This window comes from Schistocerca piceifrons, chromosome 8 (genome assembly GCF_021461385.2).
Source record: "Schistocerca piceifrons isolate TAMUIC-IGC-003096 chromosome 8, iqSchPice1.1, whole genome shotgun sequence".
Lineage (NCBI taxonomy): Eukaryota > Metazoa > Arthropoda > Insecta > Orthoptera > Acrididae > Schistocerca > Schistocerca piceifrons.
Genome location: NC_060145.1, coordinates 89,023,539 through 89,095,627, shown reverse-complemented (window position 1 = coordinate 89,095,627; position 72,089 = coordinate 89,023,539).

Below are 72,089 nucleotides of genomic sequence, written 5' to 3'. Positions count from 1 at the left end.
CTCTGAATGTCTCGTCTGCAGAAAACAATGGCAGACAATGCTCCCACACTGGCAGCACCAGCAGTTTGATGGGTATATTCAAAAAGGGCCAATCAGAATGCTCCATTTCAATCACAAGATGTCCTTCGCCCTGGGGCATAGGAGTGGTTACGAACTGATTCCAACAAGATGGATGCTAGGTATCTATGGAAAGTTCTGAGAAAGCAAGTGTTCACAGACAAGTTGAAGCAGACCATCCATATCACATGCTGATACTGTCTCTCATCCTCCACTGTGGCATTAGGAAGTCACCAGACCAGTAGCTGTAGGATACCGAAAATTCCTGTAGGACTGTGCTTCGAAGTATGTATGCGTAATTGTTCAGATTTTCCACCGTCTTTGCTCAGTCAGTGCTCTCTTTCCAAACAACAAGAATGCTTCTGTGATTAACAGTGTTTACACGACCATGCAGTGACGTGGAGAAAGCTTTTAGCAGTGAGAACGTTTAACGTTTCTGAGATGTATGTTGACAGCAGGAGAAACATTTTGCTCAGTGCGTCACACACACTGGGCACGAGTGCATAGCTAGACACAGCTCAAATGGCCCGTTAATATCACTAGGGAGAAAGCATTCAATGTTATTCTGTGAAGCATTATAACAGATTTCTGTAGTGCGACCTGTGACGTCATTATCCACAGTTAGAGGGTTTCGCGCCAACGGCCCAGGGGGTGACATTGCGAACCTTTTGCTGTTATGCAAACATCTCTCTCAGCCCTGGACTCACATTGCAGCTATGCACCATCATGTCAGAAATGGTGCCTATGTGAACACCTATTTCGACAAGAATTTCTCAAGTGTTAAGTATGAAAGGGATTCCGCCACCTTATGCTTGCTGGACCCAAATGGGCACCTGTGTATGGGTCAGCAGCTGATGGCTGCATCGTCACTTCGTGGGTGCCGCCAGTGTACCTCGACTCCATCGTCGGCATTGGGCATCAGGTGGTGGAATGTGTTTTTTATAGTGATCTTTTGTTTACACTATATTCCATTGATTTCACCAACCAATAGGATGCCATGAATTAAAAAAACTACCCCATACATTTGAAGAAAACCGATTTAATAAATTTGCATAAATTTCTTATATCAGTGTGGTGTTAGCAGTGCAATAGTTAAGGGAAGGGTTTGTGTGAGTGGGTGATATGGAGCAGAAGAGCAGGTTAAGTGCAGAACACTATGTTAATTTGAATAATTTTTATGTAAAATGCAGTACAATAGTTTAAGGGGGTGGGTGACTGAGAAGACTGCCACAAAATTGGTGTTCAAAAGCATGTGAAATTCGAAAGGTATACCAGAAAATGGTGGGAGGACGTAACTAATTACTTAATTTGGTATAAAAGGCGGTACAACAGTTCAAGGAAATGGGGTTGACATAGAAAACCACTTAACAGAACAATAGGTTAAGTGCCAACAAAGGGCCAAACATTAGGTTAAGACACCCCGAGTACAGTACTGAACATTGGGTTATGCACCATATTTTCATTATTTACGAGTAGTTTGCAGATCTGTAGATTATTTACTGTGACCTGAAGCACAATAGGGTGAGTGTTTTGTATCAGTGTAATATGGTAAATATGCTATGTCAAATCCGTCCCTAAATAATTGTTCCGAAATAAATAAAGTACATTCCTTCCTCAGTCCAGCAGCCCAGAACAGGCTGAGTAATTTTCCCGTCATTTTTCCCCCTCCATACTGTCATCTTGGCTTATGTCACGGGAGGGACAACAGCACCTTCTGGTGGCAGTACTGTGTTGGACTCTGGACCTCTTGTGGACACACTGGATGGTGGTACTGCCTCAAATTGTTTAAATAAAGACTGTTTAAATAACAGGCTGAGTCTTTTGCTGCCAATTCCTAGGAAGAGGTGGTGGTCAGATGATTTAGGTTAGTGGGAGTAGCCCAAGTGCCCCTTTTTCCCGCCATTTCCTTAGGTTAGTAGAGAGAGCCGTGGTGTGTTGCATTGTTCTGATGTAATTTGAATTTCCCACCATTTTCTGGGGGAGGGGTGGGGAGGGGGTTATGAGAGGGAGAGAGGTTAATTAACTGATCAATTTTATTTAGTAGTCAATCAAACTGATAAGAGTGAGAGGGGCTATTCCAATAACTCAGACCTGAAAGTGTACCTGTAGCAATGAGGGGGAGTGTCGGGTTGAATGTTTCCTGAATGGGGACGGGAGTGGGAGGTAGTGGTGGGGGAGACAATAAGATAAGTGCTTGTGAACCAAAAGGAAGGATACTTTTGGCAGAACAATAGGTTAAGTACCTGTCAATCAAAGGGGAACAATAGGTCAACAGGTTTGCCCCTCACTGCATTCCTTCCCCTTGGTGTAGGCAACCCATACTAACAAAACGTGCTAAAACGAACTTTATTCCACCACTATAAATGTCCTTGAGACAGGAAAATTTCTGTCCACAAATCAGCACCCGTTTAGAAAGCACCACTCACATGAAACTCAGCTTGTGGTTTTGCCACATGAGTTCAAATGGTTCAAATGGCTCTGAGCACTATGGGACTCAACTTCTGAGGTCATCAGTCCCCTAGAACGTAGAACTACTTAAACCTAACTAACCTAAGGACATCACACACATCCATGCCCGAGGCAGGACTCGAACCTGCGTCTGTAGCGGTTTCACGGTTCCAAACTGCAGCGCCTAGACCGCACGGCCACTCCGGCCGGCCTGTCACATGAGTTCCTCCAAATTATGGCTGCAGGGCAACTCTTAGACTTCAACTTCCTGGATTTGCGCGAACATTTGACATGTGTCCCATTGCAATCTGTTAACAAATGTAGAAGCATATGTAATAGTTTTCCAGGTATGTGTGTAGTGCGAAGTATTCTTAAGTAACAGGATACGTTATGTTGTCCCCGATGGTGAGTGTTCATCAGGGACAAGGGTACTGTCAGGAGTGCCCATGGAAAGTGTGATAGGACAGTTCTTGTTCTCTACATAAATAAATGATTAGTCGAGCAGGGAGAACAGCAATGTATAGCTTTTGGTCAATGACGCTGTCGTGTATGAAAGTGACTATGACTCTAGCAGGAACAAAAAAATGAAAAATGCGGTTAATGGGGATGAGTAGGAGAAACAAACCTGTAATGTTCAAATGCAGCATTATTAATGTTCTGCTTGACACAGTACATCGATTAAATATAAGGCATAAACTAGGAGAGCTTTATGAAATGGATTGAGCATGTCAGGATGATACTTGGAAAGGCGAACGCTATTCTTCCTTCTTATGGGGAGAAATTTGGGGAAGCATAGCTCATCCATAAATAATACAACATGTAGAAAGCTAGTGCGTCCCATTCTTGAGAACTGCGCGAGTGTTTGGAATCCCCACCTGGTATTATTAACCGAAGACATCGAAGCACTTCAGAGGAGAGCAGCTAGATTTGTTACTGGTAGGTTTGATCAGCGTGCAAGTATCACGGAATTGGCTCAAATGGTTCAAATGGCTCTGAGCACTATGGGACTTAACTTCTAAGGTCATCAGTCCCCTAGAACTTAGAACTACTTAAACCTATCTAACCTAAGGACATCACATACATCCATGCCCGAGGCAGGATTCGAACCTGCGACCGTAGCAGTCGCGCGGTATTACGGAACTGCTTCGTGAACTCAAACTGGGATCCCTGGAGGGACGACGACGCTCTTTTCGGGAGGCACTATTGCGGAAATTTAGAGAACCAGAATGGTCAGTAGGGGCACGTGGTACCCTCGGCCATGCTCCATACGGGGGCTTGCGGAGGTGTATGTAGACACAGATACAGATATTTTTCACTAGCAGATCACAAGTACCCTATCCTCCTGTCACCAATCCATATCTGAGTAATAACTGCAGAAAATGGGAGCTTATGCACATGTGATTTGGCGTACTACCTTCCTTAACGTGTGGACGCCCCTCATCTGATACAGGCTAGATAGGAGGACGCATTGTCTGACATTCGAAACAGGTAATATATGAATAAACTGTACGATTCCGGTATGCTAAACAGAAACCGGTTATTTACACAGTAGTCGTGGTTCTCTTTCCGACCTAGAGCTGTTTAACTCTTGCAATGAGGATAATTCCTATATGCTGAGTGCCCTCGGACAATGGTACCCACGACACGAAATTCTTTGCCCCTTCTCCCCTCCTGACGCACCACGGAGAACCTAATTTTTCGCTTCCTAGTGTCAACAGATGGCGTCAGTTACCAGGGTATTGCTTATTCATATATATACTGAGATCCCCTAGGGTTCATCCTGCAGTGTGACCCAACCATCTACCAATCTGCTTTTCCTCTTACATCTGCCTTCGCATGCAATCAGTAGCAGTTCTTTGAGCTTCCCCGAAATTGAAACAACGACGTATTTCTTCCAAAATTCTCTGAACGTCTGTTGAGTATTTCCATCGTAACACAGCCAGCTTGTTAAAAGTCAAGGAGCCCTTGTGCATTCTTTCGACCTTGTTCTATAAATCAACCAAATGAGGTAAGTAGGGGTACAAGGGCGGCGTTGCATTGTTGCCAAATTTATTCAAGATGGCGGGTCCAATATGGAGACGATAGAAGTGGCACTGTCGCAATGACGTCATGATGGGAAGTTGAAATTTTGGCGGGAAAATAGGTCAATTGCACTACCTCCACAAACCTAACCCCAGCCCCCCCCTCCCTCATTCTCCCCCTCAATCATAGAATGGTGGGAAGTACAAATTTTGGCTGAAAAATGGTACCTTGGGCTACCTCCACTAACACAAGTCATCTGACCGCCACCTCTTCCTAGAAATTGGTGGGGAAAAGGACTCAACCAGTGCTGGGCTGCTGAACAGGATGGACGTAAGACTTTATTTTACAGGCAGTGTTTATTCAAACAATGTGAGGCAGTTGCTCGATCCAATGTGTTCACCATGAGGTCTGGAGTAGAACTGATCTGGTACACAGTACCGCCACCATAGGGCACTGTCGCCCCTTCTGTGACGTTGTCCAAGAAGGTAGCAGCGCGTGGGAAAAAAGGAGAGAAAAGGACTCATCCTGTTCTGGGCTGCTGGATAGGATGGAGTGTACTTTATTTATTTTGGAATAATTTATTTAGGGATGGATTTCACATAGTTTGTTTATTACACTGATACACAACACTTTCTCTGACGTGCTTGGGGTCACAATACACAGCCTACATACCTGCAAACTACTCCTAAGCTATCGAAATAATGCAGTACACTGATGTGCAGACATGAAAACAACTCGTAATTTGTCAGAATAATGCACGTAAAACGCTCTGCAGACATCCTCACTAACTCTAAACTGTCCAAATAATGAATAGCACAGCCTACGGACCTGTTCACAGAAGTTTGGAAGGTAGGAGACGAGGTACTGCAGAAGTGAAGCTGCGAGGACGGGCTGTGAGTCATGCTTGGGTAGCTCTGTTGATAGAGCAATTGCCCGCAAAAGACTAAGATCCTGATTTCGATTCTCGGTCCAGCACACAGTTTTAATATGTCAGGAAGTTTCATATGAGCACACACTCCGCTGCAGAGTCAAAATCTCATTCTGGAAACATCCCCAGGCAGTGGCTGAGCCATGTCTCCGCAATATCCTTTCTTTCAGGAATGCTAGTTCTGCAAGTCTCGCAGGAGAGCTTCTGTACAGTTGGGAAGGTAGGAGACGAGATACTGGCAGAAGTAAAGCTGTCAGGACAGGGCATGAGTCGTGCTTGGGTAGCTGAAACCTAACTAACCTTAGGACATCACACACATCCATGCCCGAGGCAGGATTCGAACCTGCGACCGTAGCAGTCGCGCGGTTCCGGACTGAAGCGCCTAGAACCGCTCGGCCACAGCGGCCGGCCGTAGCTGTTGGTAGAGCATCTGCCCGCGAAAGGCAAAGGTCTCGAGTTCGAGTCTCGGTCCGACACACAGTTTTAATCTGCCAGAAAGTTTCATATCATAGGCTCCAATGCATAGACATGCTGACACTGACGTGGGCCACTGCCGGACAGACGAATGCAGGGGCACAAGCTACTGCTCTCAGGCCACTATTGGCTTCAGCCAGCAGGGGAACATCGCATCTATTTTCAGGTACACAGTTTGAATTCTTCTAGCGTTATACTAACGTCACATGTCTATGTAAATAAGAGCCAAGTCACCCACTGGACGCGCACGAATCTACCGTTGCCTCTCTACCTGCAGTCTAGGGAAGACCTAATTTCCGAGCGACTCAAACTCGATGACGCAGCTAAAATGTACTCTATATTATACTGACGTCACACGTCGTGCTACAGAAATGCTTGCCAGAATAACACAGGGTGCATTTTTCTGAGCGATCCTAACGGGACATGTGAGCTGCATCTAGTCATGCGTGCATTTACCTGCCTAGCGCGGCTGAAACATCGCTGCTCCATCATGTGTTACCCTTACTGGAAGTCGTTAAGTCCTGCTTTCAGCAAACAGCTCCAAAACACAAACGTTCTCACTTCTATGTAGAGGATCCTATGTCATGGCACAAAGGATGTCTTCTGAATGAGTGGAGCATTATGACTGGATCTTGCTGAATTTACCCGTCAAATTACTGATGCTGCCGGTGTGGAAGCAGTGTCCGCCTTTTTCTTTCTGCAGACTGCACTTTGATTGGGAAAAAGTGTTTTGTACAAATCGCCATATTCCACTGACAGTTAAACCCTGCAAAAGCGGCCTACAGATCGTCAAATACGGAAAGAATCTTACTCAATTACTCTTCTCTGGCACTGAGGATGAAGATTTGAATATTAGATCGTGAAACTGATCTACAACCAGACAATATATCACTGCGAACCATGACGATGTAGTAAACATACAATTCGTATCCTGCGCCGTACAAAATCGCCTCTTTTGCAATATTCATACACCTATCGACTGCCAGAGACTTGTACATATACTGCAAAGACAGATAGCATAAGCACATTCACCGTATGTATACTCCTCGCAGCACTAGATATTTTCCCACAAACTCATCCACTGTAGCCGATGGTCACAAGTCATCCACACCCAACACATGACCAGAGGCCCTTAGCGGACCTAAGTCACTCACCAAACTGTTGTACAATGACAGGCTCTTTTCTCCTTGGCACAAAGGCGTTACTGTTTCTGGCTCCAATCTGCATGCTTTCTTGCTTGCTTTCTATACCCATCTCTAGACTCTGGGATTACAAGAAAATACGTAATATCACATGATTTGCCAAAATATCATAAAATTTACGCGATATTTCTCAATATCAAGCACACAAGAATATCGCTTGCATAGCAGTAGTATCACTCGCACTCTATATTTCCGAAGATGTTGACTGGAAATTGTTTCTCTAGAAACCCGAAACTTTAGCGAGGTGTAGCATGCTGCAAACCAGTGAGTAACTAGAAACTTATCCCGGCTGTGGAGACCACTACGTGAGAACTTGAAAAACAATAGAGGAATCTGATATTTCCACTCGCGAATACTGATGTCGGTGATGCAACAGCTTCCAAATCATTCTTATAATTTACAAAGTCAACTAAGGTGTTTCTTATGTCTAGAGAACCAGGAAATGTGTCTTCCACCCGTCTTTCACCTGTAGATGCACGCACCACAATCGATATCCCCTCAACTAAAGAAAGGCGCGAAATGTGTCGAAGCAGTGAACCACACAATTTACATGGGAGGGAATGATGATCCAGGATAGCCACCCATACATATTGAATCTTCTCAAATTTCCACATGACTGCGAAAGCTATCCAACACATACTAAGTATTAGTCCGCTATTCGGCCGTCTAGAGGACTTCATGGAACCAGCTACATTTCTGCATCCCAACAGGTCTCTCTATTCGGACAGCTCCTACCGTTAACTGTAAACGTGAATCATTCCCGACACAGACCACAGGCGTGGACAGAACATCCTAGAAACTGTAGAAACTGGCATCGTATATATTTTGTGAGTTCACTTACAATTAAATACTACGATCGCAGTCTCAATTGGATGAGATTCGACAATTAGCGAAGTATCGGAAATACACCCTGATGATGGTCGTGGCTCTGGAAATAGAAATATCTGTACCATTCTTATGACTTGACATACTTTCGGCCGGCTGGTGTGGCAGAGTGGTTTTAGGTGCAAGTTCGAATCCTTCCTCGGGCATGGATGTGTGTGTTGTCCTTAGGTTAGTTAGGTTTAAGTAATTCTAAGTTCGAGGTGCCTGATGACCTCACCTGTTAAGTCCCATAGTGCTCAGAACCATTTCAACCATGTGAAATACTTTCCCCTTTGCTATAATAGTAATCCGCATCAAATCCATACTTCCTTACGACTGGACATAGTCAGTCCCTTTGTACATGTTGGAACACGCACACACATACTATATAAGAGTGATGCTCAAGGTGAATATATCACGCATCTCCACTACTAAGTATAGTAATCTGTCAAGTACTAATTGCCGGTGATGCGAATTAGTACTGACCCAAAATCAGCGATGGGTGGACATGTCTCATAAGTTTTTATTGCGAGCGAAACAATACTGGGAGATAATCATCGATGGGTGGACATGTCTCATAAGTTTTTCCTGCGAATTCAACCACGACCATGGAAGTGTCACAAGCAGTCTTGGTCCTACAGATGCAGACAAGTATCCATGTTAAAAGCTACACTGGCTTTACAAATCGAAGTGTGGCATTCTCTCAGAATAAAGTGGTTTTTCCAGACTAATACCGCGACCCTGGATACTGTTGGTGATCGCTGGAGTCTCGTATTATCAGACCAACAGTACGGTCACACGTCACTGACGGTGCATCATTGTAATAAAATTACTGAATACAGAAAGTGATTCGGCTAAGGAAGGTAGTATGAACCCAGTACTTGCAACCCCCTCATGCTGACACTTTCTCCAGTATTTGTAATACATTCTGTCTCAATGCCATGCCAGAGGTACTGCGATATATCCACTGGGTTACAGGCATAGGTTAATTGAGAAGCATCACAAACAGTAGATGTTGTGCTGATTGAGGTTTTAAGAAATTAACACAGGCTTTTCAGATCTGTAGTGTTTAGCTATCCGGTAGAAATGCTGTCAGGGATTTGAAACCAAGTTTTTCCATTCAACCACATACCTGCATTGGATTCTATGGAGAAGGCTTTTAATGATTGCAGCACTAATAAATCGTATTCTTGTCACTCTCATATCTCGAAACGAGTCACGTTTCTCGAACCTCTCTGCTACAGTAAAATTCCAACGTGGTTTTAGGTGGTCCTTACGCATCTTGTAACTGCCCCTCAGACTCTGCACTACCATCCATGCAGCTTTGCGCATGTCATTGTTACAATTTAAGTCGGAAATGAGTAGAAGTCAGAGAAAGCAATATTTACCACCTTCTCCAACTCATGCAGAAACAGTGTAAAATGAGTTAGTTCGCCAGGATTGTGTTTTGACCATTCGTACATTTTGTGGTAGCTCCTCCAACTATGTACTATGTGTAAGGTCAGCGCCAAACGAAATTCGCTCCTGCAACAAGAGGCAGTATGAAACACAATATGGGAACTGGGAGAAGGACGAGAATTTTGCTATGTCATTGTGGTGCTTCTCTAAACTACATACAGATACTGCAATGTGAAGTAGGTTGCGTCCTTCCGGGCCCATTCACCTATATTACTGTAACATGCTATTATCGTTATTCTGTACCATCCAACAGAGAAAAATTACGAACTATGAAAGCTACACCAACTTCATCCAATAGAGAACTTGATAAGACTTTTACCGCATCTCTCTCCTCCCATATATCGAAAACAAATACTGCATGCATGGCACCACCAAGCACATGTGACGGTCCTGTTAAATATACAGGTATTGATCCACTGCACAGACCAGTTTAAAGTTTCATGACCTGTACTGCAGGAGGATGACTGTATCCCTTAGATTATACTGTAAGTCACAAGAGACGCTCCCTGTTACCCTGTGTTGTTGTTTGAAATATTGCTTTTCTTTTCTTCTGTAGCATGCTTTCTACACTGCCATATATTTTGTTTTATTGCCACTACTTTGAGGTGTGTGTCAGATTCTAAACTGACATTTACACATTCTGATCCATTGCCTCTCGCAGGAAACTAGACGTCGCATGGGTTAAATCATGTTGTTACTGGTGCTACCGTAACACACCACACACATTGGATGGTTTTAAATAAAAGACAGTTACTACATAATGAAACTGGAAGAGTTTGGCGGCGTTGTGCAGCGTTTCCAAATTTCAGTCCAAAGGTGATTAATGACATCTTCATTAAAAAATTTTTGGAAGTTTGTGGTAAGTACTGAGGTCATCAGCCCCTAGACTTACACACTAATTAATCTATCTTAACCTAACTTACGCTATGGATAACACACACACACACACGAATGAGGGAAGACTCGAACCTCTTAGGGGGCAATGTGACAAGACGCCTCAGACCACTTGGCTACCACGTGCAGCTCTACATTTTAACTCATCTGTCACTGTGATGAAATAGCTGATAGCTCTGTATTCCGTTTCGACTGATTCCTCATATTGCAGTCATGTATGCGATCACTGTTTTGGCGCTAGCCATCCCCAGAAGGTATTGATCCTCCACCAAAACTCTTTCTCCATTCCAAACAAACGATGACAGTCAATCATTATGTAGTGACCAACAGCATACCAGTAGCTGGATGGGATGGAAAAGAGACCGTCGATGTAATGTAATAATAAGCATCACACTTGATAGTGCGAATATTTTTAGCAGTTTTATAGTAATTTCGATACTGACAAATGATGCAGCAGCATGTTTCCCGATTTCAGTATCATCGCTAAACCGCACATTCTCTACTTTGCGAGTATCATTGCAAATGTAGACAGACGAGTTTGTAGTACGTCCATTCACTGTTAATTCATGAACATATATCATCAAAGTATACCAGACAACGCTTTAGCCACGCAGGATTAGCCGAGCGGTCTCAGGCACTGCAGTCATGGACTGTGCGGCTGGTCCTGGCAGAGGTTTGAGTCCTCCCTCGGGCATGGGTGTGTGTGTGTTTGTCCTTAGGATAATTTAGGTAAAGTAGTGTGTAAGCTTTGGGACTGATGACCTTAGCAGTTAAGTACTGTAAGATGAAAAAAAAAAGCAAAAAAAAAACTGCGTTCTACATGTTTCTAGCACCTTAGGCATAGTGCATGATAAACGATCTATCTCTATGCGGATGGGAGTCTTAGGACAAAATTAGAGACTGAGAGACTCGCTCGCACTGTCTTCGACCAACACACCCCGCAACACTGTTACCGATTTAATCCGCGAGCTGACCAGAAGCAGACCACTACATGCCACATCTTGTGAATGAATGGAGCTTGCCGAGTCTTCGCCAATCGAAGTGCACAAGATTTATCCAGATGCGCCCATGTGGAGGAGGTTAGCACCCCTCATCGGTTTATAGTAACAGACTTGTAATAGCAGACGATTAAGAAGAACAAGAACAGGTTATTTTTATGCATGATGGAGCTTGAGACAGGTGGAGTTCGAAGCATTATACGTAATTCAACTGCACTACCAATTTTAAAAGTATTGTTGTAATGTCTGGGTTCAGTAGCAGGAGAGAATATAAACGCACACACTCCTAAGGCTACACGGTTCTGCACTTCAGACAGGATATGAAGTTATAGAGCTTCAGTTTCCAACCAATCAGTCATGTGGAATGCAGTGTTGTTAATATCCCAATGTAAGAAATACATTTCCAGTGCATGACATCATCCTTCTTGCAGGTTTCTCTACGATAAACTATGGTAACAAATGTAAAATGAAAAAACTACTTCCTTAAAACAGCGGCTCTGTGTGATACATGCGCAATATAGCTTTCCATAGACGTATAGCGTACACTGCTCACATCCGATAACGTTCCAGAAATTATACTATGCCCGAATCAGTCCTATATAAAATGGTCGTTAGTAACGGAGAATACCTCCTACAAGGAAACAGATAAACGCATAGCAGCCGCTTCTGACATGTGAAATTACACGTCATGCTGCCACTAACCCCATAAACATCTGTCAAGCAGCTATATACATGTGGATTACAGTGTCTCACAATCACCTATTGCTAACTTAGAATCATCTTAGTTATGAAACTGAAGTCTCGATTTTATACCCAAGATTCGACAAGGGAATGGAGTACGTCGCATAATTTTTCGTTCATTTAGAGGAATGTGTCAAATCAGGAGGGACACGTTTCGTCACACATGAGATGGAAGTTCTCTGATGACCAAGAGATTTGCTGCTATCGATCGCAATTGGACAGTGCTCTAAGTCACATACAGGAAACATGGTTGTATACGAGTCGAACGCAGGCTATGTCACACGACATTTGCATCCTGACAGAACAGCGAAAAAATGGTCAAATGACCTGCAGCAACATCTCCCTCGCTAGAATGCATCGTCAGCCTGCCATTAAATCGCACCTCGTTACAGCCCCACTCTCTGTTATCCTATAATGCAGATGCATGTAAGTTTAAGGCAGATAGTTCTCTGTTTTCCTGAAATGCGTCAAATACAGTAGTCAACTTACGTGCATCACTGTTACCTCAATAGACACACAGTCGAATGCTGCCTCGACGGAAAAAAGTGACTGTTTCCCTGGTTCCCTTCGCTTCCATGTCGACGTTTTCCCCGATTCCTCTTGCAGTCGCATACTTGCTCCCATGTACAAGAATTGTTCTACGCCAACCAGAAGACACGCAAGTACTTCCTCAAATTCTCGCATTTCGGTGTATATTCCCTCAATTTATACAAATTTTCCGGCGTATCTCGCAATTCTATCAATTTTATGTCAGTTCCACCCAATCGATCATGACATCACCTCTCGTTCCATGTTCTAAAATTTCTTGTAAATGTAGCCCAGCTGCCAACACCTAGCACAAATGTTCTGTTTTTCTGATCGGGAGGCGTACTATGTCAGTGTTCTCGATTGCATTCAGTAGCCCCCACCAAATATTCTACATTTGAAGTGCATTTGCTCTGTTTTCTGTATGTCCGTGTGTGTGAATGTGTCGCGTTAAATTCGGAGTGATGTTGGGAAGCGGATCCATAATGTGCCATGTCCAGGATAGGGTTTGAAGGTGGATCCGCCACGCACAACGTACGGAGCATTTTTGGGATGCAAATCCACAATATACTATATCCCACTATATATCCAGACCGATGCTCACAGGCGGATCCACCACATATAACATCTGGGATAGGGCTCGCTGGTGGACCAACCACATGTTACGTCCAAAGATGTATTCTATGTTTGATGCTGGATTCACCAGTGAGAGGACTTGGTCCTGGGAGCCGGCCACGACACATGCACATACACAGACATACAGTGTGTTATGGTGACAGCAGTAACAGCATGATTTACACCTAGCGACGTCTAGTTTGCTGCAAGAGGCAATGGATCAGAACATGTTAATCGCAGTTTAGAATCTAACACACACCTCGAAGTTGTGGTATACCTTTTAAGATGGATACTTGTCTGCACCTGTAGAAACAAGACAGACTGTGACAGTACTTTGGTCGTTGCGATTGTGTATTTTAACATAAAGCGGTTTGTAAGACGATTACACCTGTACTTCTAAGACACAATGGGAGCACTTGCATGGAAAACGTATGAGACATGTCCACCCATCGCGGATTTTGGGTCAGTACTGTATCATATCACCGGCAATCAGTTATTGGCGGAGTATTATACTCAGTAGTAGGGGCTGCTTGATAGATTCGACTTGAGCATCACTCTTATAAAGTATCTGTGTGTGTGTTCCAGAATATGCAAAGGGAATGGCTATGTTCAGGCGCAAGGAAGTATGGATTTGATGCGGAGTACTGTAATAGCAAGGGAAAAGTATGTCAAGTCATAAGAATGGTACAGACATTTCTATTTCCAGAGCCACAGCCGTCAGCAGGGAGTATTTCCGATACTAAGCTCATTGTCGAATGTCATCCAATTGAGACAGCAATCGTAATATTCAGTTGTAAGTACAATGATGAAATGTAAGTTTGGCCGGTTTCCTAGAATGATTCTGTCTGCGCTGGTGGTCTGTGGCGGGAATAATTCACATTTCCAGCTAGCTGTCCGAATGGAGAGGCCTGTTGCGATGCAGTAATGTAGCTGACTTAACCATGCCCTCCTCTAGATAGCCGAATATCGAACTAATGCATAGTATGTGTAGGATAGCATTCGTGATCGCGTGGATATCTGAGAAGATTTGATATGGACGTGTGTTCACGCTGGACCATTATTCCCTCCTATGTAAATTGTCCGGTTGAGTGCTTCTACACATTTCGCGCCTTTCTTTAATTGATGGGACATCGATTGTGGTGTGTGCATCTAGCAGATGAAAGACAGGTGGAAGACATGTTTCCTGGTTCTGTAGATATGAGAAACATCATGGCTGACTTTGTATATTATAAGAATGATTTGGAATCTGTTACATCACTGACATCGGTATTCGCTAGTGGAAATATCAGATTTCACTATTTTTTTCTAGTTATCACGTAAAGGTCTTCGCAGATGGGATAAGTTTCTAGTTACTCAGTGATTTGCAGGATACTATACCTCGCTAAAGTTTCGGGTTTCTAGAGAAATAATTTCCAGTCTATATCTTCCGAACTATACCGTGCGAGTGATACTACTGCTATGCAAGCGATATTGCTGTGTGCTTGATATCGAAAAGTGTCGCGTAAATGGTATGATATTCTGAATGCGGGAAAATGTTTAGTGCTGTTAGGAGTATACCTATAGTGCACGTTCTTATGCTATCTGTCTCTGTGGTATATGTCCAAGTGTCTGGCTGTCGATAGCTGTATGAATGATGCAAAAGTAGTGATTTTGTATGCCACAGGATACGAACTGACATGGTCCACGGTGATATATTGTCTGGCTGGAGATCATTTTGACTCTCTAATGCTCAAGCTTTCGTCCTCAGTGGCCGAGCAGTGTAACTGAGTTAGAAACTTTACATATTTGATGATCTGTAGGCCGCTTTTGCAGGGTTTAACTGTCAGTGCAATATGGCGATCTGTACAAAATAGTTTTGCCACTGAAAGTCTCGCCTGCAGAAAGAAATAGCTGGACAGTGCTTCCACACCAGAAGCATCAGTAATTTGGCGGGTAAATTCAGTAAGAGCTGATCACAACGCTCAATTTATTCACAAGACATCCTTTGTGCTTGGACAAAGGAACATACTCATAGGGGTGAGAACATTTGCGTTTCGTAGATGTTTGTTGAAAGGCAGACTTAACGATTTCCAGAAAGGGTAACACGTGATGGACGGGGTGCCACGTTTGGACCATCAGGAGAAATGCATTCGACGTTATTCTGGTCCATTTTCGTAAACAGCTCCTGTTAGGACAAGTATTTCCAAGCAGATGAACTAAGACATGACGGAAGCTCCTAGCAAAGCGACCATTAAATATTTCTGCGACACTTTACAGTTTCCGATAGGTCGCTTTAACTGTGTCGCTACGTGAATATTTCGCGGTGATGCATCAGCCACGCTTGGCAAGTAAACAGTCGCATGGCTAGACGCAGCTCGCGTGCCGCATTAAGATTACTAGGAACAATTTGCCCAGCTCTATTCTGGGAAGCATTTTTAACATATTGCTATAGCGTGACCTGTGACATCAGTATAATATTGAGAATCTTTTAGCTGTGTCTGCGAGGTTGAGTCGCTTGGCAATTAGGTCTTCGCTGGACTGTAGGTAGAGAGACATCACGACAGCAATGGTAACACATGAGTAACCAGACGGTGACAGACGGTGACTTGGTCCTTATTTACATAGACACGTGACGTCAGTATAACATTCAAAGAATTCTGACTGTATACCTGAAAGTAGATGCGACTTTCACCTGCTGGCCATAGGTGACAGTGGCCTGAGAGCAATGGCTTACACACTGCATTCGTCTTTTCAGCGGTGGCTCGTGGCAGTGTTAGCGTGTGCCCGCGTTAGAGCCTCTAATACGTGGCGGTTGACGATATTTCGAATGCATTTTTCACGTGCAATGAGTGTTTGTGCACTAAATTATTTTCAGCTGTTGTGAGCATGTTGGCAGTGTGTTATATATGCATTATTTTGACAATTTAACACGTAGTGGATGTGTCTGTTGCATTATTTTGTGAACAGGTCTGTAGGCTGCGCTATGCATTATTTGGTCAGTTTAGAATTAGTGAGCATGTCTGCAGAGCATTTTACATGCACAAATTTGGCAATTTAAAAGTTGTTTTCATGTCTGCACATCAGCGTATTGCATTATTTCTGTGACTCACGAGCAGTCTGGCTGCGTATGGTGACCCCTAACATGTCAGAGCGAGTTTTTTTGAAGCAGTCTAATAAATAAAGTACGTGAAATCCATCCCTAAATAAATTATTCCAAAATAAATAAAGTACGTTCCATCCTATCCAGCAGCTGAGAACAGGACTGAGTCCTTTTCCCTCCATTTTACTTACAGACCACCATCTTGGACTACATCACGACATTGATGACAGTGCACTCTGCTGATGGTACTGCATACCAGGTCAGTTGGACTCTAAACCTCATGGTGGACACAGTGGATGGAGCTACTGCCTCGAATTGTTATATAAAGACTTACATCCATCCTATCCAGCAGCCCAGCAAAGGCTGAGTCCTTTTTCCACCAATTCCCAGGAAGAGGTGGCGGTCAGCTGACTTATGTTAGTGGAGGTAGCTGAAGTGACCATTTTTCCCACCGTTTACCTAGATTAGTCGAGGTAGCCCAGTGACCTTTGTTCTATGAAAATATGAACTTCCCGCCATTTTCTGGGGGAGGGAGGCTGAGGGGTGGTAGGATGGAGGGCGGTGATTAGGTTAGTGGATGTAGCCCAGTTGACCTATTTTCACGCCAAAATTTGAACTTCCCGCAATAACATCATTATGAGGTTGCCACTTCTATCACCGCCACCTTGGATCCACCAAATTGAATCAATTTGGTAACAATGCAACATCGTGTGGTGCCTCCCTTGTCCCGATACTGACGTCCTCCAATACTCAGCTGGTTTATTGGGCGAGTTCGTCAAATTCCTTTGTGTGCAATCTCGCATGCAGGTTAACTGGAATGTCGAATAGCTATCCATAAACTATATGTTTCTCTTAGTGAAGCCTAGTTTTTCATCTCTTTTCCATATCACATCCGTTCACACTGTTACGTTTTGCTATGTAAATGCTAAGCGATATGAATCTTCTAGCGTTAAAAGGTTTTGCTTTTCAAGTGGCTTCAAGTGGCTCTGAGCACTATGCGACTTAACTTCTGAGGTCATCAGTCGCCTAGAACTTAGAACTAATTAAACCTAACTAACCTAAGGACATCACACACATCCATGCCCGAGGCAGGATTCGAACCTGCGACCGTAGCGGTCGTTCGGCTCCAGACTGTAGCGCCCAGAACCGCACGGCCACTCCGGCCAGCTTTTGCTTTTCATATTTAAACAAATATAACATTGATGATGATAATTTATGGCAATGTTTGCCGACAAGATAAAGAATGCAACCTTTTACACTAGATTGCGTACTCACGGCAGTTCTCCTTGGCCGTTTTTTGGTACGACTTGGAAAGAGAGAAAAATTAATGAATGATCGCCGATGCGTCGGTTCTCGATTGTGTTCAGGAGACGTACAGACTGATTGCGCGTAAATAGTTTCTCAAATGACCGCTTAACCCGGATTCCTTTCACGCAATCAGCCTCTTCAATGAAATTGCCTAAGGGACCAATCTGAATAATAAAAAAATTGGAAATGAATGCAAAACAGTGAAATTTTGTAAAAAAAAGTTGTCTGATCGGAAATTGAACACATTAATGGTCTCCCAAATACAATCGAGACACCGCGATAAAGAGCGAACCTGTAACAAAGTACATTTAAACATAAACATTATTTGTGGTTAATTTAAAGAAAAGAATAAGCATAGATTTTCTGTACAGTGAAATATCAATATATTCTCAAAGAACAAAGGCGTTAAACTATAAACATTAACAAATTTACAATCAATACAAAACTTACATTTTTATGTTTTTCTCATACATGGAGTAGTCCAACAATCGCTGCTTTTGTATGTGTGATATTTTGTAAAAATTAAATGTCCTGGCGTGCGCGTAAGTATTTTTTATCGTCACAAGGTTTACAAAAGCGTTTTTTTTTCTTGGTGATAACGTGGATTTTCACACTAAATGAAATATAACTTGTAGCGGTGCTACACAACACGTCTTAACAAGTCGGCGAGCAAACATCAAAGGTAATGAAGTACATGTTAACACATCAGCAACCAGAAGTACAACTAACTATAAACACTCTAGAATTTTCCTAACAAATGATAAATTGTTCTTTCTTCTGTTTCGCAGCTTCTTGCTATCAAGCGCTGCGGCAATGATTTTAAATATCTGCGCCCAGCGAGTCATAGTGTTTAAAAGTACCTTTTAAACGCTGGCCGCGCGTCTTGGTATAGGCGCACGTTATAAACAGATTTCGTTTCTTTACTCTCGCGTTGTCATGCTTAGTATCACTACAAACTACAGCTTGATGGCTGTCCTTTTCTCATATGCAAAATGTCTGAAATCCAATAATATCGCAATCTGTACAGCAAGAGTTGTAGGATTTTTCATTCTACTCACACGCATTATCATACATTCATTCATTTTTAAGCAGCCTATCTCAACATAAAGAAGGAGTCACAGCTTGACCACAGCAAAAACATTGAAGCGAAGAAACTAAGCAAGTGCCTGGTACACCACAGAGTGCCTGGCCTCTGTGTGGAAGACAAAATGTATGTTGATTTACAATAAATTTGTTTATTACTGTCTATGATCACAGGCTGCAGATTTCGGTCAGCAGTGACTCTCTTCGGACTGTTTTAAAAACACCTCCTAATATAATGGAACCACAGTGGCAGTGCAACAAAATAAACACAAAATCAGTGCCGCATTGTTCCACATATGTAACATGTGGTATATACTAGAATCATCAGATCAATGTTGACCGAAAACGACAGTCTGAGGACCTAAAAAGTTTGTGATCATAGATGGTAATAAATAAATTTATTCTACACTTTGTGTATCATTAGTCGCGGCTTGTGGTATGTTAATTTTTTCTGATGGGCCTATGGTTATTTAATACGTATATTACACTTTACACCTGCTCACAGAGGTGCCAGATGAAGAGTTGTGTCGAATCCAGAATAAAGGGAGAGTCTCTTGTGAGCACAGATGTGCGGGGAGAGGCACTGGTGGTGGGGCAGTGTGGCAGGGCGTATTATTCACTGGAAGACCCTCACAGACCCGCTCAACATCTATAACACCCCCCTGCTTCCCGGGATTTGCGAAATTACAAGTTGACAATGACCGTGAATAATGAGTTTTGACCCGCGTCGGGATAAGGCATCCGAATCCGAAGTAAATATTATTCCGCGGGAAACAGGAGACGTTATAACTTGATCGTTATTGAATTAGTAATTTCATTCAATAACGATCGGTAAATGAAATAGTGGAAATAATTTGGAAATAAATTTTGCCATTGGAACTTTTGCCGAAAGAAATGATTAAGTTGTAAAAGCAATTAAAAATCGGTCACAAGCTCAGCTAATGAGCGACAGTACTGTTAAGTACGTGAATAATTGTGTCAAAAATAAAGTTTACCTGTTTGTAGCGCAGCAGGTGGAACGGGAACTTTTACGTAAGTGCTGTGTGAGGCTCATTAGTCATGTAAAACAATGTCATAACAATCTAACTACACTTATTTTGTTCATAATTTGTCAGCTAATTAGGTACTTTGCACAGTTTAATGTACTGATAATGAAATATATCGCCAGTACTTGATTAACTATGTTTTGAATGATAATAATTCATTAATTGGGGGATTGTCAGGTGGAATAAGCTTTATAGTTTCATGAAATATCCTTGAATTAACTTCAGCTGAATATGCATTGAAATAAATCATAATAATCGAATTTATTACTTCAGTCTATTATTGAGTAACTACGGTTGGCGTAAGCTTAGTAAGTGCAACAGTTAACTACGATAACCAGTCTGAAATTTACTCTTCACCAACTATGCAAATAATTTGATAATTAACATATTTTCTCTTGATAGTGGCGTGACACACTCGGTTCAATGAGGTAAGGATTGGAAGGAACCTACTTGGTATTATTGTCAGGTGGAACGTAACTGCAACTCTTCGATTATAAAGTGCTTGTTATTAACTGTTCAACTTCAGAGAAAAGCACAGTCACTGGCAAGCCTTCTACAATTTTATCCTTCGGCAATTACGTAGATCTTACTTCCTTCGTTGTCGGTGGATCGACGGAAGTCCACGGCAGCGACACAATGTGGCAGCGGGCTTTTACTGTTGCGACTTGGGCCCACAGTGCGCTTCACATTTAAGTCCTCGTTTCTTCAGCACTATGCCCATTAATCCATAATAACTTGCCCGGCCACGCTTCCAGATATGCCGACCGTTACTTTCGCGTCGTACTTAGATCCACATACTAGCTGTTAGATGTAACACAGCTAGGACTTGCAGCACTCGACTGTACTTCTTACTCAGAGCACGGCGTCACTGCTACTACTGCCCGCTGGCGCGCTCCCGCGCCCAGAGGCGCGACAAAACAATCTTAACGTTAACTAAATATGCCCTGACTTGCCAGTCTTAAATATTACATAATTTAAACATAGTATTTACAATACATATTTGCACTAGACAATACATCGTATAGAAACAGTTTCATGTGTTAAGTAAGCGAAAAAATTCATGGCAAGGATTGTGTTGTAGCGTCACAAATCTTGTTATGGAGTGTCATGGAAACAGGCCCACCAGCCAATAGTGCAATCGGCAGATATGCGACAAGTGGCAACGTACAGATAATACGCTAACTCGTTGTGTGCAGCACTTCCTTATTCCCTAGTTTTTTCTCTTCAGCCTTCAGAAAGAAAATACTATTCCGAAAGAAAAAGTGGGATGACAGAGATTTACATTAAGTGGGGGTGGTGTACTCAAAGGAACGTACTCGCTGGGTTCTTCGCCACCTAATACAAGATTACAAAGAGCAACCAAGGACCATATGTGGGGAATTGCTTGCTCGTTACGAGACAGATTTTGACAAATTTTTATCGATCATCGTCATGGGCGATGAAACATGGATCATCACTTTGAATCTGAAGGACTACGGCAATCCTAAAGAGAGGCCACGCCACATATCCTTCGCATAAAAACTCTAAAGCCGTGTCCTCAGCTGGTAAAGTCATAGCAACGATCTTCAGGTCTTCAGGAACTCTGAAGGGGTTATTTTGTTCGATTTTCTCCCTCATGATGTAACGATCACCTATGAAGTGAATTGTGCTGCCCTTAGAAAATCAAATAAACGACTACAGCATGTTCGTCGCCACAAAAAACTAAAAGAATCTCTGCTTCTCCATTACAATGAAAGGCCTCACACGGGTCTGCACACCCGAGAGCAACGCACAAAACTTCATGGGACTGTTCTTCCTCAGCCACACTAGAGCCCGAATCTCGCACCTTCCGACTTCCATCCGTCTGGCCCGATGAAGGATGCACTCTGCGGGAAGCAGTACGTGGGTGACGTGGAGGTTACAGATGCAGCGAGATGTTGGCTCCAACGTCGACCAGTAGAGTGGTATCAAGCGGCCGTAAAGGTCCTCCCAGTAAGGTGACGTAAAGCCATCAACTGAGCTGAGATTCTTTTCAAAAATGGGGTTGTCCAGACACAAGAGTGGCGAATAATATGGTGTATTGAAATCTCGAATAAAATCGCCCAGTTTTCAGCAAACACATGTGTTGCATTACTTACTGAACGTCCCTCGTAGATCGCGAGTGATTGTGGAGAAAGACATGCGAGTGCCCATTTCCAGTTTCAGGGACTGATGGTGAGGGAGTAAGCTCATCATTACCATTTATTTCCTTGCAAAAATAAGATGTAATAACATAAAAAAGTTGATTAACCCTTTCGTGGGCAAAATTATTGAGCAGTTTTTTTTAATGAATGGAGATCAGATAGTAGTTAACAGATACATATATTTATCATACAGAATATCAAATTTGCTCCAACTGTGAAAGTGAGATCACACAACTAGGTGGGAAGTAAATGAAGACTAACTGAAAACTTCAGCTGCCGACAGGTGTTGTTGATATACCTCGATGTGGGCAGATGAAAATGTGGGCCCCGACCGGGACTCGGACCCGCGATCTCCTGCTTACATGGCAGACGCTCTATCGATCTGAGCCACTGAAGACACAGATGAATAGCGCGACTGCAGGAACTTATCCCGTGCACGCTTCCCGTGAGACTCACATTCCCAACTGTCCACAATTCTACATATATATTGTACCTTATAAACATTTGTCCAACTCCCGTCCACATCGAGGTATATCAACAACACCTGCCGGCAGCTGAGGTTTTCAGTTAGTCATCATTTATTCCAGGGAAAAGCTGCACGGACATCAACAGTAACTGTTCTTTCGAGAACAAGTTACTGTCTTCGTATATATAGTTAAAGGCTACCCAGCCATTGACCTTCGTCTGTGCAAATGCGCACAGGTTGCCCAAACTCTTACGGGAATCGCCAAAGCGTGCGCGAGTGATGAGTGGGTGGGCAAATGTCTATAAGGTACAGTACATATGTAGAATTGTGGACAGTGAGTCTCATGGGAAGCGTGCTAGGGATAAGTCCCTGGCAGTCGCGCTATTGATCTGTGTCCTCGGTGGCTCAGCTGGATAGAGCGTCAGCCATGTAAGGAGGAAATCGCGGGTTCGAGTCCTGGTCGGGGCACACATTTTCAGCTGTCCACATCGAGGTATATCAACAACACCTGTCGGCAGCTGAGGTTTTCAGTCAGTCATCATTTATTCCAGGGAAAAGCTACACCGTCATCAACACTAACTGTTCTTTCGACAAGAAGTTACTGTCTTCGTATACAAGGTGGGAAGTATTTTTCCCACTGCCCATCCTTGGAGTTAAATGACAAAAACAACTTTATCAATATTTGTCATATTTATTTGATAAATTTACTTCTCTTGTTACAATGATTGTTCACAATTACTTGCCATGAAATTTTCTGAAACATGGCTATATGCAAAGTGGTATTTGACAATATGTACAAACACAGCGAGTGCTCTTTTCCGCAGCTTTGGTACTACAATGACGGCACGTCCAGTAGGTTTCTCCTAAAATGGGTTCATGTTCCCCTACAGCCACATGACGAAAATCTCCAAGGGTGTATTGCGGCCTCGGGCACCTTATGGTCGTTCTCCTGTGAGTCTAGTATTTCGAATCCGACGCAAAACTGACAGTTAATTGTAACGTTCAGGGCCTCTTAATGACGATGGAACACACAAATTGAATAGCACAACACGAAAGAGGAAATATGTATTCCACTAAATGTAAACAATTGAAGACAACACTGCAATAGTTGTCATATTTATTTGATAAATTTACTTCTCTTGTTACAATGATTGTTCACAATTACTTGCCATGAAATTTTCTGAAACATGGCTATATGCAAAGTGGTATTTGACAATATGTACAAACACAGCGAGTGCTCTTTTCCGCAGCTTTGGTACTACAATGACGGCACGTCCAGTAGGTTTCTCCTAAAATGGGTTCATGTTCCCCTACAGTCACATGACGAAAATCTTCAGGTACTTTCCCCCTTTTTGCCAGAAAGACAGGTTTTTGTCCACGCCTCTTTTGGGGTGAGAAACCAGCGATCAATTGTCTGGCTAGATGGATCCCGTATGTAAACTGATCATGCTGTCCACTTTCTCTTTTACTTATTTTCCACAGGATAAAACAGTTCACTGCAGCAACGTCCACCAGGAAATAAAATATTCTGTGCCACCATTTTACAGAACGTCTACCAATAGCATACCTTTCTCGTAATTGATCAAACTTCTCGACACCACCCATTATTTTGTTGTATTCTGCCACAACGTCAGGACAAGAAATCTTTGTACTAGTACCATCCTTGTTTTTCCTTTTCACTGTGGCTGTTTCTCATGGGTCATGAACTGAGGACAGGAAAGTGACTGGACGGTTATCCATCCATTTTACTGCAGAAATGGCATCTTTTGTTTGAAACTGGAATTCTGCTCGTTCCAATTTTACGTTTTCCTTCGTAAATTTGGGTGAATCAGAAGTATTTATGTTATACTATAGCTGTGAGGAAAAAATCACAAAATGTCACGCAAACAGCTCTGAAAGGCTCCTCTACAGAGCAACACTCAGCCATACAATGCCTCTCAGAGAAGGTACACCAAAAACGACGGGACCTTCCGTTTGAAAGTAGTATCCTATACTGTTCACTAGGTGAGAGCACCGTACACTCTTTGACATAAAACTTGACCGGCGGCCGGCCGCTTCAGACGCTAAGTCCGCGCCGATCGCGACATGGGACAATAAAACTGGCCAACTCGCAAATTCTGTAAGTCCGGTCATCTGCACAATCTGGCAACACTGCAGACTGCGGCACTTCCTGGAGGAAAACTTGTCCCATGATGGAGAAACTATAGGCTGATTGCACCTGTGGTCTAGCGGTAGCGTGCGTTGTTTCTGTTCATAATGTCAGTGGATCGAGAGCAGCTGGCATAAAATATTTTTATAGCCTCTTCTGCCTGAATACTGAACACGTGAATGTAATAGTAGCGCAGATTCAATCTATTTCGCTTTCTGACACACCGATATCAAAATTTTGTCCAGTAACCGTTTTGCGGCAGATTTCCTGCAGACTGTCCTCCTCTGGACGCCGTAATCGGCAAAGCTCCGGGATCCATTTGCTGGCTACTGGCAGCGGCCGTGGCGACAGCAGCGGCGCTGCACTCCCCCGTTCTTTATCGAAAGCGCCTGCTACCGCTCATCGCTTTTGATGATTTAAAACGCTTTATTATTAAATGTTGCTCCACAGAAAATTTCTACGATTTCCATTCACGCTCAAAAGCAACGGAGACAGACGCCCTGATTAGTAGGCGGGTATTATATTACATTAATCGGCAAGAGCTGAGTATGGCCCAAAATTAATTTTATAGACTGGGACGAAATTAAACCACCTCACTACATTCGATGAATTTATAAATGCTTCATACCTCGTTTCTTTTCCTTTCAAACTCAATTATTTGTGCAACTTTTGGTCAATGTTTGGATGTTTTCGTCAAGCCAGAGTGAGCGTCTGTGGTGTAAAGTGTATTACAGTTCTTGTTTCATTTCTTATGGTAAGTCTATGCGATAAACTGTGTGAATACCTTGCAATGCATGCTCTGTAGCAGTGCAGGAACACTGCACATTTGGAGTTCCATGTATGGGTTCATGAAGTATTTATTGTTGATCGGAAGTGATAGTTAAGGTCATCAGATTTAAACCAGAAAAATTTGTCGTTTTGAAGGTTTCAGAGAACGGAAAGGAATTACTAACGCCGGTGTTAGAAAACGTCTACAGTTAAATGCTATTGCAAAAATTTAGAAGAAGGGAACTATATTAATGAACATGTGCACTTCATAAACAACCTTCTGACATGTTAGACCTATATGACGAACAAAGCTCAAATTTATATCGTTGAAAGTCGGTTTGAATCTTTTCAGGACCTATTTTACAGTGAAGCACCTTGGAATTTGCAAAGCAGAAGTCCATGATATTAACTTAATTTACTAAGTCGAAATCGGACGAAGGTTCATGTTTAAAGGCATTCTTCAGATTTCGCATAAAAAAGTTTTACTAGCAGTTTGCAACTCCATTAATTAAAATGGAAAGTAAAAGGTTGTAGTCAGCGGCTTCTACCGTGGTTCTAACTGCTATGTCTTATAGTACAAGCACTGCAAAGCACAAGGGAACCTCTGAACTAACGACACACTGGCGGCCAGAGGCGGACTATAGTCACTGCGATGTTGCCTGAGCCTCAAAACGCAACCTTAAACACACAGAGGAGGTGGAGATTACTGTTTTAACGTCCCGTCGACAACGATGTCATTAGAGACGGAGCACAAGCTCGGATTAGGGAAGGATGGGGAAGGAAATCGGCCGTGCCCTTCCTAAGGAACCATCCCGGCATTTGCCTGAAGCGATTTAGGGAAATCATTGAAAACCTAAATCAGGATGGCCGGGTGCGGGATTGCACCGTCGTCCTCCCGAATGCACACACAAACAGGTGTTACTTATGTGAAGAACGCCGTTCTTGGAGTCCAGAAATTAAATATACTTTCTAATTGTGTCATCTTGCAGTGGATTATATCGTACGAGTCTTCGATGTGGGAAACGAATGTCAAGTGAATTTAGCGAGGTAACGCCGACCTACACCCGGAAGTAAATGCACTATCAGAGTGTTGACAAATACTTGCTACGATGCTGCCATTTCTCGGCTCTCTGACGAGGCAGCTCTTCAGCGAAATGCTTGCCGTGATTCTCCGATACGGTTCTTCAGAGGGGAGACGCGCGTGCACGTTTGGTTTTTATGCGGCGTTCTCCCCTGATGGTTTCTGACGTCGCCTTGTGGGCTATGGATACATATGAGACACTCAGTTATCATTAATCCAGAATGATACAAGTTTCAGCTTCCGGCGTGGAAGAAGGCTGTTGACGCCGACATTATATCATTTCAACGTAGGGAAAGCAAAACGGATCATTCAATGTTTCTCATTCAACATAAAGCATGTGAGATAAATTTCCGTAACGTTCATAATCATCTAAAAATACAAACGAAGTAAAAATACACCGGAAGCTTATTCGAATTGAATATAATGTAAGATACCAAACGCTTTGCACCTCGATGTCGAATTTGTCCACTTGCAATCTTTTGCAGCATACACATAGAATGTCATGATTACCACGAGAATGAAGAAATATGTTGGTAAGGATGGAAGCAAGAATGGACGCAGTCAACAAATATTCTATTCCTCATGGCATACATTTCATTTGACACGTAAGAAGAGGTAAAGCGGGAATTTACTTTCGTTAACACGAAAGACATACCGCACATATTGATAACGAGGAAGTCTGCGGCTTCATACGTTTCCTTAGCAAATATCAACTTTAAATTGCATAACGCAAACATTTTTAACAGACACGAATTCCTACCCAGCATCTATTGTCCCTGTTAACGAACGACGAGAGATGTTAAATATTGCTTCTTCACAAGTAACTTACTTGAAATGCCGTGAGGTAAAGCTGTGTGTTGGACACGGATTCGAACCCGGAACCTAATCGGATTGCTATCGAAGCACAGTCAAATGTGACATATCGGAATTTTGCGGCAGTAGCTAGATGTTTTAACTGAAATGACGAGACGAAGCATTAATTTTTTCCTTCCCAGGACTCCAACCCGGCACCTATCGCTGTTATATTCTAGAGAAAACGAACGTTAAATATGGGTTTGTTGCACCAGCAGTGACATGTGAGCATGTTTGAACTGAAATAATATGACGAAGAGTTCAGCGCTCACTGGGAATAGAGCCCCACACATATCGTTGTTGACTACACACAAAGATAAGTCAGCTACCGAATTGTTCTCCACCAGCTGCTCAGAATAGCATCTTGAACGTACAGTCATCTCGCAAATAGTTCTGTGTCTCACTGGGAGTTAAAAACGTCAGATATCGTTAGTGTTGACAGCGAATGAAAATACATTAAAAATCAAAATTATTATCCACCAGCAGATAGGTGTTCTCATGATAGAGCTTGATAATACATAATTAAATCTTTAGTGCCGGCCAGGATTCGATCCCATTCACACGTAATATGTGAAGGTGTTGAGGAATCTGCAGTTTTGGACAAACAACAAATTGTAGCCGAGCTGTATTGCCACGAAGGGATCAAATTCCGCGTTAAGGGCGGTCTGAGTTGCATTCCCAGTTCAGAACCAATTTTATCGACATACAGAAGCTCAAATAAAAGATGGAATAAGTGTCCTGTGACCATACATAGCGTTTGTGTCGTCACTTGAAATAAATAACTAGTATAAGAAAGGTTACTGGTGATAGAGTTTCTACATGTCGCCACTCCAGACTTTATTGTGGTTCAACCTACCGTCTACTTGGTAAAGAAGGAATATCATCTTTAATGTGAATTTTCAGACCACGCAGCCATTATATCTCCTTCACTTGGTGTAGCCAGGAGAGAATGGAATCTGTCTCTCCCTATCTAAAATCATTGACAGAAGTGGGAATCGAACCCAGACCATAGGTATAACAACCTACCATCCGTCCAACAGACCACGAAATCCCCTTCTCTGCGAGTCATTTTTCTATCGTAACGCAGTTGCGCCACACTGGATGAGAATTCTGACACACAGGCTCCCTGTAGTAATTTGCAGCATGTTCAGTAAATTCATTTACCTGGTTGACCGAATCACCATGAACTAGCTGCCTCGGCTACCCAGTGCATACATTCGACTATTTTGTAATCACAGAAATAAAATCACGTAACTGCCACCTACACACAACTGCCAACAGTGTAGGATGCAGAAGTTTAAATAGGAAGTGTTCCTTTCCATTTGAGCTATTCTATTGCGCTATCTGTTACTAGAAAACGTCGCTCAGTCCAAAAGAAAAGCTGTAACTGTTTGTCTCTCAGAAGTCAAGGCCTGGCCATATGCATAATCTCACAGTGCTGTGGAATCCAAAAGTTCTGGAGGAATAGTTGCCGAGCTCTGGAGCTGTTGTAGCTACGTGTCAGCTTGTAGCATAGATAAGATGTCGCGAGTTCGAATACATTCAGTGCCACATTTAATAAAACGCAATTCTGCTCTCTGCTGAAGTTATCAATCTAATGGAACTTTGAACTTAATTCCCTTCACTTCTCAACCCAAAGTAGTCGCATGTGGAAAAAGGACTAACTACTGTGACATTTTGTTCTGTTCAGGTTTAATAGACAGCAGGCAGCAGATGCATCTCGAAGATGTGTAGGGAGAGCGCATCGTGCCATAATATGTCAGAAAAGTATTTTCTACATTAGCTGTCGTGTGGTAGTGATATTTTATTCTTCTTCAAACTTTGACAGCTTTAACTCAGAACAAGTTTTCTACATGCATGTAATCAATAAACTGCATGTGCATTGTCAGACTGTCATAGGTAACATCAGAGAATTCGCATGTATCGTTGATGATTAATTTCTCTCTCATGTTTACTATTGTTTTAACAACACTAAAGGAAACCTTACGAAAATTGTGCACTGTATTATAAGAAATGAAATAAAACTAACCATGATAAGCTTACGACGAAAGTATCTGTACACAAGCATGCCTCTATCGACACGAATTAGTAAAATACTACTCACTTAGATTTTGATTGGGTCTGTGTTTAATTGGTATGCTGTGTCATACTCAAGAGGTATGCAAATGTGGCATTTCATAAATATAGTTACGTATTCCTAGAAACCCAAAATTCGCTTGTCAGCAGCGGAAAGAGGCCTTACCTGTTGTGCAGCATTGTAAGTTTTTCAACATTGCACTATGAGCTGAAAGCGTTTTCTTGCGATTTCCTTATTGATGTTTGATCTGACTGCTTGTAGCTCTTTCACAGAAGGGATAAAAACGTTACAGTCAGTGAGACTGGAACTGCGAACCGTAACAGACGCTGTTTCACAGGTCAGCACGTTACCACAGAGCTGGCGAGGAGGTATGGGTCTCAGCTTCCTATTTCGAGGACAATAGTAACTAGAACTCGTAAACCGCTATTTAAAGGTCGAGATTAGTTGCGATTTCCACCTGCAACGACTTTCCTGGGCTGAAAACCGTAAATTTTCAATCTTTTGTTACCCTTCAAGCGATAATAACTCAGATTATTCAATGGAAATGACAGGTAAAATCAAGTGAACTTTGAGGCTTAATTCCGTGCACACCAGGAAGTAACTCGTCGATCACAGAGTTGCCAAACATACGTTGCCTTGTTGCCAAATCTCAGTTACAGTACCAGCAGGAAGAAGACGAACCGATGTGATCCTACAGCGGTCTGGGAAGTGACCATAGCTGGTGTCTCCAAGTCACGGCTGCTACGGCCTGGAATACGTAATGCGTCTGATTCGCTTTCTGTAACTAGGTTTAGGGACTGGAGCGTAGTTACTAATAATACTCAGGTTAGGTTAGTGTTGTTTAACGTCCCGTCGACAACGAGGTCATTAGAGACGGAGCGCTAGCTCGGGTTAGGGAAGGATGGGGAAGGAAATCGGCCGTGCCCTTTGAAAGGAACCATCCCAGCATTTGCCTGAAACGATTTAGGGAAATCACGGAAAACCTAAATCAGGATGGCTGGAGACGGGATTGAACCGTCGTCCTCCCGAATGCGAGTCCAGTGTGCTAACCACTGCGCCACCTCGCTCGGTAATAATAATACACAGAACTCACTGCAAACTGAGCATCATAAATCAGTAACTCTCATTGTTGTTTTTATATTTCTTTCGTAAGTGTACTCAAAACTAAGAAAGTCATTCACAGGCGTTTTCGTGCCTCGCCGATAGTCGAGCACAACAAACAAATAATAAAAAAAAATGTGTGTGTGTGTGTGTGTGTGTGTGTGTGTGTGTGTGTGTGTGTGCGTGTGTGTGTGAGAGAGAGAGAGAGAGAGAGAGAGAGAGAGAGAGAGAGAGAGAGAGAGAGGGGGGGAAATAAAAAGCAATGAGAGGGAGTGTAAAAATTGTTGTAAAGAAATTGAATCATGGTATTTAAAGAAATTTTTCATTAAAATGACACGTTCCAAATCATTACGAAATGTCGTATTCATGATCTATTGAACAAGAGGTAATCCAATCTAATCTAATCTAATCACATCATATTGATGATTAGCCATGAAGAGTCATGAATTACCGAAAGTTTTGCCAATACCAGTAACCAAATCTAAACTTGAAAATAAAAGACGACAATTTTTGTAATAAACCGTGACTCCTATCAAGACCCTTTCGTCCCTGTTATCTAACCACGAAAGATGTCTGGTATACCTCCATTCTGAAGTAACAAAGTGTGCATGCATTTAAAGATGAAGTGCATGATGTGAAGTTCTGTGACGGAGATACGAACCCAACACGTAATCCGATTGTTAACTAAGAAAAATCAAATGTTACGTATCGGTTTTTCTTACGAGCCGCTAGGTGTCTGAATCTAAAATAAGGATACAAACTTTTGTGCCTAAGCGACAATCGAACTGCACACCTATCGTGCATCCACGAATATAGCGTAAGTATCAGTTGCTTACTCATGAACAGTAAGATGTGTGCGTGTTTGACCAGAAATAACGACACCTGTTGCGATTGTTGGCAACACATGAACAGACATTGAAATTGCGCGTTAATTTTCACTAGCAGGTCGGTGTGCACTTGATAAAGCTAGAAATGAAATTATGAATATTTTTGTACTGGATCAGGTTTCAGACCCACATACTTACCTTTGGAGACCTAGAGAAGATTGCAGTCTTGGGAAAAGGAACGAAATGACTGAACTATACTGTTCCGAGAGATTCAGATCCTCGAAAGAGGAGATACGAATTCGAATCACAGTCCAGCACCAAATTTTTAAACGTCTCTAGTTCAATCAAGTACAAGTAAAATAAGAGCCCTGTCCCTTTAAATGGCTATCGGTTCATTAAATAAAATAAAATTTGCTAATGTAAGTAAGCTTACTGGCGACTGTATCTCTGTTTACCATGATTTCCGCTGTGTCATTTCCCAACGTAAACCGGCTCTGCCCAGTCGGTAATGAAGGAACGTGATGTTTAAGGCGGATTCTGGATTATAACGTCTTTCTCTTGAGGTTACCAGAGGTAAAATAAATATGTTTGTGCCTCTTAAAAGTAAATGCCTGAACCCACGCATTGCACCTGTGATAGCTCGTTCCACCAGACCATTGTGGTCACATTACCCAGCCCCAGGAGTGTGCTGTAACGGATGATGTGCTTAGCTTACAAAATTAGTCACGGTGGAAAAAATGCGAGTCTATTAAATGGTCAAGTAGAAGCAAGCCTCTGACGCAGAGATTATGCTATTCTCATGTCAGCAGGATGTAAGGACTCTTCTAGGCATCATAGGCAGGATGTGAAGCCATTTTGATTTTTCACAAATTCAGCAAATTTCTTAGTTCGCGAAAATCCACTGTGAAGTGTGAAGTTGCCGGATAATTCGATTATTACTGTTATTATTAATATCATTTTAATTATACCGCTGCTGGAACTCAAGTGCTTGAACATCATTTAATGCCTTTTGGTCACTATAGAAGTAGTTTCCCATGAACAGTTTCTTTCCCTGTCTACGGAATCCTTTTCATGTTAATATCAAACACCAGAAATTAGTCGTAGATTACATTAAAACTAAAGTAATTGACGAAGACGTTACGTGGTAACAAAATCGCACTGCCTTTCTTCATTTACTTTCGCCTAGAAATGGCTATCGAGTACTGACAAACCAAAAGGCAAGTGATCTTACTGCCTTCCGATATACGTTGCTGTTAGTTCTTCCACATGATGTGGTCGACATGACCTGTTTCAAGTAGTGTATGACAGACAGTGTTTTAGAAAATCTATTGTTTCCCTTTGCAATAAACAGAAGTATTTTCATTCTAAGCTGTCCAAGTACAAAATTTTCGCAATATTAGTTCAAATTTAATATTCGCTTCTATAATGTAGGAAAGTATTTCGCAGTCGCAAACTCGCATCCGAAACGTTGACCTTACACTTAGTCGCTGACCATAAAGTCTAGCTCAGAGTGACACCAGTTTAAATAACCTAATGTAGCGAAGACTGTTTGCCAGTGCTCTTTCTCACCGGAAAATACGCAATTCACTCATTTGGCTCCATAACTACACTGTAACAGTAATTTCTGTGTGAAATTTGTCAGTAAGCTTTCGCCTTCCAACCGGCAAAATACGGAAGAGTACGGCCGGTAAACAATTCACAAACCACGATTTAGTGCCGATAAGACGATTTCTTCAAACATTGTCGAAGCTGAGGGAATTTAGTTTCTGCTTAAATTGTCTTAAGCAGCAACGTTCACAGATATCTCAAATAGGAAAAAGCTGAATATCCAGGTACGAAAGTTGTAAAACAAACTTCCCACAGTTTGTGTCAGGTTGATCTTTTCGTCTGATAACACTGCTTAAGTATTCTGTCTAAGAGGTATCACAAGTAGTATCCCTGTAGCTGTGGGAATCATTGGTTGAAAACGAGTTTAACACCAATGGGTACAGGGCTGCTAAATTTTCAAAATTATTATCAACCTAAGTCTGAGTCCATCCACAAACTGAGGCGTATTTATAATATTGAAGCTAGACTGTGTATCCTTGTCTTTCTTGAGTGGTCATTGGAAGGCGTTTACACAGACGTATACAATACTATGAATACTTCGAACGGTATGGTTAACGTTGCTCTCTTAAAAAATACATTTTGTTTTAAATTCTTCTGGGTCTTAAGCGTACAATATGTGTTGTAGATACAGTCTCAGACCAAAAAATTGACCGCCGAGTCGTTCACGTAAGGTGGACAATACAGTCATGCTCCTCTCAGAATTCTATGTCTGGCAATATGCTCGATCTGGCAACATGTAGACTGCGGCACTTCCCAGAGGAAGTCTTCACTCCAGTCTTAGTACATTACTCTTGACTACGACCGTAGTCGTGAGGTAAAACGCGAGACCAGCTAATATGATATTGTAGATTCGCTTGTATTACACTCATAGCTTCAGCACCGAGAGGAAAGGGGCGATAAAAATTTTGTCGATATGTGCTTTCGGTCGCCAGACGTCATATTAGCTGGTCTCGCGTTTTACCTCAAGACTACGGTCGTGTTCCAGCAGCGGTATGAATAAAATGATATTAATAATAACAGTAATAATCGAATTATCCGGCAACTTCACACTTCACAGTGGATTTTCTAGAACTACGAAATTTGCTGAATTTGTGAAAAATCAAAATGGCTTCACATCCAGCCTATGATGCCTAGAAGAGTCTTTACATCCTGCTGACATGAGAATAGCATAATCTCTGCGTCAGAAGCTTGCTTCTACTTGACCATTTAATAGACTCGCATTTTTTCCACCGTGACTAATTTTGTAAGCTAAGCACATCATCCGTTACAGCACACTCCTGGGGCTGGGTAATGTGACCACAATGGTCTGGTGGAACGAGCTATCACAGGTGCAATGCGTGGGTTCAGGCATTTACTTTTAAGAGGCACAAACATATTTATTTTACCTCTGGTAACCTCAAGAGAAAGACGTTATAATCCAGAATCCGCCTTAAACATCACGTTCCTTCATTACCGACTGGGCAGAGCCGGTTTACGTTGGGAAATGACACAGCGGAAATCATGGTAAACAGAAATACAGTCGCCAGTAAGCTTACTTACATTAGCAAATTTTATTTTATTTGATGAACCGATAGCCATTTAAAGGGACAGGGCTCTTATTTTACTTGTACTTGATTGAACTAGAGACGTTTAAAAATTTGGTGCTGGACTGTGATTCGAATTCGTATCTCCTCTTTCGAGGATCTGAATCTCTCGGAACAGTATAGTTCAGTCATTTCGTTCCTTTTCCCAAGACTGCAATCTTCTCTAGGTCTCCAAAGGTAAGTATGTGGGTCTGAAACCTGATCCAGTACAAAAATATTCATAATTTCATTTCTAGCTTTATCAAGTGCACACCGACCTGCTAGTGAAAATTAACGCGCAATTTCAATGTCTGTTCATGTGTTGCCAACAATCGCAATAGGTGTCGTTATTTCTGGTCAAACACGCACACATCTTACTGTTCATGAGTAAGCAACTGATACTTATGCTATATTCGTGGATGCACGATAGGTGTGCAGTTCGATTGTCGCTTAGGCACAAAAGTTTGTATCCTTATTTTAGATTCAGACACCTAGCGGCTCGTAAGAAAAACCGATACGTAACATTTGATTTTTCTTAGTTAACAATCGGATTACGTGTTGGGTTCGTATCTCCGTCACAGAACTTCACATCATGCACTTCATCTTTAAATGCATGCACACTTTGTTACTTCAGAATGGAGGTATATCAGACATCTTTCGTGGTTAGATAACAGGGACGAAAGGGTCTTGATAGGAGTCACGGTTTATTACAAAAATTGTCGTCTTTTATTTTCAAGTTTAGATTTGGTTACTGGTATTGGCAAAACTTTCGGTAATTCATGACTCTTCATGGCTAATCATCAATATGATGTGATTAGATTAGATTAGATTAGATTAGATTACCTCTTGTTCAATAGATCATGAATACGACATTTCGTAATGATGTGGAACGTGTCATTTTAATGAAAAATTTCTTTAAATACCATGATTCAATTTCTTTACAACAATTTTTACACTCTCTCTCATTGCTTTTTATTTCCCCCCCCCTCTCTCTCTCTCTCTCTCTCTCTCTCTCTCTCTCACACACACACACGCACACACACACACACACACACACACACATTTTTTTTATTATTATTTGTTTGTTGTGCTCGACTATCGGCGAGGCACGAAAACGCCTGTGAATGACTTTCTTAGTTTTGAGTACACTTACGAAAGAAATATAAAAACAACAATGAGAGTTACTGATTTATGATGCTCAGTTTGCAGTCAGTTCTGAGTATTATTAGTAACTACGCTCCAGTCCCTAAACCTAGTTACAGAAAGCGAATCAGACGCATTACGTATTCCAGGCCGTAGCAGCCGTGACTTGGAGACACCAGCTATGGTCACTTCCCAGACCGCTGTAGGATCACATCGGTTCGTCTTCTTCCTGCTGGTACTGTAACTGAGATTTGGCAACAAGGCAACGTATGTTTGGCAACTCTGTGATCGACGAGTTACTTCCTGGTGTGCACGGAATTAAGCCTCAAAGTTCACTTGATTTTACCTGTCATTTCCATTGAATAATCTGAGTTATTATCGCTTGAAGGGTAACAAAAGATTGAAAATTTACGGTTTTCAGCCCAGGAAAGTCGTTGCAGGTGGAAATCGCAACTAATCTCGACCTTTAAATAGCGGTTTACGAGTTCTAGTTACTATTGTCCTCGAAATAGGAAGCTGAGACCCATACCTCCTCGCCAGCTCTGTGGTAACGTGCTGACCTGTGAAACAGCGTCTGTTACGGTTCGCAGTTCCAGTCTCACTGACTGTAACGTTTTTATCCCTTCTGTGAAAGAGCTACAAGCAGTCAGATCAAACATCAATAAGGAAATCGCAAGAAAACGCTTTCAGCTCATAGTGCAATGTTGAAAAACTTACAATGCTGCACAACAGGTAAGGCCTCTTTCCGCTGCTGACAAGCGAATTTTGGGTTTCTAGGAATACGTAACTATATTTATGAAATGCCACATTTGCATACCTCTTGAGTATGACACAGCATACCAATTAAACACAGACCCAATCAAAATCTAAGTGAGTAGTATTTTACTAATTCGTGTCGATAGAGGCATGCTTGTGTACAGATACTTTCGTCGTAAGCTTATCATGGTTAGTTTTATTTCATTTCTTATAATACAGTGCACAATTTTCGTAAGGTTTCCTTTAGTGTTGTTAAAACAATAGTAAACATGAGAGAGAAATTAATCATCAACGATACATGCGAATTCTCTGATGTTACCTATGACAGTCTGACAATGCACATGCAGTTTATTGATTACATGCATGTAGAAAACTTGTTCTGAGTTAAAGCTGTCAAAGTTTGAAGAAGAATAAAATATCACTACCACACGACAGCTAATGTAGAAAATACTTTTCTGACATATTATGGCACGATGCGCTCTCCCTACACATCTTCGAGATGCATCTGCTGCCTGCTGTCTATTAAACCTGAACAGAACAAAATGTCACAGTAGTTAGTCCTTTTTCCACATGCGACTACTTTGGGTTGAGAAGTGAAGGGAATTAAGTTCAAAGTTCCATTAGATTGATAACTTCAGCAGAGAGCAGAATTGCGTTTTATTAAATGTGGCACTGAATGTATTCGAACTCGCGACATCTTATCTATGCTACAAGCTGACACGTAGCTACAACAGCTCCAGAGCTCGGCAACTATTCCTCCAGAACTTTTGGATTCCACAGCACTGTGAGATTATGCATATGGCCAGGCCTTGACTTCTGAGAGACAAACAGTTACAGCTTTTCTTTTGGACTGAGCGACGTTTTCTAGTAACAGATAGCGCAATAGAATAGCTCAAATGGAAAGGAACACTTCCTATTTAAACTTCTGCATCCTACACTGTTGGCAGTTGTGTGTAGGTGGCAGTTACGTGATTTTATTTCTGTGATTACAAAATAGTCGAATGTATGCACTGGGTAGCCGAGGCAGCTAGTTCATGGTGATTCGGTCAACCAGGTAAATGAATTTACTGAACATGCTGCAAATTACTACAGGGAGCCTGTGTGTCAGAATTCTCATCCAGTGTGGCGCAACTGCGTTACGATAGAAAAATGACTCGCAGAGAAGGGGATTTCGTGGTCTGTTGGACGGATGGTAGGTTGTTATACCTATGGTCTGGGTTCGATTCCCACTTCTGTCAATGATTTTAGATAGGGAGAGACAGATTCCATTCTCTTCTGGCTACACCAAGTGAAGGAGATATAATGGCTGCGTGGTCTGAAAATTCACATTAAAGATGATATTCCTTCTTTACCAAGTAGACGGTAGGTTGAACCACAATAAAGTCTGGAGTGGCGACATGTAGAAACTCTATCACCAGTAACCTTTCTTATACTAGTTATTTATTTCAAGTGACGACACAAACGCTATGTATGGTCACAGGACACTTATTCCATCTTTTATTTGAGCTTCTGTATGTCGATAAAATTGGTTCTGAACTGGGAATGCAACTCAGACCGCCCTTAACGCGGAATTTGATCCCTTCGTGGCAATACAGCTCGGCTACAATTTGTTGTTTGTCCAAAACTGCAGATTCCTCAACACCTTCACATATTACGTGTGAATGGGATCGAATCCTGGCCGGCACTAAAGATTTAATTATGTATTATCAAGCTCTATCATGAGAACACCTATCTGCTGGTGGATAATAATTTTGATTTTTAATGTATTTTCATTCGCTGTCAACACTAACGATATCTGACGTTTTTAACTCCCAGTGAGACACAGAACTATTTGCGAGATGACTGTACGTTCAAGATGCTATTCTGAGCAGCTGGTGGAGAACAATTCGGTAGCTGACTTATCTTTGTGTGTAGTCAACAACGATATGTGTGGGGCTCTATTCCCAGTGAGCGCTGAACTCTTCGTCATATTATTTCAGTTCAAACATGCTCACATGTCACTGCTGGTGCAACAAACCCATATTTAACGTTCGTTTTCTCTAGAATATAACAGCGATAGGTGCCGGGTTGGAGTCCTGGGAAGGAAAAAATTAATGTTTCGTCTCGTCATTTCAGTTAAAACATCTAGCTACTGCCGCAAAATTCCGATATGTCACATTTGACTGTGCTTCGATAGCAATCCGATTAGGTTCCGGGTTCGAATCCGTGTCCAACACACAGCTTTACCTCACGGCATTTCAAGTAAGTTACTTGTGAAGAAGCAATATTTAACATCTCTCGTCGTTCGTTAACAGGGACAATAGATGCTGGGTAGGAATTCGCGTCTGTTAAAAATGTTTGCGTTATGCAATTTAAAGTTGATATTTGCTAACTGATACTGTCTAAAATCGAGGTATATCACTCTCTGTATGCCTAATCAGGAATGACTGTTAGTGTCCGTCAGTCACGAAATCTTTGCTTAGTCTGCATGAGCTGGATTTGAATCCAAATGCAGAACAAGACGGTTCGTCGTGTCATTTAATGTTAATACATATTCTCAACTAGCTGCTTGTGAATAACTTAAATTTTTAATGTCATTTTGTGTTAAATAGTTCAAATGGTTCAAATGGCTCTGAGCACTATGGGACTTAACTTCTAAGGTCATCAGTCCCCTAGAACTTAGAACTACTTAAACCTAACTAACCTAAGGACATCACACAACACCCAGCCATCACGAGGCAGAGAAAATCCCTGACCCCGCCGGGAATCGAACCCGGGAACCCGGGCGCGGGTAGCGAGAACGCTACCGCACGACCACGAGCTGCGGGCACATCAATAATAACCTCGTGTATTGCTTCAGTGACTGTTACCGTCTTGTTTGACACCGAGATGATGTAAACAACACAAATTCGGGTCCCTGACAGATAATTCTAGTCTCTTCAGGGACTTAGGCTTGTTTGGTTGTTGTTGTAGATTGGCATTCGCGAAGAATACTACTGTCGCAAATCCTGAGAGGTTTTCGAAACACATACGATACGGAGGGCTAAGAATAGTCTCTCAGTTTTGACCTTTAGAATAGTAGTTGCCGCGCGGTGTGGCCGCGCGGTCGAGTGCGACGTGTCACAGATTTCACGGCCGCTTCTGCCGGAGGTTCGGGTCCTCCCCCGGGCATGAATGTGTGTGTTGTCCTTCGAATAAGTTAAAGTTAGTGTAAGTAGTTTCTACGTCTAGGGACTGTTGACCCTAGCAGTTTGGTCCTTTAGTCATTAGAACTTAAAAAAGAGCACTAGCGGAAGGAATTGATAAGATCAAGCTTCTGCAGAACAACTGGAACTAATGAAAAAAAAAAAAGCAGCTATGGTTACACAATTTGAGCACTTTACTGCAGCAGTGCCTTGTTCGCACAGTAGTAAATACTGCCCTTACCATAATCGTAGCTGACGTATACAGCTCCCAACGTGAAACATGAAGAGTACGACCACCTTTCGCATGAAGCGACCATTTTGAACTGAAATACGTTTCCTAACTCAAAACCACTCCTTCTGTGATAATTATTGACAATATTTGATCGAGATGACAAGAAAATATTAAATGGATGTAGCAGATACAATGTAGCCCCACAACCGCAAATCATTCTCATACTAACACAGTTGCCAACAAAGGTGTACGACGTTGTGAGTCCTTGACTACGTTAGTGGCAAGAAGATTCCGTTTCCTTAGCAGGAATTCTTCACGAACGGATGCGGATGCATTGCAGTCCGAATGACAGGTATGGCGGTATGCCTACATGTCTAAAAAGAGCAGAAAACCTAATTGTTAACCCTTTGAGTAATATTCCCACGTCTGTGACTCGTATCATGGTTAAAGCCCATGTATTACCACTGTTCGTGCTTACCTACATCATCAAATAACAGCAGAAACGGAGAGAAATACTTTCGGAGTATACGCCTTGATATTTGAATTCATTTTTGGATGTAGCAGATTTTATTTTTCAATAAAGCTATTGTTTCTATTTCCAGACAACATTTCATATCCTTCTTACTTCTGCGCAGCAGTTATTTTGCTGCCCACATGGGAAACCACGCCTACGACTACCACCGTCTCATTTCCTGACCTAATACATTCTGCATAGCCTTACGTAATTTTACTGCTGCTCATTACCCTTTTATTAAAGGCTATACATCAAGGAAAGAGAAATAACATCTACATGCAATGTTTACCGTGATGCAATCAAAAAATTGTGCTTATAAAAGTGCTCAGAACCGCTGAACGAGCCTTTCAATTTGCAGCACACTCCAGACCGAGTGAAACAAAATAATATTAAGAGGAGCAAGTTGACCATAGCGAGCGTCCGGAGGGTTTGATGTAGTGCCGTGAAGTTGGACCAGTTTCAATCGAATTTAGTTCCTGATAGAACAAAATGTGATCTTGATACAAAAGCATCAGTGTACTCATATGGGAGCTCCTTCCGACGTGTAATTGATAGAATACCTGGTCACGTTAGGTAACGTTTCGCTTGCGACCATCACTGATTTTAATTTCAGCCCATTCCTTGATGACGCACATTTTTTCATTGTTTCCGGCCTCAGATAATTCCTAAACCGTTATATCGTGTGTTAGTCACACCGTAAGTTAGACACCCATAAAGCTCTGGCTTGCTTTAGAGCATCAAATTGAGCAGCGATTCGAAAATACAAAAGACCACTTCTGAAGAAGGGCCTGCTGGCAGCAGCACTGTGGGCAGTATCAATGCCCATGTTTTACGTCACAAGATACAGAAGTGATTTATATACATTTCGAAAAATTCATTTACTGAATGCTTTCGAGTCTGGTAGCGTATGGGAAGGGTGTTTTTGTCATGATGAAAAGTCGCGTAACGCAGATTTCACTAGTTTCGTTGGATTTGAGAATGGGAGTCAGTTTCTGGGTAGTCGAGTGATGTGATCATGGTCAAGACCGACTGCTATTTTCACACCACGGTGGCTGCAGCAGCGTTCCTGTTTCGTCAACACAAACACCACGTGTCTGGGCCCACTGCTCATGACGTCACATGCTGCGAGTGGCAGTGTCAAGAGGGCGCAGTGTTTTTTCAACATGTTACTCAAGTAATAAGTCAAATAGATTACATGGATATTATAAGTGGGACAGAAACCTTAATTTATCTTTCATTGCTTATTTGTGGGCTGACTTAAATGAACAACAGCATCGTTTAATATTTTGCCTAATGATTGTCAAGAATCACTGTTAAGAAAGAAACGACAAAGCATTTTAACGAAGTTTATATTTTTGTGTGTCAGATAACTGAAAAAAGATATTCTTTTATTTTGTCAGTCGTTGTTTCTCCACTGAATTGTAAATGGTTCTCTCTATGAAACGCATGGTAACGTCACAAGGGCGACAGTCGCAATGCAGTCGCAGTGGAATCGAGAGAGTAGGGTGCGCGTGGTTGCACTGATTGAGCATGGCAACTACTCGGCATCAGAAGCTGGAGAAAAGTGTGGAGTACCGGCAAGAACAGCTAGACGCTGGTGGAAAGACTACCAGGAAAGGGGCTATATAGGGCGGAAAAGAGGAAGTGGCCGGCGCCGTGTGTCTACTGCAGCAGATGATCATCGTGTTTTGGAGAATATGCGTGCTAATCCATTCCTCAGTTGCCGTGGCCTGAAAGAGCTATCTCAGTTTCCCGGCAGCGGAAAGACTGTTGCGAGGAGACTGAAAGACGCCGGATTATATTGTCGGAGAGCTGCTGTAAAGCAGTCATTGACCGACTATCAGAGGATTGACCGCATGGCTTTTGCCGCACAACATATCGACTTTGACTGGAGCAGAGTCATCTTTTCGGATGAAAAAATATTTTCTTCCTGTAGCGACGCCCCTGTTCAGGTGAGACACGAAATTTTCTCTATAAAGTTATTAGTTTATGCTGTTAGTGACATTACATTTGTAGTAAGCACAAAATAATAAATATAAACAGTTCCCTATATCATGATTTTAGTAGTTCATCCCACATCTGATAAGTAATTGTAACCCCTGAATTTGTGAATATTTGCATTAACACGCAAATGTTTTTTGCGTTAGGTATACCGCCCACGAGGACAACGCTTCCAGCCAATGTATATTAACAAAAGACAAAGAAGTGGACGGTTCTCTGTAGCTGTATGGGGCTATATTTCGGCTCATGGGGCAGGTCCTCTCTGGAGAATAGAAGGAATTCTCAATGGAGAGGCCTACATTAACATACTGAATGCCATTATGAAGCCGAGTGCTGAAATGCTGTACCCAGACGGTGAAATATATCTTCTGCAGGTGTGAACAGTGGACGTGTGGAACAATTAAGAGTATTTCCGGTTTCTCCTACGATTTATTCATTACTTTGATAGGCTCTACTTCTTATCGAAGCGACTAATCTACTTTGTCCGACGTATAATTTTGATATCTCCACCTTGCTTTGATATTGATGGCCGTGAAATATAGCTTTCCCGGGCATCATCTTAGTCTCTTTCTTAGTGCCTCGTTCGATAATTGTATGTGTAAGGAAGACGCCGTGTATAAAAAACTGATATACATAAATTTTCCTACTTACCTTTTCTCTTCTTAGGCTTCTCTCCACAGTTACTTCTTACACGACTCTGCGATTCGTTTCTATCTCCGTCTACCTTGTTTTGGTCATTTTCCACAACATTCAGTATCCTGTTACCTGTAGGCGGATTATACTTTATTTTTTCAGATTCAGTCTTTCACTTCCAAAGAAAAGAGTACTCCACATCGTCCATTTTGCAGTGTGTTTCTATGTTTCTATCACTTGTATGTTTACTTGAAAGAATATTATTCGTAAACATAAATGGTTTGCTAGCACTTTTATTCGCTTTACTTTTGTTAAGCATCTATTTCTCTCTCATTCTGGTCCTGGCGTGGCTGAAGTGCTATACTTTTAATGCCATCAGTTTTTATTGCTGTGTTCCTATGTTTATTACTTTTTCTCATTGCCATTACCATTGGTGGTTGTTCTTACATTCCAGTGTTATTATCTTCTCGATTTTCGGGTAATACCTGCAAAATGTTGTTCATTTTGTTTCTAAATCTGGAATGATTAGGAAATTGTTAACAAATGTGATGCAGCGTATCTTTTCACAATTGAATTTAACTTTTAATGTTAACTGTTCCGTTGTTTGTATTGCTTCTGTAATATATATACACGGTGTTAAGGAAAGTGGTTTTCCATACTTTGCGAGTCGGTAGTATGGACTAAAACAAGACAAACTGCATATCGTAAGAGCTACACGCACTTCTTCTGTACAAGAAAAGTGTTTTAAGTAGAAAGACAGATGTTTTTCACAGTGGTAAAGGTGAGGAAGTGCTCATTGCTCTTAAGATAATCATTTCAGACTCATTGCTCTTGTTTACTGAATATGTTTGTCTTATTTCTGTCCATCCTATCAGCTCTCGAAATATGGATTTCTTGTTTTTAATACCCTATATTCGAAGCAGATATGTAGACAAAGGACGTCCTCGCTTACTCATTTCCAGACGTCATATTCCCATTTTATTCCATTTGTATTGATTATTGAGCTAATCAACTCAATCCAGGCCAGTTTTTTATAATAGTAAAATTATACCTTCCATTTCGAACCATTCCTAAATCAATGAAGGCATTATTTCTTTATCGGTTCATTTCTTCTCTTTTAACTAGCAGCACATACGAACCTGTAACTGATTTGGTTGTTCTTACTTTGTTCCCGAATTGGCCTGCCCCAATAAACCGATCTATATTTCCTTTTATTAAAATAGTACGATATTCGTACGTTTCTTGGAGGCATGCTGAACTTTTCACTGTTGACTGCCTTGACTGATTTTTCTCTTAAAGTTAAGCATGAGATAAAATATACTTTACAGTACTTTACTAACATTACAGTCATGATCTATAACATTTCCCCCAAGGTATACACTCTTTTTCTCCAGGTCACTTCTCGTAACTTAGAATATAACTGCGCAGTAAAGTCCACATGTAAAATTAAAATGTGTTCAACGTCTTCGTAAGTGCATTTCCTCACCTCCTGGCATGGGTGAATGATAACACATCTGTCAAACAGGAGAGACGAGGCCTGTATCACCAAATCCCAGGTCGTTCGCGCTGGTTTCTGCCAGCCACTTTGACATTGGAAGTGCGTGGTGACGGGGCTAGGAATCGGAGAGTGAACGTACTGGTGACGTAGTTTGAGGTTCCTTGTGTCTCAACCTAAAGCCGCTCACCCTAGTGTGCTTTCTGTCAGGAAATATCGTCCCCGAAAAGTGGACAGGATGGTTTTCTCATCCTTTGAAATTTTGTGATAGCCGGATCAGCACGTTTCCAGGATAGTACACAGTTGTTCATGGGTTCGAGATTTGTTTCTTGTATATCTTTTTCATTATTCATCCTTTACATTCAGTTTTGATATCAGCTGGCAACTGCCCGCATTGCCTTGATTAAAAATTATATGACAAAGAAACAAACAGTTTTCATGTTTCATATTCCGTAGGTGCATGCAAATATATGAATTGGGTTACGATTTGCAGATTTCTTGATCTTAGTCATAACAGCAACGTTGCATACACGAATTGTTCTTGAGCAATGAGCATTACATAAAGATACGTACTCGTAGTGATATTTAGTTCTCACTAACATGAAGGGAAGATTATTTTATTAACATTCCTGAAATCAGCCATTTACCTCAACTGCAGGCGTTTACTCCGAGCGCGGGGCCGCGTTGGCACGAGGTGTGAACAGGTGACGTCAGCGGCCACGGCCGCCTTCCGTAAATGCAACACATTGAGCGAACGAGCACGTGTAAAGTCCGTAGAGAATATCTCACTATAAAACAGATTTTTTTCTTCTATATATCTTTGACAGTGGATGTACAGAAGAAAGAATTCTATAGTGAAGGCAATCAATCGTTTTGAATAAGCGAAGCAGATTAGCTTTACAACCATGCAACGAGTCTAACAGTTCAACAGACTGCTGCACTGTATTGAACAACCTACACTCGACCTCATCATTACCAAAGCATAGGAGTGGTCTCGCGGTTCTAGGCGCTTCAGTCTGGAACCGCGCGACTGCTACGGTCGCAGGTTCGAATCCTGCCTCGGGCATGGATGTGTGTGGTGTCCTTAGGTTCGTTAGGTTTAAGTAGTTCTAAGTTCTAGGGGACTGATGACCTCAGATATTAAGTCCCATAGTGCTCAGAGCCATTTGAACCATATTCCGAAAGAAGGCCTACCTGTGTGTTATAACTGGCGCCTTAAACTGTATTACCATTCGCTCTGTATCCTGATCTCCGTCCCAGCACCCTCCCCTTGTCAGCATAGGTTTTTGTCAACAGCTATCAGCAAAGTATTTTGGACTGTGGAATCCTCCGAATGATTTATAGACCTGTAGCTTAGACTACACAGCCATTGCAGTTGTCGAATTTTTTCACAGTATGGAAATTAAGTATTCATAGTATTAGAAGTACTGAATTTCGAAATTAATGGATGATCATTTCTTTACAGGATCATAGCCCGATTCATAATAGCCTAGCAGTCCAGAACTGGTTCCAAGATCAGCAGAGAATAAAACTTCTTCCTTTCGTGCCAAAATCACCAGACCTCAACCCCATTGAAAATATGTGGGCGGAGGTTACGAGGTCGTTACCACCTGGGTCAAGGAATTCGGAAACTCTGTGGGAAAATATAGAGAATACATGGTGGGAGATCAACGATCATCTCAACCTCTCGGGGAATTTAGCCTTATCACTTCCCAGACGCCTTCGAGCAATTATAGAAAACGAGGGAGGATGGGTAGGGTACTGAAAGAAAAATAAAGGTCAAACAAGTTGCGTGGTTCTAAAGTGTTCCGGAAACCTACTAAAGCTAAATGGTCCCTGTGTATTCTCATTAAATGTGTCACTGCGTGATTCTTCCACATAGCAACTACTAATTAAATTCTTTACTCAAGGAAATAAATAAACAAATGTATGCACAACGGATAAATGTTTGATTTTGTAGTATTAACCCCAAATTTGGTACACTGTTAATCACCTGACGGTGTTTAAAGAACAAGCGTAAGTAACCGGAATCGTAACTGGACCTGCATAACAACTCCTCCTCCGTTCTACAATCTATTTCGTTTCATTCTGTCTTACTTTCATCTCTCAAAACATAATAACGGTATTACCAGTAACATACAGGATTAAATTCCCTAACAGATGATCTTGTAACAGCTCATATAAAGATATTTCTACTTCCTACGGTTTCTTACGAAGATAACCATTGTCTCACCTACGGGAAGGAACGAAGGATAGCCCACAATGCTTGATTCATAATGTCACAGCCACACACTATCACTCTTATTACCATTGGACAAAGCAATGATCGTATCTCAACGCGGACTAGTTCTAGAAAAATTCTGTAACTTCTTCAATCACTGTCTCATCCCAAAAACACCTCTCACTTATCGATGTGCCTCGATGTTAACTACGTCTCGCGTGGTTGGAAAGTTCGCGCGGTCGCGATTCTGAAATTTACGTTCCGCTCATATTCGTGAGCGGCACGTTATTCCAACTGAAAAAAAACCTCCACAAGTTACTTAGACTGATTTCCTAATAATATCTCGAGACCATTAAATAATATACCATCCAAAACCTCCCTTCCAAAAGATACATAAATACACACACAGAACTTTTCACAATACTTACAGTTCGCGTATAGATTGCATAGCATGGCTACACGAATTACTGTTATGCTGGTTCCCCTTTATTTAATTCAGGAAACCGGTCTCACTGATTCCCACGTATCTTTCAAATCCTGTTGTTCTCAAAATCAGCTTCACACGTAAATTTCTACTGACTCATTTCACAAAACGTGACTTCTTATTCTTTCATATTAAATTAGCAACCTTTCCTTCATCCATGAATTTCAGAACCCCGTCAAAATACAAATTGAAACACATGCAAGCTACAAATGGCTTCTTTGAAAATTAATTTTTTCAGATCAAAATTAAGAACATTACTTTCTACCATGAATTTCTCGTAGCAGCTCGATTAGTTGAAGCCACGAGTTAATATGTTCCTGCACTTCCAGATCAGATTTTGATACAAACTACCCAAAATCATGAATTGAAATTGACCATTACTAAAAAATTATGGTAAATCAACACATTCCTACTTATAAACTAATGGTTCCGAGCACTCACAAATGGTTCAAATGGCTCTGAGCACTATGGGACGTAACTTCTCAGGTCACCAGTCCCCTAGAACCTAGAACTACTTACACCTAACTAACCTAAGGACATCACACACATCCATGCCCGAGGCAGGATTCGAACCTGCGACCGTAGCGGTCACGCGGTTCCAGACTGAAGCGCCTAGAACCGCACGGCCTCGCCGGCCGTCCTCTCAACCCAGTCGACGTATATTTAGGATACGATAAGTGGGAAAAGTGGGTTTTCATACATTATACCAAAATAATAAACTCATTCAGTTACTCTGATCAATTTCCTTAACACAGCAGGTTGATTCAATAAAAATTAACAGCTCAGATCGAGCGTCTGATAACACATACCTGATACCTGACGTAGCAACGTATTCTAGCAATTACATGTGGATAGTAATTCCTGTGTGAATATGCTGATATTTTTGTAGTGACAGCGCCTTTGGGTTATCGGGAAGTAAATTCGGAGGAATATGGCCAAATTAAGGGCGCTGCGTTGACAGTGCCCACGCTCAGTATGAAGAGCCTGCTGCTCTTCCTGTTATTTTGTTTCTTTCGTTCTGAGGTGTACCACGAAGTAAAGTTCTCATCCGCTAAGCGATTTTCGCTTCTATTCGAAAAGCTTCTTGAGTAACCCCGCAGTGAACATTACATAGAGATGATACTTATACTTTTTGAAATATGGACATATTTCTAAGGATAACGAACTGTAGTCGAAACTAAACCAGATTATGCTGAAGGAATTAGGGTATGACATGCGACAGTGAGAGTGGTAACCATTGTTTGCTATGTGGGAAGCAAGACACCTGAGGCCTTCAGTTGTAACTTGTATGTCAAATGCAATAACAAGAAATCTTTTTTGATGGCGTAAGGATGCTAAAATGATATATGTCTGAGGTTCAGGAAACATTATCTGAAAGTATATGACAGGCTTCCTGCTATTATGTAATGTCGCTTGCTTTCAGTAAACATATAGATAACCCATAGCAGGGCTTTCTCGTCATCCGAATCACATCAATGGGAATAGCCATCAGAGGGTTATTACTAAATTGTAGGCACATGGCCAAAAATTTGGAGAGCAGAATCTCTCGCGACAGATTGGATGTCTGGATCCTATCATGAAATATTCAGGCTACGAAAACACGTTCTTCTTGCTGTCAGCGTGGTCCTGACTGCAACGTTGTAGGCATCACTTGGCAATCCTGTAGGCATAACAATGATTTGCAGCTGTGGGACAGATTTATTCTGCTAAATTCGCCTGACGTTTTCTTGTCTTCTCTATGAAATATTCTGAATATTTTGTGAATACAAGGTCATTTCATGCAGAAGCTACCCCTTGTCTCATCTTTCATTTTGCGAGTTTATCAGTTATATACTGCAGCCGCGATTGTGGCAATGAGAGTGTTTATGCTGGAATTCCTTGGCAGCGTAGTTGTAGTGACTTTATAAAATGGTAGTTGCCTCCGGTTCCAGGTTTGCTGCAAACGATGGATCAATTCCTTTCAGTAAATTTTAAATCAGGTGATACCTGTCACATGTAAGTGTGTCCTAACAAGTTCGCAGAGGTTACCATGATCGTAGACCTAACTGATCTTAAGTCACATCAAAATTACTGACAAAATTACTGAACAGATTCGAAGCATCTGTAAGAGTCACGAATTTGTACTTTTTTTAATCAACTTGGTCTGAAACAAGAGGGAAAAAACTACAGGGACAATGACTAAGTTTGTCAGTATACATTATCTGTGGTAGATCTGGAGGTGAAAACGTACGAAAAAGTACAGCTGCGCTTTTGCGAACTGCTTTTTTATTTTCGCATCAATAGTGTTGTGAACCCACCATCTGGTATCGATGAATTACATTAGCATCCATTATATATAATCATTTTGATAGTACACCGGATATTATAGATGAGTAGGACACAAGACGGGACGTATATAATGTCCGTTTGACGTCAACAGTGTGTAACATTTTACTTTTTTTGAATAGGACAATGTTGCTCTCCAGTCATTTTAGATTAGTTACAATAAGCTTAAGCTGCAAGAGAATTCGCTTGTATTTTTCAATATGTGATCTGTTATCGGTTTGAAGGTCTTCCATTACATCGGCAACTTAGTGCAGCTCCTCCGAGGGCTCTCTGGAGTACGGTGCAGATAGCAATGTGAAAGCCGCGAGCTTCATACTGTTAGTGCGATTGGGACTTGGTATACTCTTGACGACGTTTAGCACCTGTGCGGTCAGTAACCCAATTTCAAAATTCATGTTGAGTAATCCTGCTCCATTCAAATAATATTGTCTTTTTATATTGATAAGTAATCTGGATAGTCGTCACGTTCATGTGCCATCTACATCGCAAATTTAATGTTACGATCCTAACAAGTAACCTGCAATACGTTTTGTATTTCATAATCGGAACTATCTGCATTAACCGTCATCAGAGCAGTGTCAGGGAACAGACTGCAGCACTGCCTTGGTAGCTACTTGGAGACCTGGTTGAGTCGTGTTCTAAGGTTCACATTATATTACACTAGCGAGAAGTATCGACTTTTCCTTTTTTTCTGCAAACATCCAGAACTAAATTCAGTAACAAAATGCTAAGAAGATTTTGCATTGTGCCAACTCAATGATCAACCTATTTTTATAGATTTTTATTTTCACAGCCATTCTCGTTCTGCATTGCAATAAACTTCATTCATCATTTGCTTGTTCTTGTTACGATTATTATTGTCATTCTCTCACTCGCAAGAGTTTTCATATCCCTATTTGCTATCGATGCACATGAAGAGTGGCTATGAAAGAAGGGAATACTGAATGTTACGTTATGCAGAATACACTCATTTACTTCTACTTCTCGTGATCAACGCTACAGGAGAAAAGAGATACATAAAGTTGACAATGGAGGACAGATATGCTGGCACAACTCTGCAATTATTCCTGTTGTTTTAACACAGCGTTACCAGATAAACAGGTGCTGCGGAATCGAAAATGTAGTACGGACTTTGCCACAGTAGCAGAGAGCTGCTAATTTCGGACCATGACCGTGGATTACCCTTCGGTCAGCTGCTGGTTAGAGTGTTGCAACTGTAAATGGATGACTTTGTTTGATAGTCTTGTGCTGATGTTGTCTGAATAAATTATGCCATTGGATAAAAAACGGTTTAGTTTTGAGACCTAACCCTCGAGGGGAGAAGGCACAGTGGTCTGCTTCATGAATTCCAAGCAAAAAACACAAACAATACAGGAAGGGTTCAAACAACTACTTTCATGCAGAGACACGCATTAGGAACCTGTTCATCTTTAAGGGCCAAACAAGAGCGTAACATTATGGAAACAATAATCAAGCTACTTAGTATATAATAGAGCATACAGATTTCAAGGAGGAAACGTATGAAGACGCATACTTTCTCGTTATCCATATGTCTGGTATATCTCTCGCGTTAACGAAAGTAATATCCCGTTTTACCTCTTCTTACGTGTCAAATGAAATGAATGCCATGAGGAATCGAATATTTGTTGACTGAGTCTCTTCTTGCTTCCATCCCTACCAACATATTTCTTCATTGTCGTGGTAATCATGACATTCTATACGTTGCTGCAAAAGATTGCACGTGGATACATTCGACATCGAGGAGCAAAGCGTTTAATATCTTACATTATATTCCGTTCAAATACTCTTCCGATGTATTTTTACTTCGATTGAATTTTGAGGTGATTACGAACGTTACGGAAAATTATCTCACATGCTTTACGCTGAATGAGGAACACTGAACCATCCGTTTTGCTTTCCCAACGTTGAAATGATATGTCAGCGTCAACAGCCTTCTTCCACGCCGGAGGGTGAAACGTGTATCATTCTGGATTAATGATGATTGAAAGCCTCAAATGTATACATAGCCCACAAGGCGACGTCAGAAACTGTCAGGGGAGAACGCCGCAGGAAAACCGAACGTGCACGCGCGTCTCCCCTCTGAAGAACCGTATCGGAGAATCACGGCAAGCATTTCGCTGAAGAGCTGCCTCGTAAGAGAGGCGAGAATTGGCACCGTCGTAGCAAGTATTTGTCAACACTGTGATAGAGCATTTACTTCCGGGTGTAGCCCGGCATTACTTCGCTAAATTCACTTGACATTCGTTTTCCACATCGAAGACTCATACGATATAATTCACTGTAAGATGAGACACCTATAAAGTGTATTTAATTTCTGGACTCCAAGAACGGCGTTCATCACATACATAACACCTGTTTGTGGGTTTAAGGTTGCGTTCTCAGGCTCAGGCAATATCGCAATGACTATCGTGGGCTTGTTGCCGGCAGTGTGTCGTTAGCTCAGTGGGAAAAAAAAAAAAAAATGGTTCCCTTGTGTGCTGCGATGCTTGGGCTATATGAGATTGCAGTTCCAATCTCGATGAAAGCTGCTGAGTACAACTTTTCAATTTTAATTAATGGAGTTGCAAACTGCTAGTAAAAATTCCTTATACGAAATCTGAACAATGCCTTTACACATCAATCTTCGTGCAATTTCAACTTAGTAAATTATGTTAATATCATGGATGTCTGCTTTCCGAATGCCAAGATGCTTCACTGTAAAATGGTTCCTGAAAAGATTCAAATTGACTGTCAACGATACGAATTTGAGCTTTGTTCGTCATATATCACTTCCGATCAACGTTAAATAGTTCATGAAACCATATATGGAACACCAAATGTGCAGTGTTCCTGCACTGCTACAGAGCATGCGTTGCAAAGTATTCACACAATTTATCACATAGACTTACCATAAGGAATGAAACAAGACTGTAATACACTTTACACCACAGACGCTCACTCTGGCTTGACGAAAACATCCGAATATTGGCCAAAAGTTGCACAAATAATTGACTTTGAAAGGAAAAGAAACGAGGTATGAAGCAGTTATTAATTGATCGAATGTAATGGCGTGGTTTAATTTCGTCCCAGTCTATAAACTTAATTTCGGGTCATACTCCGCTCTCACCGATTAATGTAATATAATACCCGTTTACTAATCACGGCGTCTGTCTCCGTTCTTTTGAGTGTGAATGGAAATCGTAGAAATTATCTGTGGAGCAACATTTAATAATAAAGCGTTTTAAATCATCAGAAGCGATGAGCGGTAGCAGCGCTTTCGATAAAGAACGGGGGAGTGCAACGCCGCAGCTGTCGCCACGGCCACTGCCGGTAGCCAGCAAGTGGATCCCGGAGCTTTGCCGATTACGGCGTCCAGAGGAGGACAGTCTGCAGGAAATCTGCCGCAAAATGGTTACTGGACAAAATTTTGATATCGGTGTGTCACAAAGCGAAATAGATTGAATCTGCGCTACTATTACATTCACGTGTTCAGTATTCAGGCAGAAGAGGCTATAAAAATATTTTATGCCAGCTGCTCTCGATCCACTGACATTATGAACAGAAACAACGCACGCTACCGCTAGACCACAGGTGCAATCAGTCTATAGTTTCTCCATCATGGGACGAGTTTTCCTCCAGGAAGTGCCGCAGTCTACAGTGTTGCCAGATTGTGCAGCTTACCGGACTTAGAGAAATAGCGAGGTGGCCAGTTTTATTGTCCCATGTCGCGATCGGCGCGGACTTAGCGTCTGAAGCGGCCGGCCGCCGGTCAAGTTTTATGTCAAAGAGTGTACAGAGGTGGGAACTGTGAATCCCACGGGACTAAGAGCGAGTTCATTGTAGTGGGAAGCATGTTTCCAACGGCTCACGGAAGGGTTAAAGAGTATTATGCCAACAGCTAATAAAGAAATAACTACCGTTATTCGAATTTTTGAAACTTACAGTTTATTTACTCCAGATTCGAGTGGGATATTTTATGCGGAAGGCGCCGCGGGCGTTAGTGTTCCAGACAGGCACGTAATGGACCCAAAAAGTTTGAAAGCAACAAGAGTTGTGTTCTGGCAAGAAGAAACAAACTTCCTCGATGAAAGTACTAGTTAAGGATTGTACGTAAAACAAACTTCCTCGATGAAAGTACTAGTTAATGATTGTTCGTAGCTAATTATTTTTTTTCTGGTATTTGTTTCTAGAGGATGACTGCGAAACAGAATCAGAAGAGATTTCTAGAGCGCCGAATCAGCCGTGTAGGCCAGGAATGTCGTTCAGGAGCGGCTGCAGCCGATGCTACTGCTCACCGGATGGTATGTCAGTTGTGTGCAGGTCCCAGCCTTGCCACGGCGTCTCTGGTGAGTTTTTGCCTTCCGGAGCACAATTTTGTGCCGCTATATCGTGTAAGGGGTGCATCACCTTCTTTATCAATGTCACCGTCAGTCTTATGCAGCAACTGCTAGACTGAGGGCTACGCAAGACTTTTCCATGATTTACAGTCTTCAATTTATGTATCCATGTCTCACCTGCACGTTCTCTGACGTTATCTGCTCAGCCTGTATTGTCGTCTCTGACTATTACTGTCTCTTGGGGATCACATCTATGCACAAGGCTTACAGGTTGTGCATGTGTATATAATTTTCATTACAGACATAGTTACGTATTCCACACCAGTCTGTTCACTTATCTGTTTGTATGTTTCACAATGTCTCTCGCAGTAACAACTGGTATTCATACGTCTACTGAATAACCGCCAGTTGTTGAAAATTTTTAACATTAAAAATCCATATACTTCGTCAGTCTGCAATCAGTTTAAACTAGCAATACACACGGTTTGAAAATTTGTTTCACATAAATGGCAAGCTCAGTTGGAAAAGCCTCTAATGTTTACTCCAAGTTATTTCTACTCCTTTCCTTATTTCCTTTTTGTCCATTTAGGTACTTTCTTCACCTTCTTTAAAAAGGTCATTGACTCATTGGCTTCGTTATTAATTTAAACTAATTTGTTTTCCCTGTGTTGCTCAAGTATTAATTTAGTTTTATTATAATTGATGCTCCGGCCTACTTTCAGACATGCTGTATTAAGACCTTGTATGCTTTGTTGAATTTAACGGCACTTAAGTCATCGCACTAATGAAAGTGATGTAGATATATTCCATTATTACGTATTCCGTTAGAAATCTGAAGGCTTCCCTTAGTGCTTGTTACAATAGACTAGTAATATTTTATTTCATTTCCCGATTCCTCTTTCAGTTCTGAACTTTCGACTATACTGATGAAATCTAAAGGGAATTGTAGAATTAACACATACCTTCTTCAGTGTAAATACGTTGTTTACTCATGAACGGTTAGTATCGATTTAGTTGAAAATGAGTTAAATGCTAAGATCCCAGGTGGAGTGCTAACTGATATTAGGTTCGTGCATAATTTCGTTGCGTTTTAGTTTTGCATGATGATATATCATTTGTATTGGGTTAATTTATCGAATATCATTTCTTATTTTGTAGTTCACCATTGCTATTTGAGTTTACATATTGTCATATTGTTATTTGGAGATACTTAATGGAGCTGTGGGCGCTACAAAATGGAGTACCAAGTGGAGAAAACTGAACATTTCCAACATATTCTTCTGTTTGAGTTCAGCAGAGGAGTAAAAGCAACGGAGGAAGCCAGAAACATTTGCGCCATGTTTGAGGATAATGTCACTGAACACAGCAGGGCAAGAAAATAGTTTTTTCGTTTTAGGTTTTTGAGTCATTAGTGACTCAACGCTTAGGAAGACCTTCATGAATGATGCAGCTCGTTTAAACACATTGATCCACAATGATCCATGCCCGTACACTCGACAATTGCCAGATGTGGTGAATTATGATCTTTTTATCATTCAGCGACATTTTCACGCAATGAGGTAGGTTCAAAAATGGCATATGTTGGTAGCGCAAGTTTAAGGCAAAACAACCATAGAAACCAGCAGGTAGTCTTGTGTGCATCTCTGCTTGCTCGTCATCAACTGGCTCTTGAACAACACCGACCATCTTATTGTTCATCTTTACTCGTTACGAGAGATTGTGTCTTTATGCTACTATAAGAAAAAGAGAGAAATGGTTGAGCCCAAACAAAGCGGGAACTCCCCATACAAAGACCTGCGTGCACACATAAAGGATAATGTTATGCATTTGGTACAATAGCGGCGGTGTGGTGTACTACGCATTACTTCTCTCACGTGTAACCAACACTGCTGACTATGGCCAACAGCTGAGACGTCTAGTAGACGCAGTCCAAGAGCAAAACGAGGAAGACTGCGTGAAGTAATGCTACTCCACGATAACACCCTCCCGTATTCTGCTAGACTGAAAAAAAAACCGCTATACACGAATTTGATTGGGAAGTCACACCGCACCCACCTTATTCACCTGATCCTGTACCCTCAGAGTCTCATCTTTTCTTCTCTCTATGGAACAATCTTCAAGTAACTTCCTGTCCGGAAGAAAATGCTCTCCGAACATGGCTCGACTAGTTATTCGCCTCAAAACCACGTCATTTCTACAGTCGCGGAATCGAATAGTTACTGCAGCGTAGGCAATACTGTCGTATGTAGTGAAAGAAACTATATTATTATGACTACAATCTGTGTTACGAGTTACTGTTGTGTTTATTAAACTTACGGTAAAGCGCTATGAACTTATGCACGAAACCAATACATATTTCTCTACTTTACAGTTTTGTTTACAGATTTGCGAAATTTCCATTCTGCTACATCTATACATTCGTATGTTCAGTCAGTGCTCTGGAAAGCTGGAAGTAATTTCTACCATACTTGGTGCGACTATGACAACTTACTGTATGGAAAAAAATTACAGTGGAACTTGTAGAGCTCTGAAAAGATTTAAACTATCAATTTTAAACGTGAAAGTGCCTAAATATTTAGAGCAGGATCATCACTAAACAACATTTACTCAGACAACATCAAATTTACTGGAGAAATCACGTTCGTATTTACCAAACAAAAACCGCGTCTATTTACGTATTACAACAATCCAAGGAATAAGTTTTGTTAAAACAGGTTAAACCTACCGTGATACTCCAAACAGGTAGCAGATTTTAAAGCTTCGTTTCTTTAATTTACATTTTTCACATTATAAGTTCTATTTTCTGTGAAACAGTAATACAAACAGGGCTCAGTCTTTCACAGGCTGTTATAATATGTATGGTTATTATTTTAAAACGTTTCTGCTGAATTTCATGTTATAGAAAAAATGTTATGTGCTATTCTATGTGACATTTTTTGTTAAAATATTCGTATTCAGATAAAATAATGGCAATTTTTCTTACTGCAGCCCCTATCTCCCAAAACATTTTTAAATACTGAATAAAGCCTGTTTAACAACCCTCAAACATTTTTCACAATATCTTAGGCTGATTCCAAGAAAAATGTACCTAAAACTGGCAGTTTTAGCAAGGAAAACATACAACCTTTTGTATCCCTTTAACATTATACTGACCTGCAGCATAGCCTAAGGTGTAAGTTAAGTGGGGAGGTGACCGACTGCAGGCTGGCAAAGCGGTATCTAAGGAAGGAGTTGGCTTACTGTAAACCCTAGAGAGAAAAAAGTTTACTGTAAGCTCTACGCCTACATCTACGCTCTGCAAATCATTGTGAAGTGCCTGGCTGAGGGTACACCCCAAAAGACTTTAGCGGAGAAAAGTTACTTATAATAAACCAGGCTGAACACTGCTTAAAAGGACCTTTAGTGATCTTGAACAATGGACTGAAATTGATATTTTCAAGAAAGTCGTGACCAACAAGGTAGTATCAGAGGGAAAAATACCTATGTTGTTGCGCAAGCCACTTATTACAGAAGATAAGGAGGCCAATTTAAAAACTATGGCTGAATTTTTGGTAAAACCTAAAAGCAAACTGTGTTCTGAATGAATCGCATCTTAAAATTGTAACTATTTAACAGTGTGAAGGTATTAATGAATGTCAATAGTTTTGTGTCAATAAATTCGGATTTTAAGAAGGTTAAGTTTTGTATTACTGGTTCATTTCTATTACCATCATCAGCAACAGTAGGTAATCAGTACCTAATGCTGTATTAGCTATTATCTGATGAAACATTCATCAAAAGGGTGAAAGTGCCTCTGGTACTGTTTTAGTTCAAATACTGTGAATATATATCTGACTGTGTGTTCTGACCTTTGCGTTTTTTCAGTTGGTCTTGTTTAATTTATGTATTTTTTATGATTGAGCAAAGTGTAATATGTCTTAAATGTCTAAACCTAGTTTGAACTAGAAAACTGGAAGAATGCAATAGACAAAGAAAGTATGCAACTTCTGAAAGCCTGATAATAACCTAGTTTGAACTAGAAAGCTGGAAGAATGCGACAGACAAAGAGAGTATGCAATTTCTGAAAGTCTGATAATACCAATTACATCTTGAATGCTTTAGAAATCATTAATATTGTTAATGCTGTTGTTGGCATGTCTCCATTTTCGAAAATAAAATCTGCATCAGGTGCAGACAGATGTTCCTTGTTGGTTCTTGTGTGAAAAATAGGCAAAGTGTGTTGTTGTTTTATTTTACATACGTATTTCCCAACTGTGTTTTGCACTAAGGATATATAAATGCTGCACCTACAAATCCTTTTCTGATGTATTTCCTTTTAGGCCAGTGTTGTCTAGAGTTGTAATCCACTAGAAATTTAAACATTCCTTCAAAATCCTAGAACATCAGTCAATCTTCCCATCTACCCTCTCTGATCCATATCATGCAGGTTATTAATTTCCACCCACCTTCTCTCTCACACTGAACACCTGCAGTATTCTCATACTTTCCATGTACTTGATAACAATGGAAACAGTTGTTTCATCCCTGGTTACCAGCCCTGTACTCTGCCACATATGTACCAGCATACCCCCAGCCTTACACTTATATGCACTCCACATCCTATCTCAATGTAACTTTCGCCACTTCCTCTTACGTACAGATTCTTCCACCTCCAACAGAGACTACCTATGCTTTCCACGCCATAGCTACTCATCTCTGCATTTTCCTCTTTCCTATTCCTGCAATTAATATGAGGTAGTCCTCCCCATCTTTTGCAAAATACTGTCTCACAAAACAATGTCTCCTATTGCTTAGCTCCCATAGCTCAATGCTGTAGAGTGAAATGTTCAGTTTTATTACAAACATTGACATTAATACATCTGTTTTAAAAGACAGAGATTTTTTTTAGTACCCTCAACATACAACTATCATTTTTAACTATTTTAAAATAACATGCAAATGTTTATCGTTTTAAGTCTTCTTTGTAGCTGTACACCCATGCTTCGTGACTGCTCTTGGCTGAAGAGTGCTGCCAGCCCACCATGTACACAAACTAATATTTCCCATGTGAATTTCCTTCTAGGAACATTACTACCATTGCAGTCAAACTGTGGAGATAAAGATGGATGTAGAGATAATACACGAGATGATTCACATGGAGAAAAAGGTGAAGGTGGAGGAGGTGGAGGTGGTGGTCAAAAGGAGAAAAGTGGTGCTCTTACACTGCTGGTTGACCAACCATGCCAGCCAGGAGATATTGTTTATGAAGATAAGTGCGTTACCTGCTATTGTTTACTGGATGGTGCTAGCGTGTTGTGCTTAATAATGGATTGCGAATCTACAGACATTGGTGAGTTGTATTTCAGAACTAAACCACATTTTGTTTTTTCGTGTTATTTGTTAATAGTAAGATACTTCTTGATCACACATGAAACACTCTGTTGCTCTGTAACACTACACAATCAGCGACCAGAACTCTTCAGATATGTCAAAAGATCGCTGAACGACTATTTTAATGATGCTACACCTTACTTGGCCTTTCATGGTACATTTATTTCTTGAAACCTCTGTCGAAAAGGTTCCAATAAAAATAATTTCTTCTTCATTTCATCATACACTGTAGTGACAGCCCTGATGCAAGAGTTTGTATCACGAGACATGATGAAGATTTGTGTTACAGACCAAAATACCGTAAGAAAACGTATTATAAGTACCACTGTTTTGCATGTCCCAGGAGATTGGCAACTAGCTTAACCACAGAGAAAGGAAAGTTGTGCGCTCCACACTACCTAGAAGTGTGGTATAATTTGATTATCAGATTATTGGGTACCATCTACTGTCTTCCAACTTAAACAGATACGTGGGAGTAACAATGTAAAAGTATTTGAAGTAGAGTGACCGTAAAGTTTTAGCTGTAAGTAGGGCAAATGGGAGGCAACAATAAATTCTGACAAAAGAGTGTAATAGATACGTTGCGGAAACCCAACCCAGAGACGCTAGAAAAAAGTCATAATACATCTAGCAGGAATATGCTCTCTAACATGAAGAACTGTGACTTAAGCGAGAAACTATGAATGTTATTCAGGATGCTATTAGCAGTCCTAAGTAGATTGTATAGATGAAAAGGAACATATACCAGTTCATACATTAGTCAGCCATTTCGGTCTCTGGGAAGGGCTTCCAAGGGGGAAGTGAGCATGAAGAAAAGAAGAAAAATCGAAAGAAAATATAATGTTCATTGAGATGGGGCATGGAATGTTATATGTCCATGGGGGGGATTTATCGATCCAGCAAGAAGAATTAATATAAAAAACCTTAAGTGGTGACATGATAGAAAGTACCCTCAGCATTGTATATAACGGGATTTCACAAGACTTTGACATTGAAACATCTGCTGAACATCGTAAAGAGTCGTCATTTTGTTCTCCTTGACATCACCAACTTCATCCCTCATTATAACTGTCATCATCAAGCAACAAATCTCTCCCCTCCCCACATTCATTCAATTTACCCCTCCTCCCCTCCACTTCATTCCTAACTACAACAGATCATTGCAAAGTACTAAAAAGCAAAGAACCAATCAAAATTCCAAGACAGTAGAACCAGCCCAACTGTGTTAATGGGACATTAAGAAACCACTCCTCGGTCCAGCACACAGTTTTAATCCTCCAGGAAGTTTCATATCAGAGCATACTCCGCTGTAGAGTGAAAATCTCATTCTCGAAACATCACCCAGGCTGTGGTTAGGCCATGTCTCTGATATATCCTTTCTTTCAGGAGTGCTAGTCCTGTAAGGTTCGCAGGACAGCTTCTGTAAAGTTTGAAAGGTAGGAGAATAGGTACTGGCGGAAGTAAAGCTGTGAGGAAGGGCGTGAGTCGTGCTTGGGTAGCTCAGTTGGTAGAGCACTTGCCCGCGAAAGGCAAAGGTCCCGAATTCGAGTCTCGGTCCGGCACACAGTTTTAATCTGCCAGGAAGTTTCATATCAGCGCACACTCTGCTGCAGAGTGAAAATCTCATTCTGAAAATAGAAAAGTGTAAAAAATATTTTTCAGATATAGTTAAAACAGAAGTTTTCAGATTGAATTAGGAATATGTAGTTCTCAAAAACGAATTTTATTTTAAACATTCTGCAATGCCCTGTCGCTTGTCTTCGACAACAGTAGGTTGCTTTGATAAGACCTTCAAACTCCAAATGTTGCAGCATAATGTGAGATACCACAGAGGTTTGAATTAATTGTTAACCACATCTACGATGCTTTGTAAACATTACAATAGTCTAAAAGCCTGCAAAAATGCATAAGAAGGACAAAAAATTGCACTATTTATGATGAGTATCTCAATGTTTACTTCAAGCAAGACATTGTTATTATACACACACATTCGTCAGGATGGTGCCTCAAACATCGCTATGGACGTTCAAATTAAGTAAACAGTGCTATTTTCATAACTAAAAGAAAAAAACCTTTTCTACATTCCAAGTTAGGACCAATCGACTGAAGCTACCATTTTCAGTATTATAACTGTAGAATATATATATATATATATATATATATATATATATATATATATATATATATATATATATATGTTATTTCAAATACTAGGGCAGAGTTCAAAAAACAAAAAACACATTAAACGTCTCAGTGCTGTTTCCTTATCGAAACACATGTGCCTTAAGAAATAAAACACATTTAAAATTAGGCCTTAGAGACTGAAGCTACTCACACCTGAATACACCTGGATTAAATGTTGGACAAGCACGTAGACAAATACGCATTCCAAAAGTAATTATTGAGGCACATTTATCGTGTAACACCCTCAAATTAAATATTGAAGTGTTACAGTGATATCTAAATACGCAAAGGGTCTTCCATCTGATGCCATTTACTGTCACACCTAACTTATTTCCCTGATAACACTAGTTAACAAATTTAAACTTTTTTCTGCATGTGGTTTGTAAATGGGTGGATTTACCTAATTTTGGAGTGCTGAATACACTGGTAAATTCAGTTTTTCTCTGTGACGTCACATTTCCTAGATACACATGGTAATAGCGAAAATTGGCACAATTACATCAAATAAAAATATACATTCAGAACGTTTGAAATCAATACACTTTTGTACGCATATATGGGCATGATGCCAAATAAAAGGTTCAAATTAGTTCAGAAGATATTTTCACCTTGATTGACTGATTGGTTTATCTTAACGGAACAGCCAAAACAACTTTGGTTTGACCTGCTACTGTCTGCACTGAAACTAGGTTTATTGTGCGGTATCACTCCCTGCATATCTAGTAAAGTCAACCAGTGCCCTTAAATAGTCCAGGGAGTACCTCTACCAGTTTTTTGTTGGACACAATTTCTTCAGGTCTAGTTGTCCCAAAGATTCTGTATCTTTTACCCTCCAGTGCCATGCTTTCAAACATTAGGTATGATGCAGTTTCTTCACCATCATCACAGATTATACATTTAGGGTCCTCTTCCATTATACCCATTGTGTGTAGGTGGTTTTTGAAGTTCCCATGACCGGTCATCAGTCCAGTCATGAGTTTGATCTCTTTCCTGTACAATCCCAGGAGTACAGAGCTTCTTCCAAAACATGGCTTGGGCGTCATTACCTTAACCATGTGCATTACCTTACTACGTGCTGAAGTTCTGTGGTTCCAATTTGATCATAGCCTTGGTAATTGTCAAGACAGGTTCTAGTCCAATAAATGAAGTTGTTGCCCCCATCCTAGCCAATCTATAGGCTTGTTCATGGCCACAGATCCCTGAGTGGCCAGGGACCCACCCTAGGTACACCCTATTGCTTCCCCCAAGCTCCACGAGAGCCCTGTGGCAATCTGCAACAATCTTAGATCTTGCTGCAGGAGCTGCCAATGATTTCAGGGCTGCCTGGCTGTCTGAATAAATGTAGATGCTACGGTCATTGTAGCACCTACTCATATTCTCCTCCACAAATGCCATGATTGCAGTAATTTCGGCTTGGAATACAGAGGCCAGTTTCCCTAGAAAGATGCTGGTCTCCAGCCGTGGCTGAACCCTGTACAACCCTGCCCCAACGCCTTGATCTGTTTTCGACCCATCAGTGAACCAAACGATGTCCTCCGTACGGTGTCGAACTGTTTTCTCCCATTGCTCCCTACTTCCAATTATTATGTTGTAAGGCTTGTCGAAGCAGTTTTGAGTTATTATATCGTCAGCAGACATTTCCCCAGCCATACATATATTTACCTCACTCACTATGTTAGTGTGTGATTCTTGATATCCGAATGAGACCCAGATTTGGCCAGTTTTAAGTCTGTATGCCCCAGCTGCGCCTCCATCTTAACCCAAGGGTGAAGTGGAGGCATATCCACCATCTCCCATCCCAGCAGTTGACGTGCTGCTAATTCCGGCCGTTATGGCTAAGCAGGCCAATCTCTGCACCTTAGCAAGCTCTTAGCAGCAACCTGCTGTTCTATCTTCTTCCACCATACTACAGCCCCATAGGAAATCCTAGGTCTAACCACTATGGTGTATATCCAGTGCATACCCTTGGGGCTTAGGCCCCAGTTTTTGCCACAAGCCCTCCTAGTACTCCCTAAAGTACTTTTTGCCTTGGAGCAGATACTCCTAATATGAGGGGTCCAAGCCAGCTTCTCATCCAAGGTTACCCCTAGATATTTCACTGTCCCCTTCACAGGTAGAGCTTAATCTAAGAGCTTTAGATTCCAACTTGCATGCTGCATATGTTTCTTCGTAAATGGCACCACAACAGTCTTCTTAGGATTAACTCTCAGATCCTGTATAATGCACCATTTTTGCACAATGTACAACCCTCCTTGTGCCATATTCCTGACTGTGTCAGTGAATTTGCCAAGTATTACTATGACAAGGTCGTCTGCATATCCTTAGCAAAAGAACTGTCTGGAGTTTAGTTCCTCAGTGAGTTCATTCACTACTAGATTCCACAACAGAGGAGACAAAACTCCTCCTGGTGGACAGCCTCTAGTGGTCTTAATTACCATCTTTTCATTCATCATGGTAGCCTCTGCCTTCCTTCCACTAAGCATCGCTCTGGTCCACCTACATATAGTGGTCCCCCTGTCATGCACCTCTGCTGTCCTTACCATGGAATCGAAGGTCGTGTTACGAAAGGCCCCCCTCGATATCCAGGAAGCTGCAGAGGGCTATTTCTTGGAAGTGAAGTGCTTTTTCCACCTTCCCAACGAGCTGTCACACATGATTTACCTGGTTCAGGTGTAGAGGGACCACCCTACTTAGCCTCGCCTCCCCAACATATACATTAACCAGTTTTTCCAATGTTTTGAGAATGAAGGAGGACAGACTGATTGGTCTCATATCCTTGGCCTTGGTATGATCAATTCTCCCTGGCTTTGGAATGAAGACAACCTTCACTGCCCTCCAAACATTGGAAATGACTCCTACTGCTAAGCTAACCCTGAATAGCCTGCATAGGACTCTTATAAGCTTTCCTCCTGCCTGTTGCAGGAGAGCTGGAAAAATTCCATCTGGGCCAGGTGACTTGAACTGTTGGAATGTTCCCACCGTCCACTGGATTTTGTTGATGTTCACACACTCCTTGGCCGATTCCCAGTCCTCTCTTCGAGTGCCTGAGTACCGTTGTCTCTTTGGGGTCACATGCTGGTCTGTGTTATCCGGCAGTGCATATAGAGGAAAGTGAGTTTTGAGGAGCAATTCCAGCATCTCATGTGCTGTCGTTGTATATTCCCCATCCTCCTTCCTCAACATACCTCCTGGATTAGTTGGTACTCTAGTAAGAATCTTGAGAAGTCTGGCTTGTGCAGCTGCGCCTTCCACTTCCTCACAGAATGTCTTCCAGGACGCCTTCTTTGCTTGTCTTATTGCAAGATTGTAATTGACAAGAGCCTCACGATATTTAGCCCATTGTCCTTTGCGTCTCACAATTTTCAACAGTCTCCGTACCTGTTTTCTATGCGTTTCCAATTTGTTATTCCACCAAGGAACACTCCTATTTGTGCACTTCCTGGTGATTGTGCAGTTATCCTTATATGAGGGCACTATGGCAGAGGTAACAGCCTCTGCTACTTCCTCAAGTTCTACTGGCTTCCTTATCGTGGTTTTAATTTCCGATAAGCCTAAGTCAAGATCCCTCCTATATATCTCCCAGTCTATTTTCCTGGGATTTGTATAAGTCATGGCCTGTCTGATTCCTATTTCAACCTTGAATTTAATGTACGTGTGGTCCAATGAAGATGGCTCCAACATCACATGCCATTGTTTGAATAGCTACCCATCGTCATGGAACCAAATGTTATGTCAATTACTTTTCCCTTCAGCTATTCCCGAATGTAGGTTCATTGCCCCTATTCAGGACCTCTAAGTTGTTAACTAAGAGGAATTCAAGAAAGTACTCACCTCTACTGTTGGTGTCCTTGCTGCCCCACACTAGTTTGTGGGCACTGGCGCCGCACCCCACCAGCAGTTGGTCACCTTGCCGATGGCAAGTCTCCACCAGTCTCCTCACCTTCAAAGGAGGGGGAGAATTGTCTTCTTAAGGAAGGCATGCTGAGGCCAAAATAATTTCCCTCGTGATACCTTCCTCACATTGCTGCATTTTGATGGTCACTATGTCCCTAGAGCAGAAATCCATCATTGGCATGAAAGAAATGCTATTTCTAACATAGGTGCATGTTCTGGAGTTTCTTAGATTCCTAGCATAGATCAGCTTACCTCCAGTGCCTCCTAGGCCCGATATACTCCCTTTGTATAAATATGGTTCTGTATCAGGGCCACGTCCACTTCCTGTCTCCCCACGCAGCGGCTCAGGCCAGCAGACGCCCCTTTACTGTGCTGCAGATTAATCTGCAGGCTCTGTCTTACTGCCATCTTTGAGGTCTTTGAGAACCCTGAGAGTGACCTGCAAGAACCCTAGAAAAAGTTCCAGGTCCTGTTCCCGCATCGCCTCAATCAGCAGGGTTCGTCCTTCCGGAGCAACCTTTGGTTAATCACTCTCCAGTCTTCTGTCCGGACTTTTGGGTTCTGGGCCCCTATTTTCCTTAACAGAGTCTTGGGAGAGACTTCCTTAAGGATCTTGGGTACCCATAATGATATCTTTGCGGTATTAAGAAGCTCCGCTACCGTCTTGACCAGCAGCTTCGCATATTCCGATGGGGATATCATGGGCACCTTATCCTTGAGCCATTCTACTGTGTGCACCCCCTCACAGACAAAAATGAGTGCACCACGATCTAGATGGACCCTCCTGGCGCCAGCGTCCCCCCCCCCCCCCCCCAAATCTTTTCAAACAGCGCCATCTGTACTAGTTCCTCCTGCTGCGAGATGATGGCCACCAGTGGATAACCTTCCTGGATAACTGCCATCCTAAAATCCGAGACTGCAGTACTATAGGTCTGTTTCCCTATTTCCTGCCTCGGCTTTTTCTGGACTCGCTTATCCAGGGAGGAGAGTGTCATTGATTCCTCCCTTATCTGCTTACTACCTGTCTTTAACATTGTGGGAGTCTGTGTGTCCCCTTCAACCTGAGAGAATTTTTTCCTGGGGTCTTGGGTTCTAGTCCCTTTGCTTGTGTTTAGGAAGCGATTGTTTTCCTTCCTTTTTTCTCTGTTCCCTGAATAGCTTCCTCCTTTGGGCCCCAGACAAATCCTTCATCTTAATCTGCTCTAGCTTTTCGGTTACAGTTCCCATTTCTGGCTCAGGTCTAGACCCTGATTCAGTGGTGGAAATGCCTTCCATCGGTTCAGTCCCTGATATTTGGGTATCTGAGGTCTCAATTTGCCCCTCAGTTTCTTTTCCTTTTTCTGTAGTCGTGTCCATGTTGGTCCCACGAGATCTGGGGATCTAGAAGGTCCACATCATGAATACCCCGCGTGGTATAAGGCTAATTACTCAGGGAGATCGTCCGGTATCCCTGAGGCTCTGTTTGCGACACATCTGCCCGTGTGCCATTCACCCCTCAGCACAGATCGCATCACACCTTGGGTTGAGTCAGGGAATAGGGTAGGACTAGGAGTGGACAGGGAAGATGGGACGTTGTGGGACACTCTTAGTCTGATCCATCAGCTGAGGCCTTTCCAGCAGTAGGTCCTCTACCTTCGGCATAGCCCTCAGCTTCCCATGGATACATAAGCCTCTCCACCCCCACAGACAGTGCTTCGTCAAGGTGGTGTTTCCTGAAGAGGTTTTCACCTTTAATCTATCGTCTTTGGTTTTTGAAAAATGCGACGATGGAGCTCTTGTTTGCCGTTTCATCACTCTCCCTAAAAAAATCCCAGCAATAGTCACCCATCATCGAAGGGTTCCAATGGTCTCGGTAATGGAGTTCCATGCGAAGAATGTCTTGGTGAAAGTGTTCACAATGCTCATCACTTACAGCTCCCAAATTTTCTGGGACATCAAGGTGAGAATGTAAAAAGTGAATTTTAAGCAACATTCTACACCCTATGTTCTCATAGTTGTCCAACACATCATTCACAATGGTACCATGGTTTTGGTCTTTTCTGTTACTCAAAAAGTCCTTCAAAATAGGTTTAAAAAAAGACCAAGCAGCTAATTTGATATCTGTGAGTTTGGTATCAAAGTTGGATCTTGCAGCAATTTTCTTGTTTGTGATCCAACAATTAAATCCTCTTTCTGCTTTTCCTCACTTAGTTTAGAAAACTTACCTTTCAAGTGATTGAAGGCCTCACCTTCTTTATGCAGAGCTTTTACAAAGTTCTTGATAAGGCAGAACGTGATATGAAGGGGAGGCAAAATGATTTTATCGGGCTCAGCCAATGGGGTATTGTTCACATTTACGTTTCCAGGAACATATGACTTCCTTATAGGCCATTCCTTGACTGTATAGTGATTCTTGCTGTCACAGCTTTCCCAAAGGCACAAAAAGCAGCCGTATTTCGTGAATACAGCCTGTAAACATGTAAGGAGTGCAGCAACTTTTAAATCTTTTAGATACAACAGAGTAGGGGTTTGGTAAAAAGTTATACAACAAAATAATATTAATGATTATAAAACATCTAGCATTCCACATGACACCTTCACACTATGTTTTTTTTCCTTTTCTATAAATACCTACCCCCAAGCTATGTGTAGCACAACACTAACACCTCTTCCTCTTTCTGAGCTCAACATCTCACTCACTATAGTGGACTACTAACTCGGCTTTTCAGGATATCAAATGGGACGTTGTGGTACAGAAAATGGCTCAGAGATCACCGGTGTGTGTGTGTGTGTATGTGTGTTTGTGTGTATAGTGGGTTCAGTGACTGATAATGAGATATGAGTGAACAGAGTAGCATTACGTTATTTAATAAGTTATTTGTAAAAAAAAGTATTGTATACCAGGAGTAAAACTATGATTGTCTCTAACTAGTAGTCTGTAAATGTATGTGTATACGAATTAGCTTATTTTAAATTGGTCTGAACTTGTAAATACTTCGAAATATCCCATATCATTGTAAAAAGAGATCTACAGATGAATAAAGCTACTACTACTACTAGTACTACTACTACAATAAATAGTCGCCACTCCTGTGGATTATGTTGTACACATAGCTGCATCATCAGACCATTGACATCTCTAATACACACATTGAATTCTGGATATCGAGATACTGAGCGAGGGAAGCCCCTCTTGATCTGAAACAGGAAGTTTTTGTCCCTGGAGCTAGAAGGTTCCCTTGTTGCAGTCTCGACCCCAAGAATTCAACTTACTCTTTCGAAAGTTTTGGATCGCGAACCAAATCGTTCACTTTCTTTTAATAAAAGAGCTGAGGCAAAATGTCATGATAGTGAGGGCAGTACTCTTCTATATGTTCAATACTTTCCGATTAACTTGACATGGTGTCTGCTTCCGTGGCTTTCATGTTACAGACAGGAACAGGCAACCCCTCACAACAGGGCACAGGCAAATGCACTAAAGATACATTTGGATACTTTATTTTATGTCTAGTTTTGCTTGAATGTCCCGAAATATTTGTAAGACAGAAGTAAAGTCAGAAAAATGGTCTTTAGGCTCACCCCACACCATCAGAACAGCGAATGGCATAGCTTGGCATTTTACTTTCAACCACTCGGTTAAGGTTGTAGTACAGGTTATGCAGGCAATATAGGGTGCAAAATATCTGTCTTGATCACCAACGGGACAATAAAAACACAATTTATATGCCTTCTTAATCAAATCAGTGATTGGTTTTCCTTGGGCTTTAGGAGTGAATTTCCCACACACAGAACGAAAGTTGTCAGGGTTGTTTAGTCAGCAACGAGATTTACTAGTTGCCGTTTTTCTTTAGAGTAAGTTTTAAACACAAAAAGTTTGCACTGTCTTCTACAGGGAGCACTCACTGAGGATCTCTGTCACGCCACTGGATTACCACACCAATCATTTACGGTTGATCTGTAGATCTTCTAGCTCTCCTCTGCAAATCAAAAACAAACAATTAAACATCAAAGCAGAAGAGCAAAAAGCGAATTACTAAATATTAAATATAGAAAACCTTTAATAACTCAACAATGTTACGTGCTAGAACATTTTGAAAGGTATATTCGGATTGTACACATCAAAATACATACTAGTTGAAGTATCACATCCCACATGCAAAATGGCTGTTGACTAGTGTAATGTCTCACCACCAATTCACCTCCAATTCGCTAGCAAAATGTAATCAATGACATTGTGCAGCAAGTAGTACAAATGTTTGAACCTATCCAAAAGAAACTGCTGGAATTGGCACTATGGCTCTCTAAACTGTAATCACCTACAAAGTATTCAATATAAATTCTATGACTTTCACACAATCCACGATTTTAGAAAGTAAGGGAAGACATAGATGTATGTATTAGTTAAAATGCAACAAGATTTTATTAAGGATTTCCGAAGATGTTTTATTGTGAAATATCACATAAACTACAAAATAATCATATAGTCAATAACCAAAGATTGTTTTAGAGATGTAACACTTCCAAAACAATGGCTGAGTCAATATCTTGAAAGTAAATAAAATTATTTATCACTTATCAAGTACAAAAACAGAAACATGCAGGCTGCTCATAATAATATGCAAGCATAATTACAATTCTATGTCAAAATTGGGCCAAAATACATTTTATTATATGTAAAATTACCAACACTTTTCAAGCACAGTGAACTTAGGAAATAATACTCCCACATCCGAATTGTCTGTGTTACTTACTAAAATGCACAAAACTTGTGATCGACATTGCAGATGAAAACTTTAAGGTGAAGTAGCACTTGTTAACAATGAATGTCTAATAGATTTATCTTGCTTGCAAACTCTGTGGAATTTCAAATTAGGTATTTCCAGATCTAAATTGAATGTGTAAGTTACTAAAATTACAGTGCAGCTATTAAGACGTGTTAATTTATGGAAATATGACCATGAAGACTTCGAACTATCCAGTGTGAAGTTGCAACTAAATTTCAGTAAACTTAGAATGCTATTCCACTTTTATGATCAAATTTTATGTTCACATACTGATAATTAAACAGCTATGACAAATGCAAGCGTGACATGGAGAAGTTAACATCTTACACTGAATTAAACCGAGCCCAGTGGGGTAATGGCTGTCACACTGGATTCGCATTCGGGAGGACAACACTTCATTCCCGCGTCCAGCCATCCTGATTTAGGTTTTCCGTGATTTCCCTAAATCGCTCCAGGCAAATGCCACGATGGTTCCTTTGAAAGGGCACGACCTACTTCCTTCCCTGTCCTACCCTAATCTGATGAGACTGATGACCTTGCAGTTTGGTCTCTTCCCCAAAACAACTCAACTTACACTGAATTAATCAGCCACATAATAAACTAGTAATGTACTAACTATGTAATCATTCATACCTTAATGGACACATATTGAATTACTACTCACGCACTAATCTAAATTTCTGCTTGAACAGATAAAATATTACAGTTACTAAACTGAACGATTTACTGCAGTGGTTGAAATAGCACACACCTAGTAAAAATTTATACTTGAATGCCAAAATAATAGGCTATGAATAGAGTTAAAATGAAGTCAGTTGTTTAAACCGTCTTTACTCCCTTTAGTATCAGAATTTGATCAATAAACTCGGTCAGAATATGCACTCTACAAGTAAATATCACTTAACTGGATTGTTACTCTGACATCACTTTTCTGTGGCTAATAAATAATTTCCATTTTTTTTTTTGTCATCAGTCTACTAACTGGTTTGATGCGGCCCGCCACGAATTCCTTTCCTGTGCTAACCTCTTCATCTCAGAGTAGCACTTGCAACTTCCGTCCTCAATTATTTGCTTGACGTATTCCAATCTCTGTCTTCCTCTACAGTCTTTGCCCTCTACAGCTCCCTCTAGTGCCATGGAAGTCATTCCCTCATGTCTTAGCAGATGTCCTATCATCCTGTCCCTTCTCAGTGTTTTCCACATATTCCTTTCCTCTCCGATTCTGCGTAGAACCTCCTCATTCCTTACCTTATCAGTCCACCTAATTTTCAATATTCGTCTATAGTACCACATCTCAAATACTTCGATTCTCTTCTGTTCCGGTTTTCCCACAGTCCATGTTTCACTACCATACAATGCTGTACTCCAGACGTACATCCTCAGAAATTTCTTCCTCAAATTAAGGCCGGTATTTGATACTAGTAGACTTCTCTTGGCCAGAAATGCCTTTTTTGCCATAGCGAGTCTGCTTTTGATGTCCTCCTTGCTCCGTCCGTCATTGGTTATTTTACTGCCTAGGTAGCAGAATTCCTTAACTTCATTGACTTCGTGACCATCAATCCTGATGTTAAGTTTCTCGCTGTTCTCATTTGTACTACTTCTCATTACCTTCGTCTTCCTCTGATTTACTCTCAAACCATTCTGTGTACTCATTAGACTGTTCATTCCGTTCAGCAGATCATTTAATTCTTCTTCACTTTCACTCAGGATAGCAATGTAATCAGCGAATCGTATCACTGATATCCTTTCACCTTGTATTTTAATTCCACTCCTGAACCTTTCTTTTATTTCCATCATTGCTTCCTCGATGTACAGATTGAAGAGTAGGGGCGAAAGGTTACAGCCTTGTCTTACGCCCTTCTTAATATGAGCACTTCGTTCTTGATCGTCCACTCTTATTATTCCCTCTGGTTGTTGTACATATTGTATATGACCCGTCTCTCCCTATAGCTCACCCCTACTTTTTTCAGAATCTCGAACAGCTTGCACCATTTTATATTGTCGAACGCTTGTTCCAGGTCGACAAACCCTATGAAAGTGTCTTGATTTTTCTTTAGCCTTGCTTCCATTACTAGCCGTAACGTCAGAATTTTCTCTCTCGTCCTTTACTTTTCCTAAAGCCAAACTGATCGTCACCTAGAGCATTTTCAATTTTCTTTTCCATTCTTCTGTATATTA